Source organism: Schistosoma haematobium, chromosome ZW (genome assembly GCF_000699445.3).
Source record: "Schistosoma haematobium chromosome ZW, whole genome shotgun sequence".
In the NCBI taxonomy this organism is placed as follows: Eukaryota; Metazoa; Platyhelminthes; class Trematoda; order Strigeidida; family Schistosomatidae; genus Schistosoma; species Schistosoma haematobium.
This window is the reverse complement of record NC_067195.1, coordinates 32,389,085-32,450,032: the sequence shown is the minus strand read 5'-3', so window position 1 is coordinate 32,450,032 and position 60,948 is coordinate 32,389,085. Positions and strand designations below refer to the sequence as shown.

The following is a 60,948-nucleotide window of genomic DNA, read 5'->3' as shown; positions in this document are numbered from 1 at the left end:
AAAAAATAGCCTGGGACCAATTAAACCATTTGTTAAAGTATAGAAAATGAACATGATGACAAACTTTTGATTTCAGACAAAAACATTTCCGTATAAACGTTCTCGACACAATTCTTTTTCAAAATAGAAAAGTCGGTAATTTTTGATCACATTTGTTTTGGGTTATTTGTACCCGAGTGGATACTGAATAGAACAACGCTTCGTTATTATCATGTAATGACTAATAAAGAGTATTAAGCTTTTAACTCTCGAGTTTTGGTTTGTAAATACTTAAAAAGTTATCATAGAATAAGTGAAGATGTTAAGTGATTTTCCCCTTATTAGTAGCATAATAATTATTGTCACTGTTATTTATTTAGCATCTACTTATTAACTACTTTCGTCTTATTTCAAGTTGATGTTGAGCACGGCGTTACCACACGTGATCTGGTGCGGGTGCCTGGCCGAGCGCCTTCAGCTAGATGAGTCCACTAAAACATATGGTCAGCATCCAATGTCGAAAACTTACAGAGCTATTTATTTTGGGGATTTATTCACCGCCACACTGGTGACGGCGGAGAAATCACTATGTCGGTAGCTCCCCTGTATCTTAAAACAGATCATCCGGCAAGTTTAGTGATTGCGTGTCAAGCTATTCTTCTGGTAGTACTAGGTCTCTTTGGAGTCATGATTGCGTAGATAAGAATGGAGGAACTGAGGTTCATTGAGAGTTCGTCAACTAGTTTGAGGAACGGAAGCGTATCCAGTGTGCCATTTTATACAACTCATGACGTAGACGCATTCCAGATTGATCCTAAATGCTGATTTCTTCCCGAATCTTCGGCTCCCCTGACAGTTAACTGACCAAGAAATAGAGCAGATCTGCGGATTCCATCGACACAAATACGTACACAGAGCAAAATCAACAAATTTGTTTTGGAGACCAGTAATCAGATTATTGATGTTTCGTAGAACTGAAAAATGAGGAATACTTATATTAGCCATTTAATACTTTGAAGCAAATATCGAAGCCTTAAGGATAGTCAGGAAAAATCAGTTGGCGAATAGAATTCGCGAACGTTTTTAACTTTCAAGTTACATTTAGTTTGTATCTTTTCTGTCGCTGAGTGCAATACACTTAATTGAAGTTCTAGTTTTTTGATCGAGGTACAAATAAATATCGACGGTTGACTGACATTTGAATACCCCATTCTTCTCCACTGAATTTTTGTCCTTAACTATGCTTTCAACACTTCATGAGAACACGACATTATGTGCTGATAATTTCATGGACTGACCTCTCCTTAATAAATAAGTAGCCATCTGTTGAATGGATACATCTAAGTAATTTGTGTGTATGTGCAGAGAGGTTAGATGATTTACACTAGCTCGTGATTTGGACATTGGAATTTGTATGGAAATACTTTGAAATATGTGTGTTACCACTTGATTGACCAATCAGGTGTCACATTAGCGAGCATTTTGTCTCAACATCTTGAGGTATTTCTATGTATTGATTCAGTATTTTGCAATATGTCACTACTTGCCTACTTATTTTCAGCATGAGTTGACCTATTGCAATGATAGCTCCAATATGCTATTAACTCACGTACTTAACTCGATTACCTCTCTACTGTTATTTATCAGTTGTTATATATAGAAAATTATCTACCTTGAACTCTGGTGGGCGTAGTGGTGCTGGTCTATCAAAGTGCTTTACTCACTTGTTCCAGTGCTTAGTTTCCCTTGTTTGTCCCTGACCGTTCTTTGTGGTGCACTATACTTCGCCGGGAGCCCCTCTGAGGCCACTGCCGATCCCAAGCCTGGATAAAGGAGGAAACTTGGTTATGGTGTTAGCGACCCCTTCTCGTAGAAAACTATTTCGCTAAAAACGCTAGCCAGAAAAAAATAATTTAAACCACTTGAACTCTGCCCTGGGAGTTAAAATGTCTTCATTTAGTAGAGTTATGACTCCTCATGATGAAAGCCAAGTTTCTTCGGAAGTCACAAGGTTGATACTCATGTTAATATCAGGGAAAGTCCTCAACAGGGTGTTCATAAACAGAATGGAGGAATCCGTAGACACCCAACATCGAAACCATCAGGCTGGATTCCGGAAGGATCGATCGTGTACAGACCAGATGGCAACACTACAGATCATTGTGGAACAATCAACTGAATAGATTTCATCACTCCATATCAAATTCGTTCACTACGAGAAAGCATTTGATAGCGTGAACAGGACAACACCATGGAGAGCTTCTTCGGCGTGCCTGAGATAATTAACATCATACGGAATTCCTATGATGAGTTAAACTGCAGACTCGTTCGAAGTAAAGTCCAGTATCAGGCAATGTTGCTTACTCTCACCCATTCTCTTTCTCTTAGTGATCGACTAGATCATGAAGATGTCAACATCTGAAGGGAAGCACGGGATACAATAGACATCTAGGATGCAGTTGGACAATCTAGACTTCGCAGATTATCTGGCTCTTCTATCACAAACGCAACAACAAATGCAGGAGAAGACGACCAGTGTAGCAGCAGCCTCAGCAGCAGTAGGTCTCAATATATACAAAGGGAAAAGCAAGATTCCCCCATACAACACAGTATACACCAATCGACCACACTTGACGGAGAAGCTTTGGGAGGTGTAAAAAGCTTTTCATATCTGAGCAACATGATTGATGAACACGGTGGATCTGATGCAGATGTGAAGGCACGGATCGGAAAAGCAAGAACAGCATATTTACAACTGAAGAACATCTGGAACTCAAAACAACTGTCAACCAACACCAAGGTCAGGACTTTCAATACAAATGTCAAGACAGTTCTACTGTATGGGACGGAAACCTGGAGAACTACGAAAGCCATCATCCAGAAGATACAGGTGTTTATTAACAGTTGTCTACGCAAAATACTTCGGATCCGTTGGCCGAACACTATTAGCAACAACGTACTGTGGGAGAGAACAAACCAGATCCCAGTGTAGGAAGAAATCAGGAAGAAGCGCTGGAAGTGGATAGGACACATATTGAGGAAAGCACCCAACAACGTCATAAGACAAGCCCCCACATGGAATCCTCAAGGCCAAAGGAGAAAAGGAAGAGAAAAGGACATTTTACGCCGGGGAATGGAGATAGAAATGAGAAAAATGAACAGGAATTGGATGGAACTAGGAAAGAAGTCCGAGGACAGAGTGGGATGGAGAATGCTGGTCGGCGGCCTATACTCTCTTGGGCGTAACAAGCGTAAGTAGGTATGTGTGCATGTTAAGACCTACTGATGAAAAGGCTGGTGCTAAACTATCTGTCTTCACCTGCAAATGTTCGTGTGTATGGGATAGGAGAGCTAGGTCGTTTGCAAAGTCCCAATTGTCAAGTTACATCCAACCTGTCCATTTTATTCTGCACTTCCCCCCAGATATAAAGGTCTTCATAATCCACTCAACCACCAGAAGAAAGACAAACGAAGAGAGTAAGCAGCTTTTTTCAACTCCAGCCTTCACTTGGAATGTGCCTGTCAACTGTCCTCCATGCATCACTTTGCAGTGTAGCCGTCGTATGAATTCCGTGTGCTGTTGACGATCTTCTCAGGTACAGCATAGTGTCGAAGAAGGTTCTCTTATCCACGCTGTCAAATGCTTTCTCGTAGTCAAGAAGGTTGATGTGTTGTTGATCCATAGTGGTTTCCTCTTTCTCTACTAGATTTTGTAAGACTGGGAAGCTGTTTCTGAGAGCTATCGTGAACTCGGTGAGCTAGTTAGAGTCTCGAAGGAAGGTTATATTAAACGTTTGTTGTGCTGGTGTCCAAATGTTCAATGCCTGTTCAGCTTCAGCTCTATATTGGCCACCACTAGATAGTTATGGGAAGTTATATTATATCCTCCGTCTGTTCTCACGTACTGGATGGACTTTCTGAATGCTTTACTCCCCTAGATGTGATCAGTCTGGCTCTCTGTAGTGAATACGATGCGGATTTGTTGAAGAAAGTGCTTCTATTTATGACGGTGTGGTTGGAAGCTAACCTCTCATAATCTCCGTTTCCTTCTCATAATCCATGTCGCTCCATCAGGATGTTCAGGTCTTTTCCTGAGCTGTTCTGTGCGACGGACTGCAACCTGTCACAAAACTGGTCTTCATCCTCCTCACTGCCATTGTTGGTGGGTGCGTAACATTGGATGATGTTCATCGTAATCCTTTCCTTCTTTGATTTGAAGGATGCTTTAATTATTCTGGAGTCGTGACTTTCCCATCCTATCAGCGATTTTCGTGCTTCTTTGGACAGGGTCAGTACAACTCCTTGTGCGTGTAGAGGGGTACTTTCTTCATGACCAGAATACTACAACAGCTCTCCTGAAGTTAGTCTTTTCTGTGTAGATTGTGTCCAATGGGTTTCACTTATTCCAGGCACGGTCATGTTGTGTCTTCTCCTTTCTGTTGTTGCTTGGATGATCCTCTCTATCCCTCCCACGTTGTGCGGACATTCCATGTAGATGTATTAATAGTTGTTCTGGTTGCCAGAAGTGGCATCGGTCCCGTGACTTGTGGAGTCTTGCGTTTTACCATGAGGCTTCATAACTCTTCTACATGTGTACCCTTGAACTCCCAGGTCAGGGTCTTACTTACGCCTGTTACTCGTGAAGAAGCATAGGCCGCTCACCAGCATTCGCCATCCAACCCTGTCCTGGGCAATCCTTTCCAGCTCCTTCCAGTTGCTATTTATCCTTTCTATATCTGTTTTTATTTCCCGACGTAATGTGTTCTTTGGCCTCCCTCTTTTCCGCCTTCCTTCAGGATTCCAAGTTAGGGCTTGTCTCGTGATGCAGTTTGATGATTTGCGTAATGTATGTCCTATCCATTTCCATCGTCTTTTCCTAGTTTCTTCTTCAGCTGGAAGCTGGTTTGTTCTCTCCCACAGAAGGCTATTGCTGATGGTATCCGGCCAATGGATGTTGAGTATCTTGCGTAGACAGCTATTTATAAATACTTGTACTTTCTTGATTGTGGTTGTTGTAGTTCTCCAAGTTTCAGCTCCATACAGTAGAACTGCCTTGACGTTCGTATTGAAGATTCTCACTTTGATATTGGTTGAAAGTTGTTTTGAGTTCCATATGTTCTTCAACTGTAGGAATGTGGTCCTTGCTTTGCCAATCCTTGCCTTTACGTCTGCATCTGAACCTCCTTGTTCATCGATGATGCTTCCTAGGTATGTGAAGGACTCTACATCTTCCAGAGTTTCGCCATCAAGAGTGATTGGATTGCTGTTCTCCGTGTTGAATTTGAGGACCTTGGTTTTCCCTTTGTGTATGCTGAGGCTTACTGATGCAGAGACTGCTGCTACACTGGCTGTCTTCATCTGCATCTGTTCGTGTGTACGTGATAGGAGGGCTAGGTCATCTACGAAGTCCAAATCGTCTAATTGATTCTGAGCTGTCCATTGTATTCCGTGTTTTCCTTCAGATGTCGAGGTCTTCATAATCCAGTCGACCACCAGAAGAAAGAGGAAGGGAGAGAGTAAACAGCCTTGTATGACTCCGGTCCTTACTTGGAATGCATCTGTCAGCTGTCCTCCATGCACTACTTTGCACTGTAGTCCGTCGTATGAGTTCCGGATAATATTGACAATCTTCTCAGGAACTCCGTAGTGTCGAAGAAGTTTCCATAATGTCCTCCTATCTACACTGTCGAATGCCTTTTCATAATCAATGAAGTTGATGTACAGTGACGAGTTCCACTTAATTGGTTGTTCGACGATGATCCGTTGTATTGCAATTTGGTCTGTGCACGACCGGTCCTTACGGAATCCAGCTTGTTGATCTCGAAGTTGGGCGTCTACTGCATCCTTCATCCGGTTCAGCAACACTCTGTTTAAGACTTTCCCTGGTATTGACAGTAGTGTGATGCCTCTGTAGTTTTCACATTTGCTCAGGTCTCCTTTCTTTGGAATCTTGATGAGGTGTCATTCTTTCCAGTCCATCGGCACTTGTTTCTCCTCCCAAATCTTTTTGAATAGAAGATAAAGCATGTTTGTGGTTGCTTCGATGTCTGATTTCAGTGCTTCAGCTGGTATATTGTCGGGTCCTGCTGCTTTCCCGTTCTTGATTTGTCTGATGGCCATTCTGATTTCTTCCGTCGTTGGTGGATTGACATCTATAGGAAGATCTATGTGTGCTGCTTCGATGTCCGGTGGATTCATTGGAGCCGGCCTATTCAGGAGTTCCTCGAAGTATTATACCCATTTGTCCTGCTGTTGTTGAATTTCAGTGATTGGCTTGCCTTCCTTGTTGTTGACCGGTCTCTCTGGTTTACTGTATTTCCCTGCTAGTTTCTTCGTTGTATCGTAAAGTTGTTTCATATTTCCTTCTCTAGCAGCTTTTTCCGCCGTCGTTGCTAGTTCTTCCGCGTATTTCTTCTTGTCGGCTCTAATGCTTTTCTTCACTTGTTTGTTTGCTTCTATGTATTCAGATTGTGCTTGGTCAGAGTCTAAGTAGTTAAAATGACTTTTGTTATTGACGCTTTTCTAGAGAAGTTCTTTTGGTACTAAGTGTGGTCGCTAACTGCACGACAAAGTTTCCTCGTTTACCCGGGTTCTAAATCAGGGTTAACTATAGAGCTTCTCTTGTTGGTGTTAGGAAAACTATCAAAGTGTACAAAACAAATTTGCTGTGCTAGTGTGGTTAACATCTAAGTTTGATTATGGGCAAGTTTTAGATGAACTACTGAATAAAACGTCCTTTTTAAATGATTTGCAATTTTAGGACGTTAAGATCAATAGGCACTCACGATATTCGGCAGTTAGTCCAGTCCTTCAAATTAGTGAATATCAAAATTAACCATAGCTGTCTTGGGGTTTTTTATTATAATAACATACCTACGTACGAGATTCTTAAAATGGAAATAAACATGATTAGAAGTCATTTAATACACAAGCTGTTAGAGAATACGGTTTCGTTAGACACTCAGACACCGATGAAATTGAAATCCGTCCACTAGACCAAACCTATGCATGGTATCGTGTGAAAAATAGTTAAAAACCTCAAAGTAATAAAACATAAACATATTCAAGTATATTGTTTATTTAAAAAATCGAACTAGCTACCTACATCCTGTTTATGAAAAAAAATAATACTGTGACATGGCTTTCATCGATCATAATTGTGGTCTTTATCTCAATGGCGTATGTAGCTACCAACTGTCTAGTCGAGCTTGGAGTCATCAGTGGCCCTTGTGATGGTTCATGCGGGTCCTCTTTCTGACCACCGTTACTTAAATGTCGACCAGTACATCAAAATATATATTTGGGGTTATATATCAAAGAAATGTATTAGGTAGCGGTATTGCTAACTACTCAGGTGGAAAATTTTATTAGCTAAAATATTTTAAAAAATGGATTTCGGAAGCGTGTAGTTTTACCTTGGGTTGAATTACAACCTACTGGTTTTTCACCCGCTCTTAAACGCGAAATTAGAAAAAGACACAGTTTATTTCGCGCAATTTGCCCAGAGTCGGTCACGATGAGCTCAAATCTCATGGGTTATCCTGCTCTGTTTAGAGAAGATATCGATAGACTTAGTGATTAGTAAATATGTATTATTTTTTACGGGAAGAAGCTTCATTACCTTTTTTATTTCCCACAATTAAGGACCATCCTTGACTGTCATAAGGTAGAATGAACCCTACTGGTGCATAACTTTCCCCGCGGTTTGATCGTACACGGTCCGAATATATTAGTACCCCCAAATGCCCTGGTAAGGCCGAGGGTGCGGAGAGTGCTCTTCCTCTCAAAATGCTCCCACGCAACCACGCGTATACAGCCAATGTCAGGGAAGTCTTACTGATTGCCTTCTCGCGATAGGAGTGTTGCTTACGAAATTGAGAGGTTGAAAAGCGAATGTCCGACGCTTTATCCAGGTTAGTGAGTACGGAGAGTCCACCTAGAGGAATTGGAAAACCTTGATTCCAAACCAATGGTGTACATGGGCTCCAGGATCCTGAGAGAACAAATGGCGTATAAAACTATTTTTGGTCACCGTCCACCATAGGATTGCATCTCCTAACGTTACTCCATTACCCTATGGATTAGACCTCTAGATCAAAGGCTTGGGGTGTGAATCCCTAAGAAAACCACCTATTTCGCTTTGGGCATCCGGACAGTATCACAGCCCTCACACAAATCAAGTGACTTATGTGGCACATATGTATTTGGTTTTTCCTTGTTCCAATGCTTATGTTGAATAACTGATAATATGTAACGTGGATTAGTGAATGACGGACATATTCGTAATTATATAACTATGTAAAGTATTATATGCAAAGATGGATAGTGGCTAGTAGTGGAATCCAGTTTGTGTGTAAACTACTGAAAAGGAGCAACTTACCATAGATTTCATCTTTTCTACCTTTTTTAAACTCTTTTGTAGTATGTAGTATATTTTAGCAAGGGTGAAATATGTCAGTTTATGTTACCATTCCATATCCGACGGAAAATCTGGATGTATTATTTTGTCGGCTTGAAAATTGTTATGGAGTATCTGCAGCATTATCTCAAGATAAACTTAAAATATGCGGAACTGCAGATAAACTGAATGCAGCTCAAGTATGTGTTGTTGAGTTTACATGAAAATAAATCCTTCTTGTACAGGATTACGCACTGCGTTTTATTAGTCCAGAATCGGTTTCAATTAGTACGATTACTTCAATGGATTGTTTGGAATTATTCAGTAATCCAACAATAATTTATCATTTTGAACTGACGTACAATATTGTCATAATTATTAAAAAATCTAATGTATTGATCATTAAAGGATGTGCACGTGGAATCAGACGTTTTTCACGAATTTTACATTTATTAGAGTCATTTTTAAAAGTCAAATGTGCTCATTTAAGCGATTTAAAAGTCTCAATTTTGAAGACATTATGTGAGAAGTATTCCGTGAACTATAATGGTTTACAGTGCACTAACGCAATGAAGCTAGCTCTCATAAATTATTTCATTTCCTTAGAAAAACCTGAGGCTACTGTAATTTCTGATAGTCTCTTAGTTGATTCAGCAGTTGAAAATGTACATTTTGTAGAGGCTTATCGTAAGTGTGAAGCAAGTAACTCAGAATCAATTAATCTAGGTGAGCGTTATTATTCTTTTCCTTGCTCTTAATACATAATTATATATATATATATATATATATATATATATATATATATATATATATATATATATATATATATATATCGATGTTCATACATGATATATTTCATACTATGTCATTTAGATATTGGCCGAGTAGATTATACAAGGAATTTTACATATTTTCACGTTAGTTATACACCGTGTAGATTACCAATAATCTTGTGTTTGCAAACCATTCGGAAATCAAAGGGTTGTACTCATCACATTTCTACCATTTGGAATTATACACTAATCAATATACCTGTAGTTTACGAATAATTTTCCATGTCCACTGGTAGTGAGGATAAATTCATTCAGATAGTGAACAATGTTCACAAGGCAAATTCTATATGAAAACACTGGGTAAGGTTGTTTTTCAATTTGCTTGCTTAGGTGGGAAAAACTCGCACCTAAAACTGTTATAGTTTTGTAATAATCATTTAGATCATAAATAAGAACCATGTTGTTGTGTACTTGAAGGATTAAATGTCAATATACTACTCACATACGACGGAGTCATGCTGTGATGAAAGTCAGTGTTGACTTGAAATATTTACCGATATGAATTAAAATTATTTAGAAAAAGTCCACTAAAGTAATTATGTGAGTTGAGCCAGTCAGACAGACGGAACGTGCACCCTGGCACATATATACATCAATCCAAGTTACCGAAGTACAACACAATGACAAGATGTCAGAGCAGTATAAGTATTAACCATATTAGAAGTAGTAAAAACAATTAGACATATGATATCTTAGTAGGTCAGAATACATGGATTAGTGTAATAAACCAATATGAGATAAATTAAAGAAATTCAAGATCTAAGGAAAGGTAAGGAGTGAATACATCTACCCTGTTGCGACTGATTCTGAGCCATACCACTCAATGTCTCCAATCACCGATCGCGAATATCACGTGGACATCAACTAGATAGCCTGAACCTATCAGGACGGCTCAGTTCGACAATAAGTGACTTCACGAACCGACTCCACATGCTGGTTTGGCCGCCCCACGTAAAACAATGTTTTCGAAGTGACAGATGGAGAGCGAATTTGTAGTACTTCACTAGACTCTCGGATAGACAACAGACATCAATGTTGAGACTTTCTAAAGACATAAACAACCCTATCTGTTGTCTTATCTGCATTAGTGTACGGACGTTAAAGGAAACCAGTTTAAGTGGTATACGTAGTTTCAGAAAAACTGTTTCAGTATTTGTAGCCAGTGGTACCATTCAACTGTCGGCCAGTTAGTCACTTGAGATCGTTTAGATAGGATATGGTTTTCGCCATAGAGGAGCTGCTGTATAATTTGAAAAGTATAATACGTAAAATGAGAATAAAGTGGAGCAAATAAGTGACGTAGTGTATTGAACAGAACACGGGTAGGGGCAATCGGATGTATTTAAAACAAAATTACAGGACTGGTTAGTAAAATCTAACAATCATAAAGTAAATGCTTAATTTGCGAAATGTCCACCAGTTGTCTCAAAATGACTCAGACTTCATTGTTCTTGTATTTTCATAGAAATTGCATCCTGTTTCCATTCTTTACTGTTCGATCCTCTTGTCTCTCTGCTGCCAGACCTTTTTTCCACGACTAACATCATATACTACTTTTGTCAATATAAGTAGCATACACCACAGTAGTATTAAAGAAATAAAAATAAACGTTATCATATGGTTGTGAACAAAGTTATCTGGGCGAGTGTTGAGGCAACATAAATTTTCCCAGTAGTAATTATCATTGATTTGTGTGAGGGCTGTGATACTGTCCGGATGCCCAAAGCGAAATAGGTGGTTTTCTTAGGGATTCACACCCCAAGCCTTTGATCTAGAGGTCTAATCCATAGGGTAATGGAGTAACGTTAGGAGATGCAATCCTATGGTGGACGGTGACCAAAAATAGTTTTATACGCCATTTGTTCTCTCAGGATCCTGGAGCCCATGTACACCATTGGTTTGGAATCAAGGTTTTCCAATTCCTCTAGGTGGACTCTCCGTACTCACTAACCTGGATAAAGCGTCGGACATTCGCTTTTCAACCTCTCAATTTCGTAAGCAACACTTCCACTACGAGAAATCAACTCGAGGGCAACAGATCATCTCCGTTGAAATTCGAATGTATTTACAAATGGGTAACAATATTTACCCATTTTTATTATTTATGGTTGCTATGAGATATTTATATACTCAGTAGGCGCTAGATTTCGGAATTGTTATACGGTGATCACAAATTGCCACCATGAGTGTATTACGAATAACTGGTAGTTTATATCGTTTAACTATTACTCCTATGTGATGAAATCACTGAACAAACGTTTTTTAGTAAGGCAGATTTTCAAATTCTCACGGACGCAGGTGACTGTAACATGTATTGCACTTGGGTGATCTTCGATACACCATCATATTTGAAGCAAAATGAGACAAATAGTACTTGAACATGATTAAATGGAGATGTTCCACTGATTCGCAAATTATCCAATTGTTTAGACCTCTCGAGAAACTAATTAAAGGCTGATGCTCTCTCAACTTGTATTTTTAATGTGTGCTAATTAAGAAGCCGTTTGTTACTTCAGATGTTAGACTTAATGATTCGAGTTAAGTCATGGTGACAAGCTTATCTCTGCTCCGACTTCTAACTCACAAATATTCTACAGCTATATGTTTTCTGTTGTTTTTTTTAAACTTAATTTCGACATTCCGTCTCAGATTTTATATTATTTATGTGATATGAAGTCGGCTAATAGACGTCTTAATTTTATTGCGGCGTGAGTGACTGACTATCCCAAAATCCAGTCGATTGTTTTAAATAACTAAAGCATTCTGATAATTGTGTTCAGTATCTTGTACATGAGTTAGTCACTTTACTGTTTAAAAACCTATACTACTGGGCAGTTGCGTTGCTCTTGATATCAGTTCATTCGAAATGTTTGAATCCATAATTGATTTTCATGAGCAGTTATCGGTCATTACGCAGTAAAGATCACCTTTTTGTCATTATCTTAATAACACAAATATGTATAATCACAATCCGTATTACACATTAATTACTTGGATCGACAGAGTAGTTTGCCTTGTATCTTAGTTATTTTAAACAAGGAAGCGGAAAAATATGGTCTTGTGAATATGTTTTGACGTTCTTATTACAGACAGAATGTAGATCGTATATACTCTAGTAAAATGTTTCGAAAAACGTCAACAGTTCTTTTGAAAAGGGGACGTCATTTTGGGTAAGTAATGGAATTGTTCAAATGATGGTTTATATCAATGACTTGTACATGCATCTTAATACATTCACATATCAGTATATTAGATTTTACGTTTCCAATTATATTGATGGTTGTGTTTATTTCTTCTTCACGGACATTACGTAGTAAAGAGCCAATTCTTATAGCCGTTTACAGCTAGTTGATTGTCCATATTGTATTCATTATTAGTTATTACCAGTTTACAATCCTTAAGAATAGCAATAATAATAACTTTCCATTCAATGTATTTCTATCAATATTTTAGATAATGAATCGAACCCATTGTCTTTATTAACAAATTCTTCTAAGATAAAGTCAGATAAATCGTTACAACCTCGCTTAAGACCCATTATAATTGACGGTAGTAATGTGAGTTTCGCGTAAGTTGCTCTGGGTTTGTAAATATTATTATTATTGGTGCGAGTAGCAACCAGTAGTTGATTGACAATAAATCACTAAACTATAAATCAACAATTTTGATCATTGGTCTGTAAAATTAGAGTTTCTTTGTTTCTGATTTTCAATCGCATTGCTGAACTTTTTTAAAGTCTGTCAAGAAAGTTATTTCTGACTTCCCGCGATTAAAATAACCAAATGAAGTTCTGAATAGATTTGACGAAATCGATTATGGCAAATATATTGCAAAATAGTAATAGAAATGAACGTTTACTTACCCACACTTCGAAGGAATATCATTTTGAATGATGCACAACACTACGGAAAACTTTCTATTCCGTATTATCCCCTGCCTCATCTCCCAACAGCAAAAAAGGGAAATATACACCGATGGACTTATTTACTACTGGTACTTTTTTACAGCATAATCAGAAGTGTGTGGATGTTCACACGGTGGTTCGTTATGACATTAGAACTCAGCAACTTGGAATAGGGTTTCGAAAAATTTGGCCTAATTTTTCATAATACCCAGAAGTTCGTGCTAGAAAAAACACCACTCATTATGATCCACTTGGTCAATTCATTTACAATATACGTCTCGTGACCATTGACAATACCTTCTATGTGAGACTAGGAATAGTAACCAGATGTAGGAAGCTTTGTTGCAAAACGTGAATGAATGCTTACATAACTCATGGATTTATGTATGTGTCCTCATTAATCCAGACTAGGACATGTAAGCCATGAACTTGACCAGAAGAATGGTTCATATACTCAATTATATATGTATCCCGACTAGTTTTATTGAATTGTTAATTAACGTACAATCAAGACTTCAGTTACTATTACAATACAATTTATTTCAAACTTAATGAATTATAATAAATTGATTTTACTTACAATTTTAAATTCAGTTTTTTAATATGACAAGGTATCTGCTTCTAACTTGTCTGGCATTATAATGTTTTTTTTTTTAAATTGTAGCATGTGATCATAAATTGTTAATATTTACTCAATTTTTAATTGATACCAGCTGATTGTTAAATATTCAGATTTCCTGCAGCTACCACTACAGTATCGAAATATCTCTATATGACGCTTATCTTCCAACGAATACAAATAATCGTTCAGCTTTTATTGCTTTACCATAAAACATATCTTACACAAGTATTTTTGTAGACATTTGCCTGATTTAAAGTTGGGTGTACACTGTAAACCGATATCAGTGTACTGGTAGTGTGCTCTGTGTTGAGATTAAATAGCGTTTCATTGTTTTCAGGTGAAAATAATTCATGCTGACATTCTGGCTGAAACCCAGCACCATTAATCCAATTCTTAAAATGTTCAGCCATTATTACCTATAAACTGCAAAGCAATATGAATATATACCTGTATACTGACTGATAATTATAAATTCATTCATGAATCTCAAACAGGGAAACATTTTGATCCAAATAAATTAATATCTAAATGTTTATTTCCTTATTAACTTCTTGGATTCCGTATGTTTTCCTTTTTGCTTTGTTTTGTTTTTGTCTTGTAGCCATGGAAAACAAAAAGAATTCAGTGTTCAGGGAATTCGTCTAGCCTTAGATTACTTCAAAAAACGTGGCCATAAAGATATAGTTATTGTAGTACCTAGACATTATCAAGGCAAAGGTGGCCGTTATTTCGATGAACTTGAGCATTCTGGTATGTTGACTTATACACCATCACGAACTTTGAATCAAGAAAGACAAGCAGTGTATGATGATCGGTAGGTTTATGTTAAAGACAATTTCTTGCTAATAAGACTGTTTTTATAGTTTTTAGATTTTGAATTTACGTTTTCCCTTACCGAAAATCACCAAGCAAGCATCTTTCTATATTTTACCGCGGTTGATAATTCTTTTCGTTGATTAGTTTGTTACTATTTTAATACGCTACTTGCCCGACCGTTGTTCCTACTTTGATGTGGTGGTCGGGCTTGTCTATCGTAACAAACCAGTCGAGCTATACTGGCTGGAACAATCGTTCCTCAAGGTCCTACCATGCCAGACAGGTCAGTTAACGAGCGGTAAGACTAAAACCAACAAACCCAAGGTCTGAGGACGAAGTCGTACTGTTGACTGTACAGAGGTGTGACGGCAGTAAGGTGTTCCTCTCAGAAAACCCGCATAACAATGATGCTGCCTCCCCACAAAGAGGGATGAGGTTAGAAAAGGTCGACCCTAAAAATGCACACCTCGCCTTATCCCACGGATTTCCTTCTCCGGCGGTAAGGTCTCAATAAGTACGGAGCTAACACGAAAATTGCCCACAAAAAGGTCGTGTGTGACCGACCTCAAGCAGTTGTCCCTTGGGCACTGTGGTCACGCTCTTAGTTCACTAAGACCACCTCTAACCCAATTTCCTTTTCAGGTACCTCCAGAGGAACCCTTCCACGGTGTGGGAAATCGGGAAGTGATAACTATCCTCATACCTCTAACAGTACTCAAGATCACTGTATTCATGATCAATCACTCTCTTCAATTCCTATTATTACTCCTACCTCGACTTTCAACTCTAATCTTCCTCTCTTACTTCCTCCTCAAGTGTCACCATGGCCAACGATTCTAGTGCGTAAAACCCTGTCCCAGGTCTACTAAAACCTCGCTCCAAACTACACATTGGAGCCTTCAACGTATGCACTGTGTATCAAGTCGGCCACAGGCCTCCTTGGCTAAAACCCTAGAATCTTGTACCATTGGTGTATGATATGTCTCCGAAACACGTATACAAGATCCTAGTGTGGTTATTCACTTGACCTCACTTCACCAAAACGGAGAGCCTACGAGATACACCCTCTGTGTTCAGACAATTGTTTATCTTTAGCAAACACTAATTCTAAGCACAGAGAGAGAGAGAGAGACATCGTCTAACATGGCGACCACCTGCACCAGTTTATTATTTATTTATTTGAACACATAAATATTGGTACAAGAGGGCACCAAATATATGTGCGCCACACAAAACAATGAGAATTTAAAGACAAGGAAAAAAAAGTAAGGAGCGTGAAAGAAGAAGAGAATAATAATAATAATAGTAATAATGGGGGAACGGGAAGGTACAACCAGAAGAAATCTTTCAGTTAAGGAAGGAGCAACCACTTTTTACGAAGAAAGTAAAGTACGCGCACGCATTTGCTTGCGCCTCACTGAATTGGCTCCAGAGGTCTTTAAGTATGCATTATGCATATACCAACATGACTAAGACTAGAAGTTAGTGACTTTATGGACCGATGCTACGTTTTGGTTTGGACACCCCTAACTTTCTTCCAACCATCCCCAACACTAGTCAGGATTAGGGATGGTAAGTAATAGTGAGGTTAGACACAGGGTATTAGGGAATGATGGTAATATATTTGATGAGGTTGTGAATCTTCATCGACTGAGATGATTCCCAAATACCATGTGTCTCACTTCACTATTACTCACTCGGTGAACTCAGCAGATGTGAGCAGTATTTCTAGTGCACCTATTATCAAATGCTAGTAACTTACGAGTATCTTCTACTCTTAACGGCCACGTTTCGCAGCTATAAAGTAGATCAGAACGAACTGCTTCACAGCATACTCGTCCTTTAATTGATAGATGGATATCTACCTTCCCCATAGGTGACGTAAATTGGCAAAAGCCATACGAGCTTTCTGAATCCTTGCAGAGATTTCGTCAGACACTAACTAAGTAAAGTTGTCGACGCACTCAACCACTTCACTCCCTATCCTTAGTTCAGGTGTTGACGCAGGCCAGTCCTGAAGCAACAACTTGCATTTAGAGGGGAGAAATGCAGTCGATTGACTATCTTATCGATTAAATGTTTAAAAAACTTCCATGGCAATATCGATTATATACATATAATTGATATATATACGTTTTTAATTGTGTTGTGGATCGCTCGTTTCTGGCTTTTTTGCAGAATATACTTCCTATTCCAAGCTTGAACTTCTCCCTCTAGTTAGCGGGGCTGGGACGCATCAATAGCTAGCTTGCTGGTCTTTTGTCATCGAGTCTTTGTTCTCGTTCGCAGATTAAGTGAACTCATGATAGCTTCAAACCTAACAGAAGTTATAATATTTTGACATCTGTTAGACTTTAAATAATGGGAGTATCACTTCTGCTATTAATTGGGTGGTATTTTCAAGTCTAAACAATCATTAAACACTATCATTCTGATAAATGTTGCCGTCACTATAAAACTCCTAAGTCCTGATTAACAGGAAATAGTAATTCGGTATTATGGTTTTACTTAGCCATTGAAGCTTACAAAATATATCACCTTTACAATTTATAGAGATTCCTAAATTATTTACTCAACTATGCAGTTTTTAAAAATCTGTCTATTTTTCTGTGAATATCCAGCGTAATCTTGCAATTGGCAGCTGATAAGAATGCAGTCATCATATCCAATGATCAATATCGTGATCTTATGTCGGAAAATGCTAAATTTAGAAAACTTATTGAAACAAGGTAAGTGATGTGATTTTTACATTTTTGTACGTTAATTGGCTAGTTAGAACAGTCCTGTTGTAACATTGTATTTAAGTATGTGGATTGGTAGCCTACTAAATAAATCAATCAATTTTTAACTCAGCAAACCTACTTCGGCTCCAGATGCTGAGTAGTGCTAATTAATTACTTCGACATCAAACCTATATTTCATTAGCTTGTGTTTGGTCACTTTATTACATTAAATGAAAATTTAACAGTAATTTTCATCAGCTAGATTACTGTTGTTAAAAGCAGCATTAAATAACCTTTTCTTTTTATTTTGAGATTAACTGATACGTACGCGTACAGTCCTACATCCAATTTTATCTGTTAAAAGAGGAAATATGGCTTGAATTAAATTATTTTTTTTTCAAATTTAGTATCAGATTTAAACAACTTTCTATCTCATATAGAAAGTCATTCAAAGACTAGATAAAGTTATTAAACTCGTCCAGGGTTATAGCTTGTTTATTCAACTATGTCATATCAACGCTTTTATCGAATTCAGTTTTGGTTTCCACTTATATTTCCCTGACAAAGTCATTTATCATCTTTATAAAATAATCGGATCTCACAGTTCTGATTTCTAATAAATGTTGTGTTCAACTCAGGTTTACTGACAAATTGCGTAGATGTAGCAGTATAGATAATCCTTAACGTGTCTTTAGGATTTATGCACCTAGTCACCAAAAGATCTCAGATCAAGATTGTGATGTCTGGTGATCAACTGTTATGACTGCATCGCCAATTGTTATATCTAGTCACCAACTGTTTCGTCAAGATTGCTTATTACTTATACTTGAAAAAACGAGAAACCCTTTCAGATACCACGACGCGAACTAAAAACATCAATACTGGCACAAATCAAGGTTAATTAACTCCAAGTCAAGACAACGACAACAGTCGAAACTACACTCATTTATATATTGATTGTACACCCATCTTGATTAATAATTTGTATGAAATCACATATATGAAAAATACCCAGAGTTATAACGAATCACATGCTGTATGTCATGCTGTGCATAGTTTACATTAATCTAATAGAAGAATATCATATCTTGAATAAACATGATACTCAAATAAATTAATGTTAAACTGAATAAAATATCACACTGTCAAATAAAGACAAATATTACTCTGAATAATTAACGCATTGAATTAAGAAAACACGGAAGTGATGTTGACCAAAAATCATAATGAGCAAAAAGATGTAATTTTGCCTTTTTAATCCCACCATATCAAAGATAACAGTTGCAAAAGATCACTTTTTTCATTTTTAAAGATAACATCGAGCATAGTAGTAGAATTTTGTATCTTCACAATTATCATTTAGTCTGCTAAAGGTTTTGCAGACAATTTCAACCTGAATTATAATGTTCAAACTTCCGAAGTTTGTTCTCACCACACATTTCAAGGAACTTATTCAGTGTTAAAGAATCTTTATTCCCTTTGCATTCATGATCAATTAAAATTTTAGAAAATACCTCGATTTTTGTTATTCGAGATTTATTTAGATTTTCCAAAGTGTACGAGATGCTGGACGATTTACTGAGTTTTTTTCAAGAAAAGTTTCGTTCGAAGTTAAAAACTTCCGTTGCAGGTGGAATGACCTGTTAAAAATATTCGAGTATTTGAACTCCGTGCACTACACTTCGTTTACTTATAACAAAATGATAGAAAAAGTGATTTACTTCAAATGTGCGCGACATTCGCTTGTTGCATTTTAAATGGTGTATAATAAATCATACAATGTTCGTTTGAAAAGTTGAGTAACGTTACTAATCAACAGTAATATCTTGAAGCTTGTAATCGAAATCAAAACTACGGTGAGCTTGGTGTAATGGTATATGGTTTATACTCTTATGACAAAAGGCTATGTAATTATGTTTCAAAGTCGTCTTACAAATCGCTTCATTAAATTTGTTTACTGATGCAAGGCTGTAGATAATATATTCAAGGGAAATCAACAGGGTGTGGTGGATTACTCACCTACTCCTGTTACCCCTCGTAGAGGAGCATAGACCGCCGACCAACATTCTCCATCAAACTGATGGATTAACCCTTGATAATTTTAAGGATAGTGTCTAGTTTTAGCAGTTAGACTAACTGAAATCTGGAAACTGGATTCGGTCCCACATGAGTGGTCGCGATCGTTGATCGTCCCAGTTCATCAGAAAGAGCAAAAATCCTCATGTGATAATCACAGAGGAATCAGTTTAGCTTATAGTGTCTAAAATGATATCTCGACGTCTAGCTAGAGCTCGTGAGGAACGAACCCGAGTAAACTGGTCTGGTTTCAGATCTGGACTTTAATGTATAAACCAAGTATTCACCACCCGGCAGATTCTGAAACATAGACATACTTTTCGACGTCCAATTGTAGGTGTATCCCTTGACCGTAAGACAGCATTCAACTCCGTTAATCGCGAGGAGATTCACTTGTTGACTTACAATACCCAGCTGATATTGTTCTGCTTGGTGAAGACACAGACAAAATACAATCCTCCAACCACCTTAAGTAACAATCTAAACATGTTTGGGATGCGGTTCTCTCCCTGCAAATGTAGAATGTCACTTCAGGATTGGCTTGCGTCATAGGCTGAACTAATGATGGTGAGTGTAGTAGTTGAACGCATCGACTACTTAACTTATCTTGGGTGTTTCGTTTGTCCTGAGGTCTGACGAAATCTCTGCACTGATTCGAAAAGCTTTATCGACTTTCGCTAACTTGCGTCACCTGTGGCGTAAGCGAGATATCCATCTTTTAACCAAAGGGCGAGTTTACTGCTCAACGATTCGTTCTCTTCCACTTTATGGGTGCGGAACACGGCTATTAAGAGTAAAGGATATTCGTAGGTTACTAGTATTTGTGTCTGGGTTAGGAATAGAGCGCAGGGCAAGGATGGCAAGTCGATTCAAGAGGTATTAAATCTTCATCAACTGAGGTGATTGGGACATAAGTTACCTATGTCCATCCACCACCTACCTTGACGGGCAATGTTTTCTGGTGTAGGAGTAGGCTGAAAAAAGCTAAGGGTAGCCGAACTAAAACATGACATCAGTCCATAAAGTCACTAACAATTGGACTTGGACATATTGATAGTTATAGACTATCTAGTATGCGTAATTATCGTAATTAATGGTTAGAGACTTTGAGTGACGTGGCTCAAAATCGTTTGCAATGGCGCAGTTGCATCCATTTGTTGTCTTTCCCCCCAAACTTCTGTTTTTTCTCAGTAGTTTATATTTTCTTTCTGAATTGTATCTTCGATGCCTAGTCTTTCCTATTCCCACTGGTAATGTTACTACCTCTACTATTCTGGGATTTGGCCTGACAATTTTATCACTATGTTAATGGGGTATGGCAACTTGGACTAATGTACATACGTCCAAATTCTACGTCTAAACTGGCTGTATCGAGCCTTCAATATTATTGACCTTTGCGATACCTCTCATTCGAATCAGCAGTTGTGCTTTCCTAAGGAAACTGATGTTTTCTTCTTACTCACAATTTATTTTCGGAAATCTAACGCTTTGCTGTTGTCCTCATTGTTTCCTTCTGTTTACCAATACTTCCTCAGCTTGTCATCAAAGCATTGCACAATCGACGCAAGTTTTTATGAAACATACAAGTATAAGTTTTATTTTTTATTTCCTGTATTGTCATTTTAATACAGTTCAACCTGTGAAAATAAAAATTGATCATAGGTAGTCCCCTTAGCTAGTAATTCATTTTTCCTTCACATATCTTTCCTTTTAATTCATTGCTTTTTCAGACTACTTCCATACGTAATGTCAGGGAACACATTTCTTCTTCCTGAAGATCCTTACGGCCCTAAAGGTCCATCCTTATCTGAATGTTTAACAATATCAAATTCAACCAAGGATTAATTGGGCTAATCTTTTCATATCTGCCTTCTTCGAATGCTACTTTATTTAACCCAAGTTTCGGGAGAAGCAGGAACGAATGATTATCTTCATCTTGAATTATTGGTTTATTTCTTTATGTATAAAACGCTCCAGAAATGTTTGATTTATGAATTCAGAGAAAACCTTCATTTATTCAAATTACTTAAAGTTTTTTGTTACTCTCTTGTCTTACATTCGTTCAATAAATAAGATGTTTAAGTCGTGAAATAACTACAGTATCTGTATTTGAGGATGATTTATTCATTAAATAAAAGTGATCAAAATGTTATTTCCACCTGTTAATCAACTCTATTTTTTAGTTGTAATACTTCCGTAACCAAATCGATCGTTTCAGTTAGGTCAGAAATTGAATTTATTTTGATAAATGTATACATTTACATAATTTTTTCTTATTATATATCACACCAACAGTTTCATTAAAATGCAAGTACAATGTAATTAAATAGGCGGTCAGATATGCTTTCCAGGTTGATTGAACTGCATAACAATATCTGTTAGCGCAAAACCTCCGTGAAGATGACATCATATATGAAGACCGAGCGTGATGAAATCACATTCATTTAGATTAATCGATTTAATTCGAGATCACATAATCCGAAGTAATGATTTTTGTCTGAACAGAGTCACTCTTCAATGTGGACGTACATAAATAGCCTTAAGCTAAACAAGTGTTACGTCATAATTTTTTGAGCGTTAAACATAGCTAATTACGTTGATCACAGTCATAAATCCAAACATTATTTTAAAATTTCACCCTAAGCGATTCAACAGTGCTCAATTAATATAAAGCAGGTCTTAGTAATATTTGCATATTGCTCAAATCGAAGCGCTTTAAAAATGGCAAGTGGAAAAACGAGTGGTAATAAACTAACAATGGTATGTGTGAATCGGAATAAAGAATAGATGAATCATATGCTTTTTAATAAGTAAATAAAGGTAAGGAATGTATATTTGCCTGTCATAAGTCGCAACCATGCCATACTAAGTTTCCTTACAATTGATTACGACCGTCCTGTACATCTTATCTAGTAGGTCTACGTCCCCCCATGTAGCACAGACCGATCCCATGTCTTAACTTAGTCCCCACTCATAATGATGAGCATAATGTGCTAATAAATTCGGTGGCTGGGTGTGTAACAAAGATTCTTCTGTCGTCTCATTATAGGTTCACAACTCCATTAAAAGGTTTACTAGGAATTGTTGACTAACATCAACATTCGTAACTTGTCGCGAGTATACTCATGACCTACACATTATCCTTTAAGCACAGCTGGATTATTCGGAATTCGTCCTGTTACTGCACACGTATCAAGACGTACAGTCAGTATCGCAGAGGTTTTTTCAGTAGTAAGTTTCAATCAACGGAAAGAGAAAGGCCCTGAGATACAACTCAGTGAGCACCAACCAAATCACACCTGGTGAAAGGACTATTCTTGGGCATGATCATCGATAAACGAAAACAATCTGATGCAGATGTGAAGGCAGTAATTGGAAAAGCAAAGACATCATACCTACAATATGAGAATATCTTGAACTTTCAAGAACTATTACCCAAGTCAGACTCTTCAATACCAACGTTAGAAAAATTCAAATGCACGGAGCTGAAACTTGAAGAACTATTAACACCACCATTAAACGACTATCTACGCAAGATAATAGAAACACATCGCCAGTTGAGGAAAGAGATTGAATCAATAACGCCTGTTCCACTACTAACCACTATCCATCTTTGCATATAATGCTTGCGAATTAGGGCTGTATCGAGGCAAAACGCACACATGACGATAAGAGACTGATCAATTGCAGTCCTAAACGTCAATGGGAAGGTTCAAACAAACAATACCAAGTGAATTTAAACTTCACCCCATTGCATAAGCAAGTGGTTATTAGGACTCAGTAGCTAAGTGGATAACGCGATGACGTTTGAAGCGAACGGTACTGAGTTCCAGTCCCAGAGTGGACATCAACTCTGAGAAGAAGGTTCATCCAGCTGACGAGCCCCGAATTGGATGACACGCGTTTCCTGGATTCAGCTACTAGCCACCATTTATCTTTGATTATAATATAAGTAATACCTAGAGTCCGGCGTACATACGTATTGACTTTAGCAGTTAACATTGCACATCAAGACAGCCCACAAAATGTTCATCAAGAGAAGCAAACAACGGTGGAATGAGATTTTATCAATACTAACCCTATTGGGCTGATTTACGATAGATTCTTAGAACTTAAACAGAAAATAAATGTCCACTTAAAGCTAATGTGGTATCACAAGATAACTGATTACCTCTTCGGACTTCGCAAACCACGCACCAAACATTCCCAAAAGCAAACAAAGCAGTTCACTCGGTTTAACCTACTGGGGGACCCTTGTTCACAAATAGCGGAAAGCACGCTAAAACTAATGCGTAATTATGCACCTTTTTGGCATCGCTTGTAAGTAGTTTTGCCAGAGACTGAGCGATGTCGGAATTTCGACTGAGTGCAATTCAACTGAGTTGCCATGACGTGACCAACGTAATATTCACCGGTATGCTTGAATTTAATGAAAGAATGAGTATGAGATACACATTCTGATACAACAATTAATGTTTTTTAAACAACATTTAAAAGAAAACATTTCGGATATTTGTGTTTACAAATGTACATATTAGGCAAAAGTTTGAACACTAGTTTGAAATGCTTTGAGAAATCAACCGGAACAGTATTGAATTTAAGTTTATTTTTTACGTCCTCGTTTATTAGGGCTATTCTTGTTTTTATTGTTAGTACTAGAGGACTGAGTTGTAGTATTTGAACCATTTTGTATAAAATCACATAATAACCCACGACTATTAGAATCAGAATTATGGTATAGTCGGAACAAAAGACTGGGTGGTGGAGCAGGCGGTAAATTAGCTTCATCATCACTAACAAGTATAAGACTTTCTTCATGAGCATCGTCGTACGAACTTGAGCCATTTCTTGACTCAATACTATGAATATTGGGACATTGATTACCATCAATAATTCCCTCTGCCGTTGTAATTGTATTCAAAGGAAGTTGTGACTGAAACACAAAACTAACTTTTACTGACGACTGTTGATTATTTTTACAAGATTTCAGATCTAGAGATTGATTGCTATTAACTTGATTTAAGGAAGCTGAGGTATGAGCACGTAGAGCTGGAGGCATAGAACTTGGATTCATGACACATGTTTTCTTATGACCGGGTAAAAGGGATAACTGGCCAATAAAATCACACCCGAGTGCACGCCAAGGACATGCGACCTAAATGGAGAATTAATGTATTGCAAAAATGAATAGTAAAATGAAAAACAAATATTGTTATCACTGAATCCATAACAAATGTATTGGATTTAAGTTTATCGTTGTGACAATTTAAAACAGTATAAACAACTTACTGAGAACAAAAACTGCTCATTGACACAAACATTAGGCTATTTAGTTGGCGAAAATATAGCAGATCCTAATATAGTTGGATTTAGTCTGAGGATAAAGTACGGAGTCGCACTGCTAACCATATCGGGATGTAGTGGCAGTAACGTCTTTCCCATAGAAAGTCAACATCTCGAGATATCCTGATATCAAACAAACGGAAGGAAGGATAAGTGAAATTCAGACTTAAAAATGACACAACCTTTCATTCCTCACGAGCAAACCGAGCTGGTACAAGATTTAAAAACAAAGTCAGTATATATAAACGTGTAGCCGGCCGACTGCAGATGTTTCTTAGCTTGAATGATTAGGCTTCCAAATATATTAAGTGTTCGGCATTAATTTTATGGGTTTACAATCAATAAACATTTTCCCTTACTATGATCAGCCGGGAAGTATTGACAGCTTATAAACCTCTAGCGTTTCGTTCGTTCATGCTCTTCACTATCAATTTGTTTTATTTATTCCTGGATACTTTCATATTTCTGTTACTACTTTTCATTTTCCAAATTTACAAACCGCGCCAACAACTTATGTTTATGGAAAGACATCCCTAGTCTTTTGAAGTCATTTTCCATAACACACAGAGATTCTAATATTCAGGCGCTGTTTTAAATCAGACGCACTAGCCAGAACTCCAAAATCTTGGCATTCGTGAATACGTCTCCGGAACTCGTTCAAAGGATACAAAATTCATTACTTGCAGGATCTAACATGATTAGTAGGACTGATCTATTGAGTTATCACAGGCTACATAGCAAATATTCATCATCCCACTTCTGAACAAAATCCCAACGGACAATCGATCATACATTGACTAAATGGAACTGAAAGTTTCAGGCAGGATTAAAATGGACCCAATTAACCAGACTAATTCGAACAGAAAATACTAAAACAGTCCTTTCTTAATCCTAACCAGCGGAATCGGTAATTGACGGCTTGATATAACCATACTCTGATGATCATTTATTTCAAGTAAGTACCAAACTTTAGACAAAAGTAGAAATACTTTCTAACCTGATGATGACCGCCCCCAACTTAACAGTGAATCTAAATAGATTCTACAGTAATAACCATCTAACAGATGATTCCCCGATAACTCATAATTTAGTCCCAAATATTCTTAAGTGGAAGCATGTATAGATCTAAAAGTGACATAACACAGGAAAACCAGAACTTTATGATTAATTCAAAGATGGAAATGTTAAGAGTGTATATCAAATAGTCGGTGAAAAATTAGTGGGACATGAAAAGGAATTTCGACCATAAAAATGAGAAATAAAAATTATTAATCAATAGTAAACCCTACTGGATCGAGACTTCTTTCAACTCACGTAGAAGCGTTTCGAACAGGAGAAACGTTAGTGTAAGGTGAAAAGTCTGCGAGATAAACTCAACCAGTAATTACTAGTGCATGAAGGACAAAGGAGAGGCAGTGGAAGTAGATATATACTACTTAGAAGTATCAAGGGAATTTATGAAATTAAGCGCTAAATAAATACTAAATTTCGAAGGGTGGCGAGTGATTTCTGTAACGTATGTTATACTGACATTGAGGTCATTTGGATACTTTAAATAAGTTTGCATGTTACATTACGATTACTTTTCCTGAGATAAAAGGTTGATGACCGATCAACAACGCATAAATAAATGATTTACAAACTGCAGAATAGAATGTCTGATATATAGGTCAAATCTTGTAAGTTTTCCCACGTTTGCACAAAATTGTACGATTCATATAAATTTTTTTGAAAGCTATTTTTACAGTAGTTTTTCTTATATAATTACATGAATATTCCAATTTTTGTGAACCTATTTAAAGCATGAATCAAAGTAGTTATATGAAAAATTTTAAACAGGCTTAATGGTTGAGATGTCTGGGCTTTAACCGATGGACATCATGTTAGAAATTCACTCTACATGAACCTGCTCATATATAATAAGTATACATACGGATATGTAATTAGCGAATCAACAATGAATTAGTTTAGTTTCTGATGGAATTTTGCTGTCTGTCTTAATTAAATCCACAGCAGATAACTTTCTCACTGGTTTCATTTCAAGTCTGAAAGAAAAGACAATCTAATCATCAGGAATACGGAACAAAACAATACATTGAAGCAAAAATAGAAACCGTATGATGCTTTGAACCAAATGTAACAAAATGACTTACCATATAATCACCTATTATATTTTCCACAATAAAATCATGATGCATTGATCCTTTTGAAATCGGTTTACGGTCCACCGGACAGTTAGGAGTATTTTGAATCCAGGGCTCAATACACTGAAAGTATATAAAAGTAACTTTGAAGATATTTACCGTTTGGTAAGAACTATCTGGTGTACAGACGATATTTTGTTATGTGCAAAGAATAGATATTAAATGCTAGATGTAAATCAATTTCTTTAGACATAAGAACTACTTCAATATGTGTCACAATAGTGAGGTTGAGACGAAGGTTACGGTCACAAATGGTCGACTTTCGGGTCAAAAATGTGGATCTAAAAATACTGCGAACTAAGTGACGTAACACTTATAAGACGAGGATTAAATGTGCTGGAACTCCAATAACATACATTTTGTATCCAAGTAAATCTAAAAATGGAGAACTAAAATTCGATTTCTAGAAACTAAAAACATTAGTCAAACAGGACTGGTACTTTGACAGGAAACTACCTTTATCATCATAATAAAGTATCCTAAACAACAACGCACAGTATGCACATATGCCCATAAGAGACTGATCAATTTCAGTCCTAAACATCAATGGGAGGATTCAAGTAAAACATTACCAAATGTTTGATGAGTAGTTTACTAATTTCGGTTAGTCAGTTATATTGTCACACATCAGTAATTTTGAGCTAACACTTATTTTCTATTCGAGCAGTGAAATTCTGTCTGGTTTTTGAAAAGAGACATAACTTATCGGAATTTTTGTATGTTGTAATTGGTATTGAATCTTATCAGTGAAAATGAAGTACACGCATGGGGGTAGAAATAATAAATGTCCTAGAAACACGGTTCGTGTGTAGTAGGGCTATTAAATAAACGATAGTATTTGTTTCGAAATACGGGGAAAAGTTACTAGTGTGTGATTCGTCATAATCCTAGTTAGTCGGGGCGTGTATGATCATCGATTTCTGCTTCGATTTCAGTAGGTTAGAAACTGGCATCCGTATATTAAGTCACTGACTGCCGATCTGTGCTGTAGTCGTTATAGGCATATCATCTTGCGTGCTCAGGACGATCATAATTAGTTGTTGCTATTCAGATCAATAAGCCAAATCTTTGCATCCAAAAGAAATATGTAGCCTGGCCAACTAGTTAATAATCAACCTTATAATATGGTGACGTAATTTGATTAATGTTCATTTTATGTCCCAAACATTGTTATTATTATTATTATTATTATTATTATTATTATTATTATTATTATTATTATTATTATTATCAGTTTTTAGGGGTTGTGGAGATTGTTAAGTTTTTGATTGAGATCATGAACTAATTGATGTTAGACCACCATTGAAAACCTGGAAGCACTGGACGGCCGTTTTGTCCTATTGTGGGACTACTCAGCAGTGCGCATCCACGATCCCGCTGGCGGGACTCGAACCCAGGGCCTTCAGTCTCGCGCGCGAACGCTTAACCTACTGGACCACTGAGCCGGCATCCAATGGTGTTCATGTCTAACCTCAACCAATCCACGAGGTTGTGCGACCATCTTCCATTGTACTGAGGTAGACACCTGTTTCTACCCGACACGGATTAGCTCCACTGGTCACGGCTTCTCACCAGAACTCCGAGAATTTTCTCACGAAGCTAGTCACTAGTGAGCACATGGTAATTATCAGTTTTTATGGGTTGTAAAGATTGTTAAGTTTTTGATTGAGATCATGAACCGATTGATGTTAGACCAACATTATTATTACTAATATTATTATTATCTTTACCATTGTTATTATCATCCCTATCATTGTTTTTATTATTATCATTACACTTGATAACCTTTTTGAGGAATTTATTCAGTATCCATCCCTATCCACTATATCTGACCTAATTCATATTATTTTACATATTTCGTAATTTCTGATTTGTAATTACAGTATCCTATCTCTCTCTTACCCCCTGTTGACCATATTTATTATGACCATTTATCCCACAATTTCATTTCGCTTAGAAAGTGATTCAAGTTAACACTTCACATTAGTCATCCCAACATTAACGATTTGATTTTGTATGACAAACAACAATTGATTCACATGTTACAATTTTAAATGATGTACTCTGCCTTAAATCTGGCCAATTTTATGGATTATTAATTTGGATATATAACTGTAAAACCTGATGAGAAATTATTGAAAAGAGTATTCTTCGTTCACGTTAATTGTGTTCGTCTTACTTAAGTTACTGGCCACAGATAGTAAAAAACACGAAATTAAACAAGTAATTATGCGCGTCTAAATTATCACCCGTACGTAATTGGACAACCGAGTCATGTTAGAGTTAGGATTGTTTTCTAATTGAAGCGGTTTCCGGTTGGAGGCCGAAATCAGTAATATGTTACCGTACTTTTTTATTACATCACAAGCTGTCATAACAGAGGTGCATCAGATTGACTACTATATTATTATGAAACCAGTGAATATCGTACTTTATCACTACCTGCATATTTCTTTTCAAAGAACTTGGCAGGAAACGAATAAATGAAATACAATAGCACTACGAAGATAGAACTTTACGAAACAAAAAGAACCTGCAGTTTTATGAATCTCGGAAGTACGATAAGTATTAACATAAAAAGCATTTATTTACAAACTTACATTCTTGCAAAAACTATGACCACAAGGAGCACGTTGGGGGTTACAGAAAGCCTCTTGACATATTGGACAGAATAGATGAGGACTCAAAGCTGACGGATTGACGAACGTTCTAGAAATGTGGAGCGTAGTAAAACTTTTTACCTCTCCTCCGGAAAAAGATCTGACTTTCTAGTGGAAGTTTTTTTGATGGAGCGACGTTGACCAGTCATCGTATGACTAGGCGCACGACCTGGAAAATATCAGATAAGACTTTAGTGAAGCTATTTCGATATGAATTAAAAGTCTGACCAAGGAAAAATTAGAAACGTTAACTTCAAAGCTCTTTCAAGTATAAGCAACTGTTTAGTATGACGAAAACAAGTGATATGATGGATGGAGATCGCCAACCGAAGAAGCAACTACGATGTACAATATACTTGTATTGCTCTGCTGTTGAGAATGGACTCTACAACAGCAAAGCATCAGGTCTATAATGCTACTATCGTAACAAAAGTTTTTTAATACCTATTGTTATGGAAAGCTTTCACAAGTTCAGTTTCAGTGTGTAAAAGACAGTAGGCTAGGTGGCCGGTGTTAGTTCTGGCAATAATGGTCTCTCAGTTAATTGCTTTTGAAAGAGTTGAGGTAATGAATCCCACTTGTTGATGATTCGATGGGAAAGTCTATAGTCAACCGGCCGTTAAGGCCAATATTAATCTGCCTTCTTTTTCAGGTTCCTCGAGAAATACCCTTCCACGGTGTGGGCAGCCGGGAAGTGACATTAGCCCTCATACCCGTAACAGCACACGAGACCAAGTTGGTCACGTTCAAATCCTTCCTACACCTCCTAATACCTCTCTTATCTCCCCGACTAACCCTCCTCACGTCTCTTTATCACTTCTCACCGCTAGGGCAAACGATTCAAATACGCGGGACGTTATTCCTGGTCTCCTGAAACCACGCTCTAAACTTCATGTTGGAGCTTCCTTAGCTAGGACTTTAGAATCTCGCGCCATCGATGTGTGCTGCGTCTCCGAAACGCGCATACAGGATCCGAGTAGCGTCATTCATTTGACATCACTATGTCAAAATAAAGAACCAACTCGATTCACACTTCGTGTATCTGGAAGCCCAGATGCTGCTTCTCGTCAACTCGCCGGCGTAGGTATAGCATTGAGTCCTAGGGCAGAACTAGCTCTCTTAGAGTGGATCCCAGTAGACAGTAGTTTGTGCGCTGTCCGACTAAACGGAACAATAAGGACTCGGAAAGATAGGGACACTCGTCGTTGCCTCTTCGTCGTCTCTGTCTATTCTCCCACTGACTGCAGCTCAGATGATGTAAAAGATGAGTTTTGCAGAAAGCTTTCCGACCTTCTACGAAAAGCTAGGCGCTCTGATGTAGTAATAATGGCCGGTGACTAATGCTCAAGTAGGTAAACTAAGCAAAAGACACCTAGGTGGATTTTATGGTGTCATAGCTCAAAGAACAGATAATGGCGACTGTCTGTTGCAGCTATGCTCAGATAACCGCCTGTTTCTTGCAAATACTAACTTTAAGCATAAGGAAAAACATCTTTTAACATGGCGACCCCATAATTCGTTCCAACGTTGTACCCAAATAGATCACACCGCTATCAGCCACCGATGGAGGGGCTCGATAGAAGACTGTCGCTCATTCTGGAGCACATGCCTAGATTCAGATCAAGCTCTAGTGCGAGCGCGTATTTGCTTGCGTCTTACTGGACGTAAGAAAGACGCTGCAAGGAAACCTCTTAGGGGCCTACTTAATGATAGTCAAGCTGAGAGTATATTTCAGGAACAACTAGGAAAACAGTCAGGCAGCCATGTAGGTGAAGCCCACCCCAAGGCAGCATGGAATCATATCCGAAAACCTGTGGAAACATCAGTGATATCTGCTAGTACGGTAAACCGTAAGGTTAGGGAACAACGCTGGATCTCAGCAGCATCAACCGCACTGATAGATGCTCGAAAACTAATTCCATCTGGATCTGAACATAATGAAGAGCGGAGTCAGCTTAAGCGCAAGCTGACAAGAAGCCTACGCAATGATCGCGAACAGTGGTGGGTAGCGAAAGCAAGAGAGATGGAAAAGGCGGCGGCAATAGGAAATAGCAGGCAATTGTTCAGACTTGTTAAGGAAACCGGTATTAGGAACAATCTCAGAGAAAGATGGACACATTATACATTCTCAATCCAGGAGATTGGATCGATGGGCAGAACACTTTAGGGGTCAGTCCAACTGGCCTTCAGCCACACTTCGGTTTCCCACGATCTCCAGTCGACCTGAATGGCAAGTTAATGAAGGTCCTCCGACTCTTTATGAAGTTGAAAAAGCTATCGGAAATCTGAAGCGAGGGAGAGCAGCAGGCCCTGACAGGTTTACTCCTGAGATTTTTAAGGATGGTGGTCCAGTATTAGCAGTGAGATTAACTGAGGTCTTAGGTAGAATTTGGGAACTGGACGCAATCCCATCTAACTGGTCTCAATCACTGATTGTGCCAGTCTTTAAGAAAGGACAAAAGTCCTCTTGTGACAATCACAGAGGAATCAGTTTGACTAATAGTGTCTAAAATGTTAGCTTCAATAATACTTCGACGCCTAACTAAAGCTCGTGAAGAGCAGACTAGAGAAAACCAGGCTGGTTTTCGACCTGGACGTGTTTGTCACCGAAAGGAGTACCAAAGAAGTACATTAACCTTGTAAAGGCTCTCTACTCCAACACAACTGGTAGAGTGAGGGCTTATGGCGAACTGTCATCAGAATTGACTACCTCAAGTGGTTTTTGTCAGGGCTGCCCACTATCTCCATTCTTGTTTAACTTTGTCGTTGACGTACTTTTAGAGATAACACTTTCCTCATCTAAATTTCCAGGGGTTGAACTTCTACCAGGAGATTCACTTGTTGACTTAGAATATGCCGATGACATAGTTCTATTTGGTGAAGACGCTGACAAAATGCAGAGTCTTCTGACCACTCTAAGCAACAATGCAAGCATGTTCGGGATGCGATTCTCCCCCTCGAAATGCAAAATGTTGCTTCAGGATTGGGTTGCATCGAAACCCGAACTAATGATAGGGAGTGAAGTAGTTGAAGGTGTCGACCGCTTCACCTATCTTGGAAGTCTCATCAGCCCTTGTGGTCTGGTGTTTGACGAAATTTCAGCACGGATACAGAAAGCTCGACTAGCTTTTACCAACTTGCGTCATTTATGGCGTAGGCGAGATATCCGTCTGCTAACCAAATGACGGGTTTACTGTGCAGCAGTTCGTTCCGTCCTACTTTATAGCAGTGAAACATGGCCGATAAGAGTAGAGGATATTCGTAGGTTACTAGTATTTGATCATAGGTGTCTTCGAAACATTGCTCGTATATCCTGGGACCATCGAGTAAGTAATGCAGTTGTTAGGAAACGGGTACTAGGTATGGATGGCAAATCAATTGATGAAGTAGTGAAACTTCATCAGTTGAGATGGCTGGGATATGTGTTACGTATGCTCAACCACCGACTGCCCCGACGTGCGATGTTCAATGGTATAGAAGTAGGTTGGAAGAAAGCTAGGGGCGGCCAGACCAAAACATGGCACAAGTTCATGAAGTCACTGACAATTGGACTGAGCCATGTTGGTAGGTGTAGACTACGTGGTTGGAGACCGCGAGATGAAAGGAACCGATGGTTAGAGACCTTGAATGACGTGGCTCAAAATCGTTTGCAATGGCGCAGGTGCATCCATTCTTTGTGTTCTCACAAATTCTAATCTTCTGAATTCTTCATGTCCCTTATTTTCTTTTCAAATTTATTTATACTCCTTGAATAACATCTTCAAACCCTATAGAGCGAATCTGTACACTTATATTAGATCGCTTATTAAGCAAGCTTCGAGTATTTGTGTAACGAGTCAAAAGCCTATTTAAATAGCTTCGTGCTGCACCTATGGACGCTTCGGTATCATTCTCTGTCGAGTCGTCACAACCCGAAAATCTACAATTCCGAGGTTCTTTCTACCAGCATCTAACCTAAGTTTTGGTTCATTTTTGGGTTCTCATTTTTTTACACGGTCTGCGAGCGACAAGTCCTTACGGACAAAAACCTCTGACCGCTTTAGCTTCTATCTATTGTGTAGTATTAAGTTTCGTTCATTGAGGGGCTTAAATACTACTTTAAGCAGCTTCGTTTGATTCTGTTTCAAGTTCATTCGGCTATTTAGTCCATACACCTTTGACAAGTAACTCCGCAGATATCCTGAGGCTGTTTTATCAACCAAATTTCATGCACAAAACGAGTTTTATGTTTTGAACTTCCACTCTCCTTCATTCTATGAAGGATAACTGACCTGTCACTATGACCAGTCCTTAATTTCTCGGGTAATTTTCAGGGAGTTCGCTTCTGTAGCTTTGTTTAGTTTCTCGTTCTCGACGCGTACTCATTCGAGAACTTCGCTGGAGTGGCAACCACAGTCGCGTCAAACATACAGTGGGATTCAAGGAGAATATCGACGACTTGGGCGGTCAGGTTATTTTTCTGCTAGAAACAGATCTAGTCATGCGACAAGGTTTTTTTAGGCGCTTCCTGCTGGTTACCATTTGGAGGATGGGGAACAGCAGAAACTTTGTTTCATGAGCTATTATTTAGGACAGACCTCTCTAGAGTCAATCTTTCCTCTGTGTATTCAGCTTGTGCCATGACTTTCTGTGTTCTCATTCGGCTGTTGTTAATTGCTATCTTCTTGTTCTCCCTTTCTTGAATTCTGCCTTGGGTTTCGATAGAGATCCATTCCACATGATGATGTTTCTTGCGGCCCAGAACTTCCTGACACGTGGAAGTTAGTACTTCTTTGATCCCTTTCCAGTTGTCCCCCATAGTAGTTTCTTCCTCTTTGAGTAAATCTTGTAAGGCTTGGAACCTGTTGTTGAGAGTCCCTCGAAGTATTCTGTGCCTCTGTTCTCGAATCATAGTGATTGTCCTGCCTTTTTGTTCCCGACCTTTGTTGCTACACTGAGGTGGTGGTCGGGCTTGTCTATCGTAACAAACCAGTCGAGCTATACTGGCTGGAACAATCGTTCCTCAAGGTCCTACCATGCTAGACAGGTCAGTTAACGAGCGGTAAGACTAAAACCAACAAACCCAAGGTCTGAGGACGAAGTCGTACTGTTGACTGTACAGAGGTGTGACGGCAGTAAGGTGTTCCTCTCAGAAAACCCGCATAACAGTGATGCTGCCTCCCCACAAAGAGGGATGAGGTTAGAAAAGGTCGACCCTAAAAATGCACACCTCGCCTTATCCCACGGATTTCCTTCTCCGGCGGTAAGGTCTCAATAAGTACGGAGCTAACACGAAAATTGCCCACAAAAAGGTCGTGTGTGACCGACCTCAAGCAGTTGTCCCTTGGGTACTGTGGTCACGCTCTTAGTTCACTAAGACCACCTCTAACCCAATTTCCTTTTCAGGTACCTCCAGAGGAACCCTTCCACGGTGTGGGAAATCGGGAAGTGATAACTATCCTCATACCTCTAACAGTACTCAAGATCACTGTATTCATGATCAATCACTCTCTTCAATTCCTATTATTACTCCTACCTCGACTTTCAACTCTAATCTTCCTCTCTTACTTCCTCCTCAAGTGTCACCATGGCCAACGATTCTAGTGCGTAAAACCCTGTCCCAGGTCTACTAAAACCTCGCTCCAAACTACACATTGGAGCCTTCAACGTATGCACTGTGTATCAAGTCGGCCACAGGCCTCCTTGGCTAAAACCCTAGAATCTTGTACCATTGGTGTATGATATGTCTCCGAAACACGTATACAAGATCCTAGTGTGGTTATTCACTTGACCTCACTTCACCAAAACGGAGAGCCTACGAGATAAACCCTCCGCGTATCTGGAGACCCGATAGGTAGTTCTTTTGGACTGGCAGGTTAGGCGTAGCACTAAGTACGAGGGCAGAACAAGCACTATTAGAGTGGATCCCCGTTAACAGTCGTCTATGTGCTGTTCGTCTAAACGGCTCTGTAAGAATTCACTCCCACTAACTGCAGCCCAGGTCAAATGAAAGATGACTTTTACATAAAGCCTCCTGAACTTCTTCATACAACTAAACGCTCACACATAGTACTTGTAGCAGGTGACTTTAATGCCTAGGAAGGTAGCTTAAACCGAACAGAAAGACATTCAAGTGGGTATTTTAGTATTCCGGCACAACGAACAGATAATGGTGATCGTCTATTGCAACTGTGCTCAGACAATCGTTTGTTTTTAGCAAACACTAACTTTAAGCACAGAGAGAGAGACATCGTCTAACATGGCGACCACCTGCACCAAACCAACGATGGACTCAAATAGACCGTATTGCCATCATTCATTGTTGAAGAGGCTCGATAGAAGATTGTCGTTAGTTCTGGAATACCTGTTTGGATTCCGACCATGCTTTAGTACGCGCAAGCGTTTGCTTGCTCCTCATTGGACGCAGGAAAGCCGCACTAAGATGAGTCATTAGAATTAAACTAAGTAACGAGAAAGCCGAAAGTAGATTCCATGAACAACTGAGGTCATACTTAGGTAGTTCTGACAATGAGGCTCACTCAGATGTAGCTTGGAAAGATATACAAACAGCTGTGGAAACAGCAGTGACATCTATCAGTGATTTAAACCAGAGTTACAAAAAGTTAATGGATTTCTTCTAGGTCTATTGCACTGATGGATTTTCGTAAACTCATCCCATCAGGCTCTGAACACGATGATAAGCGAAAGCAAATCAGATCTAGGTTAACCAAAAGTCTAAGGAACGACCGTGAGCAGTGGTGTGCATCGAAAGCAAAAGAGATGGAAAAGGCGGCGGCTATAGGGAACACAAGACAGCTCTACAGACTAATAGAAGAAACTGGAATTAATAAGTCAAGTGTAAGTCAGACTATTTCGGAAAAAGACGAAACCCTCATCTGCTCTCAGTCCAGACGTTTGCAACGATGGGCGGAACACTTTAAGGAGCAGTTCAGATGGCCTTCAGCTACTCTATAACTACCCTCCATTCTCAGACAGTGTGAATGGAACATTGAAGTAGGTCCCCCAACTCTAGCAGAAGTTCAAAAGGCTATAGTTAATCTGAAACGAGGAAGGGCAGCTGGTCCAGATGGATTGGCTCCAGAGGTCTTTAAGGATGGTGGTCAAATTTTAGCGATTAGGTTGACTAATATTTTAACTAAGATTTGGGAGTTAGACGTTATTCCATCTGACTGGTCACAATCACTTATCGTCCGAATATATAAGAGAGGGTTAAAATCATCCTGTGATAACCATAGAGGGATTAGTTTAACTAATATAGTATCTAAAATACTAGCCTCGATAATTATCAGACGCCTAACTAAGACTCGTGAACTGCAAACACGAGAGAATCAAGCTGGCTTCAGACCTGGTCGTGGCTGCATCGACCACATATTCACCATTCGTCAGGTTCTAGAACATAGGCATACTTATCGGCGTCCGACAATGGTGGTCTTTCTTGACTTAAAAACAGCACTTGACTCGATAGACCCCGAGATTCGGTGGCAGTGTCTGTCATTGAAAGGCGTACCTCAGAATTACATAAACCTTGTGAAGGCTCTTCACTCGAACACTACCAGTCGAGTCAGAGATTACGGCGAACTGTCATCTGCTTTTGCAACCTCAAGTGGTGTCCGTCAAGGCTGTCCACTTTCCCCATCTTTGTTTAACTTCATCATAGACCTATTGATGGAAACAATGTTCTCGTCGACTGAATTCTCAGATATTGATCTTCCACGAGGTGCACTTATCGACTTAGAATACGCAGATGACATAGTCTTGTTTGGTGAAGACGTTGATAAAAAGCAGAGTCTTTTGGTAGCACTAAACAACAATGCCAGGATGTTTGGGATGCATTTCTCCACATCTAAATGCAAGTTGTTGCGTCAGGACTGGTCTGCGTCAACACCTGAACTAAGGATAGGGAGTGCAGTAGTCCTACGTTGTAGCTGACTGACTGTAAGTCAACTGTTACTGATCATAGTTGAGGTGACTTCACATCGATTTGTGTATCGACATGGCAAGTACTGTCTGATGTATCTCCACCTCGTTTGCTAATACATTTTTTAGCAGCATTTACCATCAGAATGCCCTCGGTCAGCAAGCTATTTGCATCCGAGCAGCACGGCTAACAAAACCACACGCAAACATGTTTACTAGACCGTTTGAAAGCCCCAGGCGTTATATTCGTACAAACTTCGTGGTACCATCCTTTGTACTAGTCGCACTGCATGCCGCTTTCAAGGATGTATCGACAGCCTGGGTGTTGGCATATGCTTTTCTTGCAGGTCTAGCCACTAAACAGAGGTTCTGGAGAAGAAATCAGATACAATAATACCCAGAGATAAAAGAAATTGGTGACCAAAAAAAGTGGGAAACTGAAAATTATTAGCAACAAAAGTGCTAATAAGTACAATAAAAACAAAATTCTCAAAATTATCGACAACAAACGAATATAGAAACAAAAACGATACTCTTATCGAGTACTTTGACCGAAATAAATTAAAGTGAAAAGAGAAATCCATGCCAGGACTAACACAGGCCATCAGGCCTCCTGTCTTTCCCAAACTGAAACTGATAAGTAATCAATTGTCTAAACAAGAGCTGTTTTGACAGGTGAAAATAGACTGGTCTACTTCCTGAGTTTGATTTATATTTTAAACGGACTGAAAGGTCTTTAATAAGATTTCCCAATCATTTCCAAGGTTTTACAGGATATGTATTCAGATTTCACTCCTTGACGAAGTATTTCAACGCAAAGCTAACACGTTTACCAAATATATACTTGGTTTGCTCACAGTTTTAAGCCATATTATCTCAATAGTATTTCAGCATTTTAGTTTGTATAATTAATACATACAGAATTCTGGTAGTTAGGTTGGAAATTACAATAATTCTGACAATCACGTGATTACTAATAATCACCCTATTACCAAAACAGTCGCAAGAAACTACCACAATCTCGAATTACAATTCACCAACTTAACATACTGAACAGTTTAAAACTGACTGAAATGAGCGCAAACTGGCAACAATTACAAGTCCATTTCAATATCCAATATTCAAAGAGCCCGACGTGACCTGGTACACCAAATTGTAAACTGTGAGTCTGTTCCTATTTGGAATTCTGTATATTATTGCCCTATATTATTTTTTTGTATATTGTGATATTCTTTCCCGTGTTTTTGATATATATACTTTTTCACTCGTTCATTAATGAACGAGAATTCTCGTACTTGGTATTGCACCATGACGAAACAGACACCCAAGGTGCTTAAGCTGTAGACTGTCCTCACCTTCCTCTCAGTTATTGCCCTTCTGGCCAGACAACATCGAAGCCTGGTTCTGCTACGCAGAAGCCGACTTTTACGAGCAAGGTGTGAACGACACACGTGCACAATTCTCGCAGTAGTCAAGGCACTACCACGGTGAATTCAACAGGTACGTAACACCTGGCATGTTAACTAGTGATGCGATCTGTCTCTAGATCACGGGAGACTGATAACCCCGGCTGGTGCTGATATCATAACCAGTATGGAAAGTCCTCCAGAAATTGCAGAAAACCCTGCAATTCTTCCAACTCAAAATCGACCGACACGAAAAACAATTCGAGAAACTTCCAAGCCGTCACACGTTAAAGGCAACCATAGCCGGAGAACATAACTGTCTGTTATACGTCACAGATGTGACAACGAGAGTTCGCTACCTCGTCGACACTGGCGCATAAGTTAGCGTTCTTCCAGCAAGGTACGTTTATCTTAACATGGGTTTACGCAAACCCATCTACTGGATTTTCGTTGTTACAGGTGTTTTCATGCCAATCATTGGTATAGACCTACTACAGCACCACAATTTAATCATCGATACGCGAAAACGGAGGCTAGTAGACGGAAACACCAATTTACCTGTTTGCGTAACCTCTTTTTCTGGTTACAGATTATCTCCAGTCACAATTAAGCCCATGATAGAACAATTCTATCAACCACTACTCGGCAAGTATTCTGGCATATACCAAACACAACCGAAATCGCCATGTGTAACCAGCACATCACGACTACAGGACCACCTGTATTCCCTAAAGCACGCCGACTAGCCTCTGAAAAGCTAAGGATGGCGAAAAACGAATTCGTCCACATGATAGACTTTGGTATCATAAGACCGTCAAACAGCCCATGGGCATCTCCGTTACACATGGTCCCTAAAAAGAACAGCAACGATTGGCGTCCAACTGGTGACTATCGGCGATTAAATGCGAAAACCATTCCCGATCGTTCCACGTTGCCCCACATTCACGATTTTACAGCTACCTTGAAAGGTACAACTGTCTTTTCGAAAATCGACTTGGTTAAAGCGTATAACCAAATCCCTGTGGCTACAGACGATATACCGAAGACAGAGATCATTACTGCCTTTGGACTTTGAATTTTTGTGAATGCCCTTCGGTCTACGAAATGCTGCCCAAACATTCCAAAGGTTCATAGGCGACGTTTTCCGAGGTCTCAACTTCGTACATGCGTATTTTGACGACTGCCTAATCGCAATTCCGGACAGAGAATCGCATCTGAAGCATCTGGATCTCGTTTTCGACCGACTACAAAAGCATGGCATTACTGTAAACGTTCAAAAATGCCAAGTCGGAACCGACTCATTAGACTTTCTAGGACACACCATAGATGCGCAAGGCATTCGACCACTTGGGACCAAAGTGGCGGCCATTCTGGATCACCCAGAACCGACCACGATCAAGCAATTACGAACATTTAACGGCCTTGTAAGTTTCTATAGACGATTCATACCGAAATGCGCATTACTCATGAAACCACTGACAAACCAACTTCGTGGAAATTCGAAATCCATCACTCTAGACGGCACCGCGCGAAAAGCATTCTCCACAATTAAGGAAATTATCACTGAAGCAACAATGCTTGCACATCAGGACACTCAAGCACCCATTAGCATCGCGGTAGACGCATCTGACTGGGCAATCAGAGGAGTCTTACAACAATGGGTCAACCACTCTTGGCAACCTTTGGCATTTTTCTCTAGACGGTTGCTGGACACTGAATCGGGGTACAGCACATTCAGTAGGGAACTCCTAGCTATGTATTGTGCTGTACAGCATTTTCAACACTCTTTCGAAGGCTGTGAATTCACACTTTTTACTGACCATAAACCTCTTACTTTCTCTTTCAGCTCCTCTTCGGACAAGTACTCTCCCCGTGAGTCTCGACAACTGGACTACATTTCGCAGTTTACTTCAGATATTCAACACATCTCTGGAGCAAACAATGTAGTTGCAGACGCCTTATCTCGCATAACTTCCTTGAACAGTTTCCAAGGAATCGACCTTCTTAAACTCGCCGAGCTTCAAAAAGAAGACACTGATCTTCAGCACGAGTTATCGTCTACAACTCTCAAGTTACGCATCAAACAGATGGTAACGGGTAAGAAAATCTTACTGTGTGACACATTTACAGGTAGGGATCGCCCAATCGTGCCGAAACATTATCGATGCGACGTCTTCAATACATTGCACAAACCTTCTCATCCAGGTGTTCGTGCAACCATCAGGCTTATAGCAGAACGGCTTTGCTGGCCTGGCATGAATAAAGATGTGAGGGAGTGGGCACGCTCCTGTGTAAGCTGCCAAAATTCTAAGGTTATCAGACACATTAAATGTCCCTTAGGCTCTTTCAAAACTCCCGACACTCGTTTCGACAATGTTCATCTGGATTTGGTAGGACCTCTACCAGATTCAAATGGATACCCTTATCTCTTATCCTGCGTAGACCGTTTCAATCAATGGTCAGAAGCAGTACCTATCAAGGACATCAGTGCTGAAACCGTGGCCCACGCCTTCGTCGAACGATGGGTAGCAAACTTCGACTGCTCTTCAACCATCACTATAGATCGTGGACGCCAGTTCGAATCTGGACTCTTCCGTTGTCTGACCGTACAAGGAAATGCTACTCTAAATGGAGACGAATAAAACTGTCGACGATTACGTTTAAAATTTGCTAGAAAGGCATTTTTGTAACATTTAGAATAAGACTTTTATTATGGAGTACCAGCACTCCTGAATCTTTTTCAACTAGGGATACTTCTAGAGATGAGCTGTCCAAGTTCTAACTGTAGTCTGCAACATGCCTCAGATGGTCTATGTCACACTTTAAAGTGTTAAAGGCAAGTCCGTTGTCGTCTGCTTAACTTTGAAGTCGAGCCAGATCCTCCTGAAGTGCCAGTATATCCTCTTGGTTGTGTATCTCTCTCCAAAGTTTCACATCATCAGTAACACGTAATGAGCCAGACGATACCTGTTGTGGAAGATCGTTTATATGAATCAAGTCCACCTGTTTTAAATTGTCCTGTAATGCTGACACATTCAACCGTTTGAAATTCAAGCACCTGTTATGGTGGGATGTCTTAGCTCATTTTTACTAATAAAACTAAAGGCTATGACGTTGTGATCGCTTATCTTCAAGGGAACCAGGATTGCGAGGTTGTCAATTAAGAATTCTTCTTTTGTAAACATACCGTGTAGAAGGCCGAGAATTAATAATAATAATAATAATAATAATAATAACAATTCGTTCTCAAATAACAGTTTGTTACATGAGGCATACCAGTTTACAGGCAAGATCAAATTTTTACAAATGATACAATATCCACTGTATTAAATTACTCAGCTGGGTTGATAATATAAAAGATATGAATGTAGATGGTTTTAGTCAGTATCACCGTCGGGGCGCTTCAGGAAAGTTGCGTTGCGAATGTGCAACTGATGGTCAAGGATAGGTCCGTTGAAGTTATGAGCTTCTAGAAATCGCAGCCTTATGTCCCTTTGGAATATCCAAGGCTTTAAGGATGGTGCAGGATGAAGTCACCCGTTCCATATCTCAAGGGGGCTGAAAGAGGGAGCAAGTAAAAGAAAGGACGAGAGGCAGAGTAGCCAATATTCACGAAGGAATGTTTAAGGTATGATTACTCAGTCTAATTTTCTTTTATTAAGGTACTTGTTAAGCAAGAGCATTTTATTAGGTTAAAGAAAATAAGTGTTAACAAGGTATGAGTGGACATACAACTGACAAATGGAGTGGATTCAGAAAGAAGCTGAAAGTATGAGATTATGTGTGGTCATAAAATATAGTGCTAAAAACAGTTATTGTGATATACAATTGACCAACTTCCTATTTTATGGAGGCTGTTGGAGCCCTTTTCATCTTTTTTTGTATTATTATTATTTGTTTTAGGTATCATAGGATCTTGAATAGGCTTCGTATATTAGAGAATTGTCTAGTTAGCTTGTAATAGGATTACTGGGTAGGAAGTGAAACCAATTCAACGTTCGTAACACGATTTAATGAGGCATTTTGCATGATAAATCAGCATTAATACCTTAAGTTCGTAACATCCCACTAAACCATAAGGAGCCGTAATTAAACAAAATGTTCTGCCCTACAGACATGGGTGGATTGAAGTTACCTCTCCAGCATCACGTTTGCTGGTCATTAACGCCACCCTCCCTCTTTCTGTGATGTGAGGCTCTCATAGTTGGAATACACTGTCTCTACTAGGTCCATGTTACAAGCAAGTTAGATAGTTAAAAAGTTTGTTTTATGGGTTAGATGTTCATATAGTATATCACACTGCTATGAAGAGAACTAATGGTTTAAAGAAGTAAGGACTAATAGCAAATCGAAAAGTATGAGAGGGTATAAAATTGTAGAAAAAAAGATCTCAGGGTAAGAAAAATAAAACATTGAGAAACTCACAAGACTTTGTGGCCACATTTTGAGCTTTGTATGATCGGCCTTAGTAGATCAGCATCCATAAGATTAGTGAGTTATCTGTCTGCTTGCAATAGAAAAAAAGCATGACTTTTAGGAAGAATAATGTACATTTAACCTGTAGAGAGATTTAGGAACTGAAAGTAAGGGTTAGAAGCATAAGGCCATGATTAATTCACCCTGCCCACTTACCATAAACCTCTCCTCTGGAATCCCGACAACTGGACTTCATTCTACAATCGAAATAGGATGAGCAACAAATTTCCAGGGGGAACAGCATAGTGTCGAACGCTTTGCCACGTACAACTTTCTTAAAAAGTATCCGAGGAACCGACTCTCCTAAACTCGCCCATATTCGTAAGGAATACAGTGATTTTCAGCACGAGTTAAATTTGACAACCCTGAGATTAACTCCTCCTGAAGCTCATCCAGGGTAACTGCCGGCTCTAAGCCAGGGGGAAAGGAGGAGCGTTGGGTGTTGAGTGAACAACTTCACTAAAAAGACTATAAAAAGAAAAACAATTTAAACTGCAAAATATGCCCTCATGGTAAAAGTTGATGTTCTTTGAAAGACGGAAGGACGACGCCCCTTCTGACAACCAGAACAACAATGAACATAAGCACATGGAATGTCCCCACAATATGAGAGACCGGGAAAACCATTCAAGCAGAATCATGAATGAAAAGATACAACCTAGAAGTGCTTGGAATAAGTGAAACCCATCTGACCCAAGTTGGACAGGAAAGATTAGCTTCGGAAGAAATGCCGCTGTACTCTGGTCACGAAGAAAATGCTCTACACACATAGGGAGTTGACCTGATGCTATCCAAAGAAGCATGAAAAGCACTTATAGGATGGGAATCTTATGAACCCAGGATCATCAAAGCATGGATAGGGAGAAAGGAACCAGATTCATAAATATACGTGCATTCAACAAAACAGTTATAGGCCGCACAATATTCCCCCACAAACACATGCACAAAGCTACATAGGACTCACCGGATCATACTACAGAGAATCAGATCGATCATATTTGCATCACTGAAAAATCCAGAAGGTCCACGGAAGACGTGAGAACAAGGAGAAGGGCTGAAATGGCTTCAGATCATCATCTGGTAGTTATCAAGATGAAACTGAAGCTAAAGAAGCATTGGAAAACTAGGAAAACAGCATTATAAAGGCTCAAAAACAGCCTGCCTTCAAGATACTGGTAAACTCAGCGAATTCAAGATAGCTCTCAACAACAGGTTCCAAGCCTTACAAGATTTACTCAAGGAGGAAGAAACTACTATGGGGGACAACTGGAAAGGGATCAAAGAAGTACTAACTTCCACGTGTCAGGAAGTTCTGGGCCGCAAGAAACATCATCATATGGAATGGATCTCTGTCGAAACCCAAGGCAGAATTCAAGAAAGGGAGAACAAGAAGATAGCAATTAACAACAGCCGAATGAGAACACAGAAAGTCATGGCACAAGCTGAATACACAGAAGCAAACAAGAGAGTGAATAGAAGCATTAGAACCGGCAAGCAGAAACATGTGGAACACTTAGAAACGACAGAGGAGAAAGCTACGACAGAAGGAAATATGAAACAGCTATGTGACACAACGAAGAAACTGTCAGGGAACTATAGTAAACCACAGAGACCAAACAGGAACAAAAAGGGCAGGAGATCCACTGAGATTCGAGAATAGATGGGTCAGTCAACTACAACGTAGGACCAGGCACATCCCTGAAAGCGGCATGCAGTGCGACTAGTGCAAAGGATGGTACCACGAAGTTTGTACGAATATAACGCCTGGGGCTTTCAAACGGTCGATGCAGCCACGACCAGGTCTGAAGCCAGCTTGATTCTCTCGTGTTCGCAGTTCACGAGTCTTAGTTAGGCGTCTGATAATTATCGAGGCTAGTATTTTAGATACTATATTAGTTAAACTAATCCCTCTATGGTTATCACAGGATGATTTTAACCCTCTCTTATATATTCGGACGATAAGTGATTGTGACCAGTCAGATGGAATAACGTCTAACTCCCAAATCTTAGTTAAAATATTAGTCAACCTAATCGCTAAAATTTGACCACCATCCTTAAAGACCTCTGGAGCCAATCCATCTGGACCAGCTGCCCTTCCTCGTTTCAGATTAACTATAGCCTTTTGAACTTCTGCTAGAGTTGGGGGACCTACTTCAATGTTCCATTCACACTGTCTGAGAATGGAGGGTAGTTATAGAGTAGCTGAAGGCCATCTGAACTGCTCCTTAAAGTGTTCCGCCCATCGTTGCAAACGTCTGGACTGAGAGCAGATGAGGGTTTCGTCTTTTTCCGAAATAGTCTGACTTACACTTGACTTATTAATTCCAGTTTCTTCTATTAGTCTGTAGAGCTGTCTTGTGTTCCCTATAGCCGCCGCCTTTTCCATCTCTTTTGCTTTCGATGCACACCACTGCTCACGGTCGTTCCTTAGACTTTTGGTTAACCTAGATCTGATTTGCTTTCGCTTATCATCGTGTTCAGAGCCTGATGGGATGAGTTTACGAAAATCCATCAGTGCAATAGACCTAGAAGAAATCCATTAACTTTTGTAACTCTGGTTTAAATCACTGATAGATGTCACTGCTGTTTCCACAGCTGTTTGTATATCTTTCCAAGCTACATCTGAGTGAGCCTCATTGTCAGAACTACCTAAGTATGACCTCAGTTGTTCATGGAATCTACTTTCGGCTTTCTCGTTACTTAGTTTAATTCTAATGACTCATCTTAGTGCGGCTTTCCTGCGTCCAATGAGGAGCAAGCAAACGCTTGCGCGTACTAAAGCATGGTCGGAATCCAAACAGGTATTCCAGAACTAACGACAATCTTCTATCGAGCCTCTTCAACAATGAATGATGGCAATACGGTCTATTTGAGTCCATCGTTGGTTTGGTGCAGGTGGTCGCCATGTTAGACGATGTCTCTCTCTGTGCTTAAAGTTAGTGTTTGCTAAAAACAAACGATTGTCTGAGCACAGTTGCAATAGACGATCACCATTATCTGTTCGTTGTGCCGGAATACTAAAATACCCACTTGAATGTCTTTCTGTTCGGTTTAAGCTACCTTCCTAGGCATTAAAGTCACCTGCTACAAGTACTATGTGTGAGCGTTTAGTTGTATGAAGAAGTTCAGGAGGCTTTATGTAAAAGTCATCTTTCATTTGACCTGGGCTGCAGTTAGTGGGAGTGAATTCTTACAGAGCCGTTTAGACGAACAGCACATAGACGACTGTTAACGGGGATCCACTCTAATAGTGCTTGTTCTGCCCTCGTACTTAGTGCTACGCCTAACCTGCCAGTCCAAAAGAACTACCTATCGGGTCTCCAGATACGCGGAGGGTTTATCTCGTAGGCTCTCCGTTTTGGTGAAGTGAGGTCAAGTGAATAACCACACTAGGATCTTGTATACGTGTTTCGGAGACATATCATACACCAATGGTACAAGATTCTAGGGTTTTAGCCAAGGAGGCCTGTGGCCGACTTGATACACAGTGCATACGTTGAAGGCTCCAATGTGTAGTTTGGAGCGAGGTTTTAGTAGACCTGGGACAGGGTTTTACGCACTAGAATCGTTGGCCATGGTGACACTTGAGGAGGAAGTAAGAGAGGAAGATTAGAATTGAAAGTCGAGGTAGGAGTAATAATAGGAATTGAAGAGAGTGATTGATCATGAATACAGTGATCTTGAGTACTGTTAGAGGTATGAGGATAGTTATCACTTCCCGATTTCCCACACCGTGGAAGGGTTCCTCTGGAGGTACCTGAAAAGGAAATTGGGTTAGAGGTGGTCTTAGTGAACTAAGAGCGTGACCACAGTACCCAAGGGACAACTGCTTGAGGTCGGTCACACACGACCTTTTTGTGGGCAATTTTCGTGTTAGCTCCGTACTTATTGAGACCTTACCGCCGGAGAAGGAAATCCGTGGGATAAGGCGAGGTGTGCATTTTTAGGGTCGACCTTTTCTAACCTCATCCCTCTTTGTGGGGAGGCAGCATCACTGTTATGCGGGTTTTCTGAGAGGAACACCTTACTGCCGTCACACCTCTGTACAGTCAACAGTACGACTTCGTCCTCAGACCTTGGGTTTGTTGGTTTTAGTCTTACCGCTCGTTAACTGACCTGTCTAGCATGGTAGGACCTTGAGGAACGATTGTTCCAGCCAGTATAGCTCGACTGGTTTGTTACGATAGACAAGCCCGACCACCACCTCAGTGTAGCAACAAAGGTCGGGAACAAAAAGGCAGGACAATCACTATGATTCGAGAACAGAGGCACAGAATACTTCGAGGGACTCTCAACAACAGGTTCCAAGCCTTACAAGATTTACTCAAAGAGGAAGAAACTACTATGGGGGACAACTGGAAAGGGATCAAAGAAGTACTAACTTCCACGTGTCAGGAAGTTCTGGGCCGCAAGAAACATCATCATATGGAATGGATCTCTGTCGAAACCCAAGGCAGAATTCAAGAAAGGGAGAACAAGAAGATAGCAATTAACAACAGCCGAATGAGAACACAGAAAGTCATGGCACAAGCTGAATACACAGAAGCAAACAAGAGAGTGAATAGAAGCATTAGAACCGGCAAGCAGAAACATGTGGAACACTTAGAAACGACAGAGGAGAAAGCTACGACAGAAGGAAATATGAAACAGCTATGTGACACAACGAAGAAACTGTCAGGGAACTATAGTAAACCACAGAGACCAAACAGGAACAAAAAGGGCAGGAGATCCACTGATATTCGAGAACAGATGGGTAGAATACTTCGAGGGACCCTTGAATAGGCCAGCCACACTGAACGCAGCGGACATCGAAGCAGCACACACGGATCTCCCTAGAGATGTCATCCCAACAACGATCGAAGAAATGAGGATGACCATCAGAGAAATCAAGAGTAGGGAAGCAGCAGAACTCGACAACATACCAGCTGAAGTACTGAAGTCAGACGTAGAAGCAACTGTAAACATGCTTCACGTTCTATTCAGAAAGATTCGGGAGTGAGAACAAGTGCTGACAGAACGGATAGAAGGATACCGCATCACACAGTCCAAATTGTGACACTATGGATCATTTTTGACCATCAATTGGATGGAAATCATCACTATACACCAACTTCCCTGACTATGAGGCAGTGGTTGAAGCGCCGATAGGGGGACGTTATACAACCCTCTTCGACACTGTGGTGTACTTGACAAGATCTTCACCACCATATGGAATTCTTACGACGGCTACACTACAAAGTGGTGCATGAAGGACAACTCACAGATTCATTGTAAGTGAAGATCGGTATTAGACAAGGCTGCTTGCTTGCTCTCGCCTTTTCCATTTCATCTGGTGGTTGACTGGATCATGAAGACCCAGTAATCAGAGGGAAAGAGCAGAATAAAATGGAAAAGTTGGATGCAACTAGATGATCTGCACTTTGCAAATGACCTAGCTCTTCTATCCCATACATACCTACATTTTCAGACGAAGGGAGACAATGTAGAAACATCCTTTACATCAGTAAGGCCCATCGTACAGAAGGGTACGGTAGGGAACTTAAGCCAGCTGTCGGAATTTATGCCATAGAACCTGACCTTCGAGATATTTACCAGGTGGTTATAAAAATGGTGGACAGTTGGGCGTACTGGTGTAAACACTACCTCTCACACAAATGTGAGTATAGGTGTAGGGCCAGTGAAATGTCACTGAGCCCTGGCCAAATCATCCGGCAGTTGGGTCACTGAATATCGAACAGATCATCGATCCCAGTCAAAGTCAAGGACAACTAACGCGCATCAGTGGATCGTATGTTATGGACTGGCGCATGCGGTAGTGGTCTAGCTATCTTCCCTATACTCATTTTTACTGATATATTTCCTTAATAACATCCCTTGTGTTATACGGTCTTCAAAGCAGCGATTGTACTTTGATAAATCAAAGGGATAATCCACGTTAGATGTTGACCGCAAAGTGTGACTTCGAAGTTAGCTGTTTCGTCACATTATTCTCGTCTAACTCGAGTAGGCCTCCAATCATTCGACATAGATTATCTACGTTGTTGATCTACACTGGTGAGCAAGATTTCGAATAACGTAATCTATCATTATCATCCTTATAATTACATTCTATATTTACCCCTCTTGTTCAATCGATAGGACCGACCAGTCAACTACGATTATAAGTGACTTTCGTGGTTCGTTAATAAGCATTAACAGCCGGATATCATCGGCAACAACCTACTGTTGCAGAGGATAAACCATCTTCCAACTTAAAAGTAAATTGGGAAAAGACGCTGGACGTGGATAGGCATATATTGATGAAATCACCAATTGACATCACGAGTTTTTACTATCACGGAATATTTCATTAAGTTTATCTCAATAAACCCCCTTTAAAAATTAGTGATCAGTTAGTTGATCCGACGGATATCAGTTTCAATCTACTTTTATTTGCTCTAAGAGTCAGACCATTGACGCTTCTTTTCTATGAGCGCGTGTGAGCAATCATGTTCCTTCAGGATCCTTTGGCATCAGAACAAGAATTTCATTTTCCAAAAAAAACGATATGGATACATGACAATAAGCGCTAGGTTTTTTATGTTTTCTTCCAAAACACCTGATAAAATTTATCCGTTACCGGGTTCAGTTATTTATAATCTTGTTTTACATGGCATGATTCATATTTTGCACACTGAATAACAAGCTTTTTGTAGCTACTAGGTGATAAAAATGTTTTTATGAACAGAATGAACATTATGAATTTGATCCAAAGTTCTCGAAATCCCCCGTGTTAAGGACTTCGGCAGTGTCTCACACAACCGACTTCTAAAATTTTCTTCGTTCGGCATACAAAATCCCCTTTCATCCTGGTTCAAATCTTTTTTAGCAGAACGTAGACAAACCGTTCTCTTCGGATCCAACTACTCCAAGCCTATGAATGTAACCAGCTAGGTTACACAGGGAAGTGATTGACTCAGTACTCTTTCTTCTTTTCATCAATGACGTGCGCTCACACTTTCAATACGGTAAACCTCTCCTTTTTGCCGATAACCTAAAAGTGGTTTGCTCCTTCTCTTCTCCTATCAAACAAAGCTTTATTTCCGTGGTAATCCAAGAAGAAATTAATAGGTTATACGAATGGGCTATTTCGTGGGATATGCCACTGAATGTTGACAAAAGTGGATTTATTCACATTGGCCGCTGCCATGACCTGAATCTCGCTATACATGAACATACACTGAAACCTCTCAACACTGTTTGTGACCTGAGTTACAGGTATAGCAACCTCCCAAGCACATCTCATCTCAAGTATCCCAAACTAGAAAGTTCACTGGATTCATAATGATAAACTTCAATGATATCGAATCGATATTAAAATTATTATTACTGTACAGAAAATGTATCTTACCCATTCTTGAATATGGCATTTTAGTTTACAGTAATTACAGGCATAATGGCCTGGTTAAAGTTGAAGGTGTTCAGAGAAGGTTCACGAAAGCTGTTTTTGGGTATTCCGACAACAATAATTATCACCAAAGATGTCAACAACCCAAATTAAATCCTCTCCGGATCAGGCGTTTTAAATTGAACATTCTGTTTATCTATAGACTTACAAATGGTTTATTATTCTTCAGCATCCACCTCTTCGTGCAGTGTCTTACAATCCCACAACCTATGCTTCCGGGGATCTATATAAATTACGCCAGAATTTTTTTGTCGTTCGCTACACAACTATGTGGAACAGAGTCCCAGCAAACATCTGTTGTAGTGAAACCTTAACCCTAATCAGAGGACTACTTAATGACTTTCTTTCCGAAAGTAGTCTGTGTCACCCATTAAATGTCAATGTGATTAAGAATGATTTATACAAACAACGTCCGTCATCTATCAGATTGGCTGAAAAACGAAGCGGAACCTTTGAAAATTTTCTCGTTTATTTTATTTTGTTTTCTTTACACTCATCTTATTTTCTGAATTCTGCTACGCTTGAAGCGATTACGGGTTTACCTAGTCTACGAACGGAACAAAGACTCTGTGACCAACGGTCATTAAGCTAGCTATCCTGATGCATCCCATCCTCGTTAACCAGGGAGGGAAGTTCAAGTTCGAAACGAGGAAATGAACTCCACAAGCAGCCAGAAGCACGAGCAATAATAACAGGCACAAATCAAACGTATATATACAGCATAAAATTGCCCTTCGTGAAGCGTCACAAAATAGCATACTAAAAGATACCACAAACCAATCGCCTTTAAGATTCTCCCACATGGAAAGTATGACACGAAAGTGGAAATGACCGTTTTGACGCGAAAACCAGAAAACCAAATTTTCAAAATAAAATAACAAAAGTAAGGTATTTACCCAGTGAGTTCTGGGGATCTGATATCCCCAGCAATATTTACATTTATTACTGTTATTCTTGTAGCACGGCGTCGAGTCGCGGTTGACTATGAACACCGCTACTAAGAAACACGTGCCGAGTAAATCAGAAGGCGAGGGTTGAACGTAACCAAATAAATCCATAAAATCCTCGAGAAGCCAAATATCAGAAGGCAGTTAATGGACCAGGTCGAGATATATTTGCTGGCGATCTCGTGGTATCGAAAGGGTACCGAGATCGTGCCAGGACACAAGCTTGGTTACAGAACGTAACCGAATTCGCGCGAAGTCACAATCAAAGTGTGTGAATAATGGAAGCATAACATAGCTGCCATTAGCACAGTTAAACAAGCACAGGTACAATTGGTTATAATGATAATAATTGTTTTCATCAAACCAATCGTGTTCTCGTGATAAAAGTGAGTCACTACATTCTTATCACGATTGTTTCCTCAATATATTAGATATTCTTTTCGTCACTTCGTTTCTTTCTGAATATATTATACTCCTTAACATCCAACATTTATAACTAAAAACAAATTATTTTATGCTACTCTTAAGTAAATCAACTTTTCAGACTCATTTTATTTTCACATATATTTAACACATTACAATCGATATTTGATTGTATTTCGGAATTAGTTGTGACTTTTATAGCATCATTCTAAGTTAATATTGCACAAACGTTTACACTAATATCAAGTTTTACTCTGTATGCTATTACATAAGTCTACGTGTATTCACCCGACTGCAATGAAAAATTCAAAAAAATCGAGGGTTCATTTCAGAGTCCGATATTCATTATATTCTTGTTATCATGGATGGACCATGTCTCTAGTTGTGCATTTCCTTTTTCACTCACTATTTTTCCTTCTAAATAAATACTATTCTCAAGTATCCGACGTTTGTAATTAAGACAATATCTTGTGTTACATTTAAATAAACTAACTTCTCCGATTTGTTTCATATTCACCACGCGTGTATGGCTCACACATATTGATATTTGATTGTCATTTACAATTTTATGGGACTTTCATAGCATCATTTAAAACTATGACTGCACGAACACTTATTCAACCGACACATACTACTGCAGTTGTTAGCTATTTTTCGATTAATTGATTTATTCTTATTCTTTTATATTCTTTTTGTTATTCATTTGGCGATACATACATAATCGTTTGTTCATGTTTCGTGTTCACAAACACATTCATTAGACTATTTACACACTTCGAGTTTCTTTCTTTTCTGTTCCTTTACTTTCACCCGTTCCTTCCTTAAAGTCAACTCAATATTCTTCTCAATTACACAGGACCTCGTCTGTTTTCAGATATGACAAATATCATGCTAACATTACTGACACTTGTGTATTATTGCGTTTCTGAAGAAACCCGAAATGGTATCTTCACAACATATATGTGTCCATAAGCTGTTAATCAATAACAATAATACATTCATATGTGGGAAGTGCTGTTCCCATAACTCTACTACCAATTTACCTTAAAATATCAACCTAAGTAACTTGCTACAACGAAGACTGTATCTTCTGTAACAATTTGATCTTGTCTGTAAACTGGCGCGCACCATGTGACAGACTGTAATTTAAGAATAAATTATTATTTCATCTAGTACTGTTTGTATCCAAGTGTATCAAGGCATTTCTGTATCTACTGAAGTCGGATCATTTTATTGTTGTTAGGTACATTAATATACAAACCCTTGTTTTTTTGTGTCCAGTGTCTATCAACTATAAAGTCTTAAAGGACACATATTCTGGAGATTAGTTTTCGTTGTTGTTTTTCCTATGAGATCACAAAACAATTTTATGGCGCAGACATGACATGGCAGGCCTGCATGCTATTTCTCGTTTGATGGTGGAATACCACGTGACAACTGCAATAAGTGGCATCACATTGGGTGCACCGGACTCACACCGACTTCATATAATAGGTGCTGCAAGCCACTATCGCGTTGTGTGTGCGAAGCATGCCGTTCTACAAAGTTTCTGCTGATTCTTAAGAAGATTGGGCTGCTCAACATAACTAGAAAACTGCCCTCAGATAAACAGACAGCAGTAGATAAGCTGAATTCAGGCTTCGAGGAAATAGCGAGCGTTGTCATGAGCCCAACTTCGGATTTGAATGAGATCATCAAGATGGGTCCCATTAAAGATTCAGATAACAAGCACACAGATGTGCGAATTGTTACAAGGAAAATGTAGAAGCACGCTGAGAGAAAACAAATTATAGGCAGCGCCAAATTATGTGAATCTACGGTTTTAGTTCCGGGTCCACATAACAACACATAACAGACCATGGTGGGGCAAAGCCTGAACTTTATAGATGATGTTATCAAGAGACATGATAAGGTAAGTGATTGGCTTAAGTCATACTCAGAAAAAGAAAAGCAGGAAAACAGAGTGAAGCCCTTGCGTTTGATATCAACTCGGATTGCAGGAAAGAAAAGATTTCAGGGGTTAATGTTCTAAAGTGTGTTAAGACGGACCTCGCCTACAGGTCAGTCATTTTTTATACTTTGAGGGAATCTCCCGAAAAGGAACCGAAAGCTAGATTTGAACACGACCCCAGCCACATTGAATCCTTAATGAACCAGCTACTGCCGGAAATAGTTCCAGAAGTTAGCATCTGTAAGGTTTAGAGAATATGACAAAAAGTGGATTCAATAAGTACTCAGAAAAGCCGCATCTTAAAGGTTACCATTGCTTCGGCTTAAGATAAAAAAGTTTTGGCAATTTTGTTCGCTGTTGTAAATATTACGTATAATATACTAGTTTTTGGATTTTGATTTTCACATTTTCAGCAGTACGGAATACTGTAATGGTTGTGCTGGTAGATGTAAGTGTCCATAACAAATACATTTCAGCTGTCGCGCGTTTTACTATACAAATGTTGTGTACGATTCTTTTGTATTCAGTGGTATGTTCACGGACTTCCACTCATTAAACTATTCATTCGTGTTTTCAGTTACCTTAAGTGACTAGGTGGTAGTGTATCCTAAATATACTATACTAGTTCAGTCTTGATTATTTTACTTAAATTCCACTTTGTTTGAATGTCTCATAGAAACCTAGTTTAATAGGTCGTCCATCATCTACATAATACTTAACCACCAACCATGTAGACACTGTTAGGCCATAAAATACATCTAGCATATTTATTTTACGTATTGTATTACTGGCTTCACTGTCAAACTCATAAGGCAATTTAAGATGATGATGACAAACAATGTTCTCAGTAGCATTTCATTTTGCGTGGCTTTCAAAGCGGTTAAGTGTGTTACATCCCATGTAATTTATAGCTAATCCGATCACTAGGCCCAACACGAGACGCAAGGGTTTGTGAATTTTATTATTAAGGCTTAGCTTACTGTATTTCAATTAACTTTAAGGTTAAGAAACACATTGTTTCCTCATTATATCAGGTTTTCCAGCTAAAACGTTAATTAGTGTCGCACATGATTTCATAGTATCTCTCGATCAAGCATGCAAATGACTACACAACAACTAGATAGACTGAATGTTTGGTTAACCTTGTCTCGTAAATTGCTTTCTTCCACTCCGATCAATTGCTGATATTGTGATACGTTCTGAGCTCGTTCTGTTAGTTAGCAACTTAGACTTTAATACTGTAAATTGTTGTCTTTATTCTGTCCCATAAATTAAAATAGGAAATTACTTTGTAAGTTGTAGCTTTATCGAAATCAACTCCAGAATCATCGACAAAAAATAAATTTTGTCGCACACTATACAACAATTTTAAATGATCAGAATACGATAACCGATGACAATTCTATGGAGCATTTGATTCAGTGTTAGATTCGTAAGTAACTACATCTATGTACTCACTCTTTCTATATAAATGATTTTTTGAAGAAACCGGGATGGTAACAACTACTGCTGTAGATGCAAACTAATTGTAACTACACGAGGCAATTGCGTGATTTGATACAATCATGAAGCATATTTGTGTAGCTACACTGTCTAGATGTATAGTGTTACAGGTTTGCCTCGCATTGATGGCCGAGTTGTACTTCCTAAAATCATCGCTTAACCTTAACCCTTTGTAAACTGTCAAGTGATGGCAGTCTATCAATTTCGACACTCTTTTAGCTGCCAACCGTTCTCATTTGTTTCATTACCATCAACATTTTTAATCTAAAGGAAACAGTAAGCTGTTTTTAGGTTAGACTGAAGAAGTAATCGAAGTTGTTAACAGCGAAAAAGACTCATGTACATAGCGTAAGGTTTTTGAACAAACAAGTGGCATAAATACTTTGTCCCGTGCGTAAATGAAATACTAAACCAGTACCGAAACATTGATGATAGAATATGAAATCAACTTGTTTATCATATAAGAAACAATATCACTTATTGTAGTCATATCTTAAAAGACTTGAATAGTGCCGTTCATAAAAAATTCTTGTTCACACAACTGTGAAACATCGGGTTTTAGGTTTACGACAGACTTTGGAGAAAGCTACGAATTTTAATATGATTGAGGAAAATCACGAACTTTCCCCAAACTTCGGATATTGGGCATGTATTGGCAGGAATAGTCAACACAGGTTTTCAGTCTAGTGTGTCCTCATTGCCAGCTCACGCTCATGGAAACGCTCCAGTAAACTACTCATCTTTGCGTCTCATCAAATAAATGAATAAGTAAAAGAACAATCATCCTCATCTGAGACTATATCATCCATCAATTCTATTATTATTCTGAGATAACGATCAATGGTGTATTCGTGCTTCGTATAACCAACCAGCGATTAATTAAGCTATCAAAGTGACCCAGTTCGAACTTAAAAAACAATGAATTTCCTCACAGAAACGAGATACCAGTTGTTACTTATCATAGAATCATGTCACTAATTGCACTGCTATTCCACCTTTATATCCTGTGACATCATTGAACGAATTTCAAAAGGAGTTCTAACTGTAAAAATGTTATAGCCGGTAAATTAACGTAACTGTTTATTTCTGAAGATTTCAGAGACATCATCATAGCGCCTAAAATCTACAGAAACACCAGAAGGTGACTTGTAACGCATGCTGTTTTTTAAAGAATGGGAAAAAGAGGTTCTGTCAGGTTGAGTTAACCAACAAAACGTAAACCCACATAAATACCTCTGTCGGCCGATTACTCAGAGGAAGCCTAAATTTAGGGTTTTAGCGCCATTAAATAAAGTAATAATGATTACCACTTTAAATAGGAAAGAACGCGGATCTTTATTGGCCACTCAGACACACAACTTTATGAATCACGAGATGAACATGCTAACGGTTCAGGACCTACTCAAGAATCTGAATCCTACTGTGACGTGTAAGGTCATCAGGTTATCACGAAATCCGTCAGATGGTTTTGAAGTAGTGTGCATAGATAATCAACCAGTTTGACACTCATCAAAAATCTAAAAATCCCCTAGTGAGTGGAAAGATAGCACATCCTTTGATCTTCAGTAAAAGGAACAAGAGAGATTTGTAGTGTAGTGAACGAGAACAGAAGTGGGGACAACCAAATGTATTCCAACACAAAACTATGGAATTTCTCAATAAAATCTGAGAACCATACAGTAAATTCTTCATTTTCAAGATGTTAATCAATTGCCTCATACTTGACTGATTCTCCTTTTCCACACCAAGCACTGCCTGTTCTCATTCTCTTTTCTTCGATCTTCTTAACCTTCTTCCGACAGGTATTTCACTTTCCATTGATGTTACATACTACTCATATCTATCGGCGTCAGTAGCGCACACCACAGTAGTATTTAAATCTAGGCTGGCATTAGTCCACTTATCTACGATACTAGAATAATAGACCAAATCTTTTGTTATGGAATTGCTGAAATGTGAGTGATTTATCTGTGTGATTTTGCGTCAAAGTCGTATCACTATCTATCGCAACTCGTCCAAACGTAACAGTCAGTTTAATGCGCTTTATGAATCCTTGGAGAACACACTTGTTTTGAGTACAGTATAATATATTTGATATAAAATTCAGTAGGTCATATGGAGTGACTATGTCCTCATGGCTTGTTCATGTTGTCAAGATTACGTGTTTTGGTATCCACCTCTTCTGACCCCCTTCAAAGGTTTAACATCTAGTTGAAGCCTTCTCAGCCAGTGTGTGTTCAGCTTCAATGACTATATGGTTAAAAACTAATTCTACTATAGATTCACTCTGTTATGGAATGACTGAATTATTTTGATTGCTACAAATAGTTGTGGAAGTGGTAGTAAATGGACAGGTGAGAAAGCACGTGAATGGCTTTAGAAGAGTAGACTTTTGCCTTCCAAATTTCGTTTTAGCATGCAACAAATGGGCTAGCTGTTATGATCAAAAGTTATGGACACACCCTTAATTTCATCAAACCACCGGACTCCATACCACAAGTGTTCCTCATAACATAAGGTGCAAAAATGGGTTTTCTCAGTCCTCTAATCTTCTGACTGCAAAAATATTTAGGGGATTAAATGTAATGTGTTGCTCTTAACAAAGTGCAGGCGGACTTAAGAGACTTAAAAATCTAGCCACTGGTCTTGAACCTCTCTTCACTATGATGAATATAAATTGTCTCTTGGAGAAAAAAGGTCTACTGTCCTGAATTTAGGCTGAAGAAATTTAAAAATTAAGAGGTGTCAGAAGTGATCAAAACTGAATTGGGCTTTAAAGTAAACTCAGTTTTATGGAAAAATAGATGAAAAACCACAGTTTAGAAGCTGTCTTGTATAAATGCACTATGGTGAATGTAAAATGTGATCGATAGATGAACTCACCAATAATAAAAGGAAACGCCCACCACCACATTAACTCTCTTTGACCTTGTACTACCGTATCTCTTTATTAACCAATCACAGTTTGATGTTCATTGTAAAACAATATTTGCTTGTTGACTCATTTTTCCTATTCTCTGGCTACTGTTCGGTATGTTATTTGTCTGTTTTTTCCCTGTATTAATAGACCGTACAGTTTGCTTGTATACTAACGATGTTAATTTATGTTTTAGAAACACATAAAGTTTATCTAGCCAAATAGCTTGCTTGTTCTGACTTTTGCCAAACCAAGACTCTGTGTTCGACGGTCTAGAGAATAGCTCAGAATTAAACCTGTAGGAAATTGTTCCCTGCAGTGAATTTATGGCTTCATAAAACAGAAGTTTCAACTTCACAACCACACTTCGCGAGGTTGCGGCGGGGGAATTGAACACAAAGAAATAAAACTTCTGGTTGTGTCATACAGTTTTTAATTTCGGATCGGCTTTATATGGAACACAATGTGACCCAAACCTCCCTCAGTGAACACTTTCAATAAGAGACTTGAGAACCATAATGAAGTAAAACAAATACATTCATATTTCGAAATGTAAGAAACTTTGTTGTAACCAAGCACTTGAAAAATAATGAGCTAAAGGTAGTTGAAGGATTATGCTTGTAAGGAAAATTCCACAAAACAAGTATGATGAGAGAACAAAATTCTTGACGAATCAATAGCAAGAAACTTATTTACATTGCTACGGACGGTGACTAACACCAAGCAAAGTCCGTTTTAATAAATTTACGTAACAGGCATTGATCTGTAGTAATACTGATTCTAACCACACAATCCTCAAAGCTGAACATGAGATAACTGGGAAAATAGATATTCAGCATTTGACACAGAGAGAAGACCAACAACGGGGAACGTGGGAACATTCGTTCAGTCGGATGGCATGGCTCGGGCTCTTAGACCTGGCCATTCTACATAACTTGTCTTCACATTAAACATATTATTCCATATCTAGCCTAAATGTGTTCTTCAAAAGCGCCAGAGGTTATATCGCTTAGTTTTACGGTACGATGAGTCAGGGTAGATAATTATGGGACTACTATGCAAGATATCATAGATTAGGTAGTCACATCGTGACAAGTCTACAATTTTACGGTTAGGTCTATCATTAAAGCAGTACTAATAAAGAACTTAGAGCATAATTCCAAGGATTTTCTGGATTACTTAGCCCTAAATTCATCGCAGGTTGTATCGAACTTAATGTACTTACTCCCGACGTAAAATTATAGCATAAAACTGTCCTTGGGAAGCGTTGCAAAAATAGCACACTAAAAATAAACAACGGGCCAATAGCGTTAAAGATTCTCCCAAGTGGGAAATACGACTTAAAGGTGAAAAGTGAGCTTTTGGCGTGAAAACAAGGAAATTTAAGTTTCAAAAATAAAATTATAAAATTGAGGTATTCACCAAGTGAGTTCTGGGGGTCTAACATCCCCAACACCTCCCCCATTCAATAGCATACGTTTCTGGAATCCACTTGCATTTTGATCGTTTGTCGCCGTTGTCGGAGTGACCACCTTCTGGGTCGTAGACCGACCAGTCGATGTGCTTCTTTCTGTGTCGGGACTGCGGGTAGACTAAAGGTATCTAATTGGATGTCAAGAGGGAGATTGCCTTCTGTCAATGGGCGAACTCGGGCTAACCGCTTGCGTATCTGTTTCCGATGTCGAGCCCACCCGTCTCTTCCTACCTCTACCTCGCATATGACATGGCCTAATTTTCCGACCACACGTGCTTCGTTCCAAGAATCATGATTTGGTCCGTAGTCCAGAACGAACACCGGACATCCAAACTCGTATTTTGGTAGTTTCTGGGACTTTGTGAGTGATGGCGATGACATGGTTTTCGGAAGCATCAGATTGCGGACCGTCCTCAATTTTTTTCCTATGAGGATTTCTGCTGGGGACTTCTGCTCGGGTAATACATCACTAAGTGTCGTCCTGTAAATGAATAACAAGTTTTGCACTGTTTCCACTGGCATCCCCTCCCCTTTCAACTTGATTGGAGCTCCCTTAGATGTATCCACAAATCTTTCTGCTTGGCCATTTATTTTCAGGTGGTAGGGTGGAGAGCGGAGATGCTTGATGGATAACCGTTGGCAGAAATCTTGGAGCTGCGTTGAGGTGAGCTGAGAACCGTTGTCTGATAAAACTACATGCGGTAACCCGTTGCGAGCGAACATCTCCGTCAAGAGTTGTATCGTCTTGTAAGAGTACGTCTTTGACTGTATAAGAATTTGTGAAAACGAATACGAGGGCAAGAGCCTCTTTCTATATGTGACTGTACTTTCTTTCCACTGGAGTTAATGTGCGAGATGCATGCATAATAGCTTTCTCTGTTGCGTCCGGGGACTGGTGTGAGATGACAGCACTGAGTCCAAAAGCTGAA

The 60,948-nt window shown here is 39.1% G+C and overlaps 2 protein-coding genes across 5 annotated transcripts; one reads left to right on the top strand and one right to left on the bottom strand.

Moving 5' to 3' along the window:
• Positions 1–1,141: 1,141 nt before the first annotated feature.
• On the top strand, positions 1,142–21,574 carry N4BP1_1 (NEDD4 binding protein 1). Of its 2 annotated transcripts, XM_051211073.1 has the most exons (7): positions 1,142–1,479; positions 8,402–8,577; positions 8,623–9,103; positions 12,664–12,778; positions 14,338–14,550; positions 17,174–17,281; positions 21,082–21,574. In XM_051211073.1, the coding sequence occupies exons 2-7, from the start codon at positions 8,431–8,433 to the stop codon at positions 21,194–21,196; spliced, it is 1,179 nt and encodes a 392-aa protein (XP_051071106.1). In that variant the 5' UTR covers positions 1,142–1,479; positions 8,402–8,430; the 3' UTR covers positions 21,197–21,574. The 2 variants fall into 2 exon arrangements, with proteins under 2 accessions (XP_051071106.1, XP_051071107.1); XM_051211074.1 differs by lacking the exons at positions 8,402–8,577; positions 8,623–9,103 and adding an exon at positions 9,251–9,510.
• Positions 21,575–23,807: 2,233 nt separating this feature from the next.
• On the bottom strand, positions 23,808–38,578 carry PDZRN3B (E3 ubiquitin-protein ligase PDZRN3-B). 3 transcript variants are annotated; one of them, XM_051211070.1, is made up of 5 exons: positions 38,526–38,578; positions 29,640–29,727; positions 29,499–29,607; positions 26,848–26,961; positions 23,808–24,506 (listed from the first exon to the last, which is right to left on the bottom strand). In XM_051211070.1, exons 2-5 carry the CDS (start codon positions 29,705–29,707, stop codon positions 23,955–23,957), a joined length of 843 nt encoding a protein of 280 aa, XP_051071103.1. In that variant the 5' UTR covers positions 29,708–29,727; positions 38,526–38,578; the 3' UTR covers positions 23,808–23,954. The 3 variants fall into 3 exon arrangements, with proteins under 3 accessions (XP_051071103.1, XP_051071104.1, XP_051071105.1); XM_051211072.1 differs by having other exon boundaries at positions 29,499–29,727; positions 38,526–38,545; XM_051211071.1 differs by lacking the exon at positions 38,526–38,578 and having other exon boundaries at positions 24,641–26,961; positions 29,499–31,216.
• Positions 38,579–60,948: the final 22,370 nt, after the last annotated feature.

Coding starts and splice junctions, on each gene's coding strand:
- PDZRN3B (XM_051211070.1), bottom strand. CDS start 29,707: ATGACTGGTCAACGTCGCTCCATCAAAAAAACTTCCACTAGAAAGTCA. Junction 29,608..29,639: donor GATCTTTTTCCGGAGGAGAG/GTAAAAAGTTTT, acceptor CCACATTTCTAG/AACGTTCGTCAATCCGTCAG. Junction 24,507..26,847: donor ATATAATAGGTGATTATATG/GTAAGTCATTTT, acceptor TTCTCCATTTAG/GTCGCATGTCCTTGGCGTGC.
- N4BP1_1 (XM_051211073.1), top strand. CDS start 8,431: ATGTCAGTTTATGTTACCATTCCATATCCGACGGAAAATCTGGATGTA. Junction 8,578..8,622: donor ATAAACTGAATGCAGCTCAA/GTATGTGTTGTT, acceptor CTTCTTGTACAG/GATTACGCACTGCGTTTTAT. Junction 17,282..21,081: donor AGAAAACTTATTGAAACAAG/GTAAGTGATGTG, acceptor TTGCTTTTTCAG/ACTACTTCCATACGTAATGT.